Consider the following 72,089-nt stretch of genomic DNA (forward strand, 5'->3'; position numbering starts at 1 on the left):
TGTGTGTATATTGTATCAAATGCACTATCCAATGTATCATGCTACATCAAATTTTCTATTAGAAATTTATCAGTATATCTAGTAGAAATGTATACAACGTTCCGATAGTGGTGATTTTGGATTATTTCCATTCAATCTTCATGGATTATTTTCATTCAATGTTATGTGCTTGAGTTTAGTGGTTGATAGATATGAATATCTGTAATGAATTGATGCACTGATTGAACTGAAGAAGTTTTGATGGCAGCCTATTGGGCCATATTATGTTTCGTGTGTCCAATTATCCACCTCGACGAGGGGTCATCGTTCAATTTTCTAGCTTTTGATAAAGTATAGCACTTTATAAGAAAGTATAGCAGCTTATTGATGAAGTATAGCACTTTATGACAAAGTATAGCACCTTATGACAATAGTATAACGCCTTATCAATAAAGTATAGCACCTTATGGTCTTAGAAAATTCAACAACTTATTGCGTTGCAAACCAAATCAGTTTTGTTAGGGCCATGCAAACACTCAATGACCTACGCTATGTGTCGCGTGACCAATTATTCACCTCGACGAGGGGTCCTCGCTCAATTTAGAAGCTTTTGACAAAGTATAACACTTTATGGGAAAGTATAGCACCTTATGGCCAAAGTATAGCATTATATGGCAAAGTATAACACTTTATTGGCAAAGTATAACACCTTATTGGCAAAGTATAGCACTTTATGCTCTCTGGAAATTCTGCACCTTAAGTTGTCTAAAATCAAATCAGTTTTTTTCACCGCAATACAAACACTCGATGACCTACGTTACGTGTTTATTGACCAATCATCCACCACGATGAGGAGCCCTCACGCAATTTTGAAGCTTTTGGCAAAGCATAGCACTTTATGAGAAAGTATAGCATCTTATGGCCAAAGTATAGCACTATATGGCAAAGTATAGCACTTTATTAGCAAAGTATAGCACCTTATTGGCAAAGTATAACACCTTATGCTCTCTGGAAATTCTGCACCTTAAGTTGTCAAAAACCAAATCAGTTTTTTTTCACCGTAACGCAAACACTCGATGACCTACATTACGTGTTTATTGACCAATCATCCACCGCGATGAGGGGTCCTCACGCAATTTTGAAGCTTTTGGCAAAGAATAGCACTTTATGAGAAAATATAGCACCTTATGACCAAAGTATAGCACTATATGGCAAAGTATAGCACTTTATTGGCAAAGTATAGCACATTATTGGTAAAGTATAGCACCTTATGCTCTCTGGAAATTTTGCACCTTAAGTTGTCAAAAACCAAATCAGTTTTTTTCACCGCAACGCAAACACTCGATGACCTACGTTACGTGTTTATTGACCAATCATCCACTGCGATGAGGGGTCCTCACGCAATTTTGAAGCTTTTGGCAAAGAATAGCACTTTATGAGAAAGTATAGCACCTTATGACCAGAGTATAGCACTATATGGCAAAGTATAGCACTTTATTGGCAAAGTATAGCACCTTATTGGCAAAGTATAGCACCTTATGCTCTTTGGAAATTCTGCACCTTAAGTTATCAAAAACCAAATCAGTTTTTTTCACCGCAACGCAAACACTCGGTGACCTACGTTACGTGTTTATTGACCAATCATCCACCACGATGAGGGTCCTCACGTAATTTTGAAGCTTTTGGCAAAGAATAGCACTTTATGAGAAAGTATAGCACCTTATGGCCAAAGTATAGCACCATATGGCAAAGTATAGCACCTTATTAGCAAAGTATAGCACCTTAAGATACAGAATTTTTAGAGAGTATAAGGTGCTATATTTTGCCAATAAGGTGCTATACTTTGCCAATAAAGTGCTATACTTTGCCATATAGTGCTATACTTTGGCCATAATGTGCTATATTTTCTCATAAAATGCTATACTTTGCCAAAAGTTTTAAAATTGCGTGAGGACCCCTCATCGCGGTGGATGATTGGTTAATAAACACGTAACGTAGGTCATCGAGTGTTTGCGTTGCCGTGAAAAAAACTGATTTGGTTTTAGACAACTTAAGGTGCAGAATTTCCCGAGAGCATAAGGTGTTATACTTTGCCAATAAGATGCTATACTTTGTCAATAAAGTGCTATATTTTGTCATATAGTGATATACTTTGGCCATAAGGTGCTATACTTTCTCATAAAGTGCTATACTTTACTAAAAGCTTCAAAATTGCGTGAGGACCCCTCATCGCGTGGATGATTGGTCAATAAACACGTAACGTAGGTCATCGAGTGTTTGCGTTGCGGTGAAAAAAACTGATTTGGTTTTAGACAACTTAATGTGCAGAATTTCCAGAAAGCATAAGGTGCTATACTTTGCCAATAAGGTACTATATTTTGCTAATAAAGTGCTATACTTTGCCATATATAGTGCTATACTTTGGCCATAAGGTGCTATACTTTCTCATAAAGTGCTATACTTTGCCAAAAGCTTCAAAATTGCGTGAGGACCCCTCATCGCGGTGGATGATTGGTTAATAAACACGTAACGTAGATCATCGAGTGTTTGCGTTGCGGTGAAAAAACTGAATTGGTTTTTGACAACTTAAGGTGCAGAATTTCCAGAGAGCATAAGGTGCTATACTTTGTCAATAAGGTGCTATACTTTGCCAATAAAATGCTATACTTTGTCATATAGTGCTATACTTTGGCTATAAGGTGCTATACTTTCTCATAAAGTGCTATGCTTTGCCAAAAGCTTCAAAATTGCGTGAGGACCCCTCATCACGGTGGATGATTGGTCAATAAACACGTAACGTAGGTCATCAAGTGTTTGCATTGCGGTGAAAAAAACTGATTTGGTTTTAGACAACTTAAGGTGCAGAATTTCCAGAGAGCATAAGGTGCTATACTTTGTCAATAAGGTGCTATACTTTGTCAATAAAGTGATATACTTTGTCATATAGTGTTATACTTTGGCCAAAAGGTGCTATACTTTCCCATAAAGTCCTATACTTTGTCAAAAGCTTTAAAATTGAGCGAGGACCCCTCGTCGAGGTGGATAATTGGTCATGCGACACATAGCATAGGTCATTGAGTGTTTGCATGGCCCTAACAAAACTGATTTGGTTTATCGCAACGCAATAAGTTGCTGAATTTCCAAAGACTATAAGGTGCTATACTTTATCAATAATGTGCTATACTATTGCCATAAGGTGCTATACTTTGCCATAAGGTGTTATACTTCATCAATAAGCTGCTATACTTTCTTATAAAGTGCTATACTTTATCAAAAGCTGGAAAATTGAACAAGGACCCCTCGTCGAGGTGGATAATTGGACACACGAAACATAATATGGCCCAATAGGCTGTTGTTACCACAGCCTACCATCAAAACTTCTTCAGTTCAATCAGTGCATCAATTTATTACAGATATTCATATCTATCAACCACTAAACTCAAGCACATAACATTGAATGAAAATAATCCATGAAGATTGAATGGAAATAATCCAAAATCACCACTATCAAAACGTTGTATACATTTCTACTAGATATACTGATAAATTTCTAATAGAAAATTTGATGTAGCATGATACATTGGATAGTGCATTTGATACAATATACACACAAATCATTTATATATACAAAATATAGAAAATTCTATACAACACGATACATTCGATACTACTTGGTACATCATATTGTAGGCTGTAGTTGATTTGCCGTTTTGGGTTGCAATGTGACAACAATGCTAAGATCTGATCGAATGCAAAGAGTGGAGGATTCTCTCATGTATTTGATTGGAAAGTTAGTGTACACGCATTGACGAATCGTTTCTGATTGAGGGGTAGTTGTGCATTGCGTTAGGTGTTGGCGACAATAGAAAATGGTGAGGAGCAACCGGAGGGCGTAGGATGGCATACCGATGGGCTAAGATCATGGCGGTTCGCAAAACCAAACTTTTCAGGGACATTTTATCAACAACCTTTATTGCATCATCAACCAACAACAATATGACATAACCGCTAATCGTTGTGGTCCAAATAACTATATCTCTTTTGTCATTCCATCAAACACCTTCTATGCATCAACCTAGTCACCAAAACATAGATATATATGAGCAAAATTGTTATGCACATACTCTTTCCTGAAACATAAGCTTGATAAGAATCCATCAATTTATAAGAACGAGACATTTTTAACAAGATATTGCCAAAAAACCCAAAAAATTTAAAATGTTAACATGTCGTTTCCTATTGGTCGGCTTTGAGTGGACGTGGTGGTCCTAGGGCCGCTGCCACCGCCCCCTTCAACGAATGATCTAGCGAAGAAGAACCTGCAAGTTGACATTGGACGCCATTGCAAGAGATCAAAACCCTTGAATTTTTAGGGTTTTTTTTGAGTGGGAGGAGAACCAGAAAAATATGGTGTATTAGGGAGGAGGAAGAAGAACAATGTAATTTCGAATTTAGGGAGGAGGAAGAAGAAGAACAGTTATTAGGGATGGAGATAATTAGAAAGAGTGAGTTGAGCCATGAGTAGTTATTAGGGAGGAGGAAGAAGAAGAACAGTGTAATTTCGAATTTATCTTTTATTTTTTGTATACAGTATACAAATATGGTGTATTTGATACTTTGGGTTTATAAATAAGTGGGTGTTGTATTTTGGGTGTATGGATCATAATGAAAGTAGGTGGGTTTAAAAATAAGTTGGAGTAAAACTTTGGGTTAAAAGAAGATTTTCCCATAATATTATATTAATGTATTGCATGGGCAGAAAATCCAAAATTTGGGTATTACTTTATTTAAAAAATATACACACCATCCTAGATATATAAACATCTGGGTCATTAATGGGCAAGCCTATCTTGGCCTATTTAAGTGCCTTTTTTTTATAATTTTCGGATTATAAGGATTGGTTAGCAATTTGTGATTTTCAACGATTTGTTTTATTAATTTTTGCAGGGGTTGTTTTTGTAAATTGTTTTAGTTTTAGGTTGAATTTGAAATTTTGAGATTTTAAAGCTGTTGCTTTGGTAATTTTCGGATTTGATGGGTTATTTTTTGTAATTTGCCATAATTTTAGGGTAGTTTCTGTATGTTTCTAAATTTTTGGACTGATTTTCAATATTAAGATTTGAGGGATTGGTTCTGTAACTTTTGGATCCTAAGAATTCGCTTGCAATTTTTATATTTCAACAATTTTGTTTTTGATTTCAGATTTTATGTGTCTTTTGTAATTTTTTGGATTTTTATTACTTACATGTAATTTTTATACTTTGAGCGGTTACTTGTGTATTTTCAAATTCATTATTATTAATGTCATAATTATTTCCGATACTTCAGTGCTGTTTTATATATTTTTTATTTTTATGACTGATGTTAAATATTTTTAAGGGGTTGTTTTGTGATTTTTGGATTTTTGAGGCTGTTCTGTACTATTATGATTTTTGAGGATATTCTTTGTAGTTTTCTTATTTATAGGACGAATTTGCAATTTATATTTAGAAGGACAATTTTGTGATGTTCGAATGCTAAGGATTAGTTTGCAATTTTTCAACTTTTAACAGTCTTTTTTTCAATTTTGGGATTTTTAGGGTTCCTTTGTAATGTTTTGATTTTTACAGACTAATTTGTAACTTTTACATTTTAAGGTTTTTTGGGCTTTTTTTCCATTTTTGGGCCTATTTGGAGACTAATATCAAGAAAATAGTAGGATAAATTTCATTAAACCACCTAATAAGTTGAGTACTTAACCCTTAAAAGTTGAAACACTTATTGAGCCCCAATAACTAGGAACTCTAGAAATTCCTAGGTATTTTGTTTTTTCTTCACTTAACTCCATTACATGAGCCCATATTTTGAGTCTGAAAAAGAGAACATCACATAAAACTTTGGCTAAATTATCAGATTGATATTTTTGTAAAAGAGATTAATGGGTATCATTATCAAGGAGTGGATCTCCCTCATTGACGCCTATGTGGCACAATCTCCATCATCCTCATAAAGTAGGAGAGAGTGTTTGAATTGGTGGGGATCGTACCGCATAGGTGTCAATGAGGAAATCCCCTCCTTGACATAGGACATCCATTAATCTCTTTATAAAATCCTCAGTAACAAGTAGTATTTTTATAAACTCCAACAACGACAAGGTATCTAAATTGGACATTTGTATCAAATTGGCTCGATACTGTCGTCGGTGGCCAAAAAACAATTAGAATGGGCCACATGCAGGTCATGTGAGACATTTTAAAATGTAATTAAATGCTGATGTGACAATGATTTGTGACTTATCTTATTTTTGGTGGGTTTATAACTATCAAGAAACCCTAAAATCTACCAAATAGTCATACCATTTGTTTACCTAGCTTTATCTTTAAACCCAAGAATTATTAGGTGTATCTTTAAACCCAACTTTCTTTTTGTATTTATCTTTTAACCCAATTCCAAAATATAATACTCTCATATGTGGGTCCCCCTCTATAAGGAAATTGGGTTTAAAGATAAATACAAAAAGAAAGTTGGGTTTAAAGATACAACCAATAATACTTGGGTTTAAAGATAAAGCTAGGTAAATAAATGGACCTAAAAACAAAAAGACCAATTTCAAAACTTTTTAGTGGGAGGGAGAGAGAGCAATCATTGTGGTAGTTATAGATATTCTCTCTCAGCGATAGGACAAAGGATGTGAAGAAAGAAGATGTGAGCATGATAGAGCTTGACGAGGGGATGATGTAGTTTCCCCTAATTTTAGTTTCATCCCTAATTTGAATATGAAGAGCGAGAGAAGCATGTGACTCTTACATGTTTCAACCAACATTGCCATGTCATTAAAACATATGGCAACATCAGCATTAAAATAGTTCAAAATGCATCAATAGTGGACCAATTTGACACAAATGTCAAGTTTATGTATCTCGTCATCACCGTAGTCCATAATAAAAATACAAATATGTCATAGAGGGTCCTAAAAAATGCAAACTTGGTAATTCAGCCCATAAACAAGGAAAAGTAGTTATTGAGAATTCAATGGAAAGGTCAAAATATAACCCAGCATCTTCACTATCATATCCAAAAAATAATAAATTATTTTTAGGTTTTGAGATATTAGTTCCTCACCCTTTATTATTCTGAAATTGAAATTAGTCCCCCAAGTCTTAAATTAGTCTCTGTTAATAAGTGTGTTTTTTGTGATATTAGTTCCTCACCCTTTATTATTCTGAAATTGAAATTAGTCCCCCAAGTCTTAAATTAGTCTTTGTTAATAAGTGTTTTGGAATTTAGTTCTATTTAGGGGATGTTTGGTTGGTTTCCTAAAAATCAAGAAAAGGAAAAGGGTACATGGAAATCAATAAAATATTTTTTTCATCCATTTTTATCCCTAAAACTCACCACAGCATTCAATAAAATATTATTTTCATCTCACAACTCATCTCATATCATTTTCTAAAAATAAACCAAACACAAGAAATAGGTCACATCATCCAACTCACCTCATCTCCGTCATATTTCATCTTTAAAAATCACTCACATCATCCAATAATATGATGTCAACTCTGTTAGCATCCTAGAGGGGGATGAATAGGGTGAATATTAATCTAATTCGATATTAATATCAATTAACTTATTAACAAATATACCCTAGAAAGATAGATGTTCTATTGAATTAAATCAAGGATATATATGCAAAAGGAAAATAAACAAGAAACGATATAAACAAATAGTGGACACAATGAGCAATCCAAACACAATAATATGATCACGGAGTTTGGTCATTCCAACCTACGTCTCCGCTCCCTACTCTCGAGGATAATCCACTAATACGACGGGTTTTCGACATTCACCCAAAACGTTCACAATTGATTTTTAACGCTTACCGACAAACGTTTGCAACACACACTATGTAAACACACTCTACACACACAATATAAACACACACAAGTGTTGGTCTAGTCCATGTCCTCTTCCTCAAATGCTCGGATTTATAACATCTCTCTAGGCTTTACAACCAAACCACTTCTCTTGGAATCAACCCTGTCTCTCACCAACCACTCCTCTCGGTGTACAAGTGTAATACAAACTGTAACTCACAATAACGCTCAAATACAAGTGTAAAATCCCATAAATTTGAAAATTTTCATGATAAATAATAATAAATATGTTTTATGCTGAAAAATAACATATTTTGATGTTTAAGTATGATAAGAATTGATTTGAGATCAATTCAATGTATATTTGTGAATATATGAGTGCAAATGCACAAAACATGCATGAAGAAAAACCTAGGAAAAATGACCAGTTAAGAGTTTCTATGTTTTATACAACGATGCAGTTGGAATCTAGAAAAACTCAAAAGATCAAAGTTGTAGGTTCAACAACTTTCCAACAAATCTTAAATCATCTCATTCTAAGGTAGGATGAGAAAGTTACAGCCAAAATACCAAAGGTGATTTTTCCAGTCAGAATAGGTTTCCTGGTTCGGGTCAAACAGGTTTGTTTTGGGTTTGCCTCTATAAATACCTATGTTTTTCACGAAAATTCATTTTTTTATCAGATCTCTAAACCCTAGTAGCCACCATCTCCCTTCAAAAACCCTAGATCTTTTTCTTATGAATTTTGAGATCTTTGTGAAGCACAATACCGACACGAGGGCCAGATCATCGACATGTGGTAAGGGAGAACATGTTTTTTGCACTTATAGACTGCTTGTTGTTTGTTTTAGAGGCTTGCACATGATTTTAAGGCAAAATCCCTTTCTCTTTAACTTGTCATTTCAACTTTTAGACCTCTTATGAATTTGTTTGGACTATACTGTGATTTGATTATGCTATGGTATGAAGATTGTGATAACTGTGTAGGCTTGTTGATGATCATATTAATAATGATGTTATGATAAGTAATTTAAAGGAATACGTATTTTAAAGTGGTTATGTTGAGATGTTTTTAGAAGTATTATGATGAGAAAAGGATTTATTTAGAAAAAAGGATTGGTTTTGAGTGATGATTAGAACAGATAATTTAAAATTATTTATTTCGGAAAAGGGGTCATTTTGAGTTGTTAAGTTATTTTGAGCAAAAGAATTATGTTTTTGATAATTATGATGATTTAAAAGAATTTATTTTTCAAAAAGAATTATTATTTTGGATTTAAATTAAATTATGATTTTATGTTGGTCGTTGTAGACTATGACTTTTCATGTGCAAAACAATCATGGTTTTCGATTTTAGTTTTAACCATAGTCATATTGGATATTATTTAGCTACGGATAATTTTTATGAGTAGTTTTGAGATTCGGATAACAAGATATTGATGAAACCGGACTGTATGCATGTTATTTTTATGAGTAGTTTTGAGATTCGGATAACAAGATATTGATGAAACCGGACTGTATGCATGTTTTTACTAATTCATGATTACATTTCAGATTCGGATAACAAGATATTGATGAAACCGGACTGTATGCATGTTTTTACTAATTCATGATTACATTTCATGTTTTATGAATATTTTATTGTATTTAACATGTTTGCTTTTATTGTTCCTATTGTGTTTGAGAACCATTAGTAGTTCATGACTTAGTGGCCTCGTGCGTCATGTTGCTTTTATTGTTCCTATTGTGTTTGAGAACCATTAGTAGTTCATGACTTAGTGGCCTCGTGCGTCATGGACAGACCTAGTGACATGTGTGGGTGTGTTGACTAAATTTAGATGGTGAACCAGAGATAGTGTGGCTCATGTTTGACTTAGAAAAGCGAGATGAGTTGGGATGGGGAAGTCATTGTTCATGTGATCGGATAAGACTGTTGATGTATCTTCTAGGCTCGCACCAATGAGTTTGTGTAGCACTGGGGTTGGTTTGTTGGGTCAAAGTGAAGTTTGTGTAGTCACTTTGGTCCGTAAATTTGATATTCACCCAAGTTTAGCTTGAGTTCGAACCAGGCTGAAAACGGATTACGTGTAGTCCTTTGACCGAGTTTGTGTAGTGGTATTGGATGCACGTAGGGGATTTGTGAACAGATAGTTATCCGATAATATGAGCGTTGACTATGTGTGAGATGTGGACCGGTGAGTTTTAGAATGGCTAGTACTTTACCCAATTATTGTATGTGTATAGCTATATGTTATCACGTTTAGTATAGGATTACTTTTTGACTTATTAGATTTCCAGCTGCATATATCATTGCCTTTCTTATTAGTATTATTATTGTCATAGCATGGGTCATTAGACCGTTTTATTTGTTCATGTGAGATCTTGTCGTGTGCGATGCACACTGACGTACACCTATTTTCTCTGGTGTGCATCAGACTTAGGGGACAGACCAGTTTGATAATGCAGCGGAGCCGGCGTATGCCCAGCCGGAGTGTCCTTCCGATGAAGTGGAAGAACAAACTGAAGCCTAGACGTGTTTTCTTTTCTGTAGTAGTTGATGAACATTAGAACTCTTTTAACGTATTTTTCTTTAGTTTGATGATGGATTTAGTTATTTTATCAGTATTTTCTTTTATTATAGACTATGTATTTTTATTCCTAGTTGAACCGTTTTTGTAATAAGGGTATGTATGATCCATATTTTTTATGTCTGGGATGATTTACCATTAATGATATGTTTATTTCTTATTCTGGATTGTCTTTATATTCTTGCTATTATGATCAGGAAGCTATGATTGAGATTTATGTATTTGACGCTTAGCGTATTGGATTGAGAGGAAAAGAAAAGAAAAAATAGTAGTGTATATTATTTCTCAATCTAATACGTCGCGGGCTTGTTCACATTCTGATTCCCTAATATTTTGGGAAGCGGGACGTGACAACAAGATTTGTTCTCTACAATGGGTGAGAACTAAATGTAAGCTCACTCTCACAATATCATAATCCTACAACCCAATATATAGTGTATAAAATACTAAAAGCTCAAATAGGGATGTGTGTGATAAAATGAGTTTAATAAAATCTAACTCAAATAGCAAACTAGTAATAAAATGAACATGAAAAATCAGTAATAAAGTGCTAGATAAATGAGTTAGGGAAACTTCTCTATAAACACGGAGAGTAGATGATAAAAGATTGAGGATGAATTCCTCAATTGACAATGTAAGCTTCCTCTTTGTAAACAAACACCAAAACTTGAGAAGAAACAAACTTTTAAACCCTTTTAAACTTTTGTTAAAACCCTCTTAGATGATCAATAAGAATGAAACAATAAGGGGTATTTATAGAATGAAAACCAAAGCACAAAAACCAAAGAAAACCCAACAACAGGACAAGAAAACAAAAGGCTGGAAAAAACTAACCGTTGGGCTGTCAGTCGACTGATACTGTTTATCAGTTGACTGATGAGCTGACCGTTACAGATAACTAACAGCTCATCGGTCGACTGAAGACATCATCAGTCGATTGATGATGCATCAGTCGACTGATAAATTATCATTCGTAAAAACAAAAACTTTTTGGTAATTCTGGGCGAGTTCATCAGTGGACTGATAACATGTTTTCAGCCTGAATTGAGTAAAACTAATTTTTAAACATTTTTAAAAAATAGAAAATAAATTCTAAAAAACATAAAACTTTGAAAAAAGTTTATAAACATGAATAAGAATATGTTGGAAAAATAATTTTTTAATTTGCACTTATCATTTGTAAAATCTCAGAAATATTCAAAAACACTAAAATACATGTGTTCATAAACATGTTAATTTTGATATTTAGCTCAAATCAAGTTTTGAAACCTTGTGTAATGTATTTATGAACTCAACAACAGATGTTTATAATGTTTGTATAGTCCAAGGCATGTTAAAATATATTTTGCATAAAAACACCTATGATTTGAGAAATTTCACAAATAAATGTGTGTAAAATTTGAGCTTGAAGAATTAGCACACATTACATATAAACCTATACTAAGTATACCAAGAGAGAATCATATGAAGCTTGAACTTGATTGGTTGACTTGATTTGTATAGGCTTCAATATCAATGTAGCTTATTTTTCTGTGTATACTAAACAACACAAAACCAAAATACTAAAACTAATATTAATCATAAATTGTTTGTTAAAACATTATCAAAACAAGAAGCCAACAAACTCATCTCATCTTATTAACATTTTATTTCCACTCATTTCCTCCAAAAAAGCTAGGAAATCGATTTCCTTATGTGTGAGTCACATCATCTAATAATATAATGACAACTCATATTATCTCATCTATTTTTTTATTTTTATGAATGAACCAAACACAAGAAAAGAACCTATTACAGGAAATAAGTTTCTTATAATTTATTTTCTTATTTTTTTAGCCAACCAAACAAGCTCAAAAAAAATTCTTAAAAAAATCACCAACATCATCCAATAATAATGTGACAACTCATCTCACATTCTTTGATTTTCTTCTTTTTAACCAACCAAACAATCTCAAAATAATTTTTTTTAGAAATAAGTTTTTTATTCTTTAATTTACTTATTTTTTTAGCATTAATGCATCAGGGACCTAAATAGTGAGCTCAATGCATGAGACAGGTGAGGTGTCACCATCCGATTGCATGATGCACTGTTCATAAACAGTGCATCATGCAATCGAATGGTGACACCTCACTTGTCCCATACCTTGGAGTCCTTATTTGGGTCCTGTAGCAACACCATTTTTTATAGGCAAACAAACAGCCGCTTAGTCAAAATCACCTCAATGTCTAATCGAAGTAATACACCTGACACCAAATAACGCTTCCCTTCAGCCCCTGCCACCTGCCACCTTTTCATCTTCCACCCCTCCTCTTCTCACCCGCACTCCCTCCTTCCTCTTCCTCTGATCGCCCAAATTAAAACATCTCTCTTCTCCAAAACTCTCTCCTTCCACTGATCACGCTACAAAAATAAAAAAAACCATGAAGGTCAATGGGTCTTCTTCTAGCCTCAGACCCAACATCACAGAGCTTGATATCGAGTCACACTCACATCTCTCAAACCTTACAGCAAGCCAAGAGATTGAGAACCTCAAGAGGATGAACCACGTCCTCACAAAAACAGTGGCCAGCCTGGAGGAAGACAACAAAACTTTCAGAGAAAAGGAGCTCAGGGATCGCGAAACCGAAATAAATGAGTGGGTGGGAGAAATGCAGAAGACAACAGACAGAGATTTCTTCAGAGAGAAGAAGCTCTTGGAGTTGGAGTTTGAGAAGAAGAGAGAAAGGGATGAGGTTGTTGAGTGGAAGAATAGGTATTGTGAGCTTGAAGCTCGGGTGTCGAAGCTTATAGATGAGACCGTTGCAGAGTTTGAGAGGAAAGAGAGGGAGGTCCAAGAAATGATTGCGGAGGTTGAGGAGGAGAACAGGGAGCTCAAGGCTCGGGCTTTACGGGTTTCTGACGAGAGGTGTACCCTCGGGGGGAAAAGGTACGAGGAGGGAAATTTTCATGTCAAGGAGAAAGAAAAGGAGCACATTGAGATTGATGATGATGATGATGATGAGATTCCTCCTAGGCATTCTACAAAGAAGAGACTTGCAGAGGGTTCTCATTCTTCAAAAGAATGCTCTGTTTCCCCGAAACCGACTGAATTTAAGAGAAACGGTTGGAAAGGAGCCTCTTTCAGAGGGGAACATGTGCAAACTCCATTAGGGTCAGTAACCAAAGAGCAAGAGTTCAGTAAAGGGACCCCTATCCAAATCTTCAATTTTCATGTCAAGGAGAAAGAAAAGGAGCACATTGGGATTGATGATGATGATGATGATGATGAGATTCCTCCTAGGCATTCTACAAAGAAGAGACTTGCAGAGGGTTCTCATTCTTCAAAAGAATGCTTTGTTTCCCCGAAACCGACTGAATTTAAGAGAAACGGTTGGAAAAGAGCCTCTTTCGGAGGGGAACCTGTGCAAACTCCATTAGGGTCAGTAACCAAAGAGCAAGAGGTCAGTAAAGGGACCCCTATCCAAATTTTCAATTTTCATGTCAAGGAGAAAGAAAAGGAGCACATTGAGATTGATGATGATGATGATGATGATGATGAGATTCCTCCTAGGCATTCTACAAAGAAGAGACTTGCAGAGGGTTCTCATTCTTCAAAAGAATGCTTTGTTTCCCCGAAACCGACTGAATTTAAGAGAAACGGTTGGAAAAGAGCCTCTTTTGGAGGGGAACATGTGCAAACTCCATTAGGGTCAGTAACCAAAGAGCAAGAGGTCAGTAAAGGGACCCCTATCCAAATTTTCAGTTTTCGTATTATCGGTTTAATTACTACAAGCTTAACTCAAAAAGATTTCCCATGTGATTTGTTCATTTGCTAATCTTTAGGATTTAAAAAAAAAAAGAAAATCTCATTTGTAAATTGTAAAGACGTACACAGGAAAATCTCTTTATAATTGTCCGGTTGCTAGTTGAATTTTAGATAGTTTAGCGTCTGGTAGCCTTCTTTTACACGTACAATTGCCTATCTCTATGGAACCATAAAGTTATGGGGGATTTTGTTTCCCAGTCAATGGTAGAACCTTTTGGAATGTATAATCAATTTTTTTTTTCTGAATTGTATATATATATGTTTTATCAATATATACAGGTTCTACTGGCTTCCATGGCGTAAGTTCTCTATCTTTTTTATCAACTTCAAAGAATGAGCATAGTATTAACTTAATGTGTTAAAGTGGGGTACTTGGAGCCTGTCTACTTGACTTCCAGTAGATTATAAGATGATTTTTCAGACATCTCAAACAAGTAATAGCACCTTCTTAGAATTGTTATTAAGCTAGAGGAACAAACAAGAGCTTGTCAGAAAAAGCATTTAATATCTATATAAGAAAGTTGGAAGATACCGTGCAGTCAACAATCGACATCACTGAAGGAAGAACCTATAATTAGCTTTTTCGGGAAATTTCGAGATCAACTGCTGCAATAGTTATGTTTTACCCCCTTCTGAAAATGGCATAATTCTAGGAAATGCAAACCATCTACTGTTGATTTACACCCAGAGAAATTGGTCTTATGACCATCTTAATGCTATATTTCCAAATATTCTGGAAACGGGAACCAAAAGGTCTAACCTATTCTGTGATATAGCTGTAAACAAAACAAAAGAAAATCGGAAAAATAGACCCAACAATAATGAGATAGGCTGTCCGAGCAAAAGGATTTGATGCATATCACAATAAGCACTGTTGGCTCATTGGGTACAAGCCATACCATGGATTATTTTTTCTGGCTCGCTTTTAGTCAAGCGTCCAGTTTAGAATGATTTCAATTTGAGGAGTCTCATGTGTAACTGTAATCCTATATCTTAGAGTCGTAAAGATGTGAGTGCTTGATTTATTCAAATTGGCTGGATCTTTTCAAGTGCCCTATTATGGTTATAAATATGTAAAGGGAATTAACATTCGACATGCTCTTAGGCCTAAGAACTTTTCTTCTGCCCTTTTAGTTTTCTTTACTTTTTCTCGAGAAAGATGTGTAAGAAATTTAGTATCGTCAACGCTGTTATCCAGTGGAACCTGATTTCTGCAGTCATACTTCCAAATCTCTCCCTTTTCTGTGTGTAGGCTTTTTCCAGATTTGTTGTGATTGTATTATTGCACATAGTCATTAGGCATGAGATTAGCAATTTTGCAATTGTGTCATGCTTTTTCGGATATAGTGTTTTTATGTTTGAGGTTTCTCTCTCTTTTTTTCATTTTTTTTTATTTTTTTTGCTAAGTTCATTGCTGAAAGAAAGCTTGATTACTGAAATGCTCAAGCATTTGTATCAGGATGCTGGTAGAGGAATTCGAGGTTGCAGGAAAAGGTATTATTTGATGATTAATACAATTATTCAATTATCTAATGTAGTTAATGCACATGTGTTGTGTCCTTATACTTTCAGCGCCTTGGATCGTCGTTCTATGAGGTCCTTTGATAAACAAAAATATTGGGTATATACTGGACGAACTCCAACTACTGAACAACATATACATGCAGAGAAGAGAGCACAAATATTCCAGAAAAGTTTGAGGTCTCACAACCCCTCATTCATTAGATCAATGGTCCCTTCACATGTCTCCGGTCGTTTTTGGTTTGTAAGTTACAAAGAACTAAAATAAGTTAAATGCATTCTACTAGACATTCTCTGGCACTTACATTTGAAAAAAAATGTTGCTGTTGTGCTTAGTGTCTTCCTTCAAAGTTCTGCAAGGAGAACCTTCCCGCTCATGATCTGAAAATGATATTAGAAGACGAGAGGGGTTCGGAGTATAAGGTCAAATATATTGGTCGTAGAGCTGCTATTGATGGTGGGTGGAAACGGTTTGTGTTGGCTCATAAATTGGAATTGGACGACGTTTTGGTATTTGAATTACAGAAGCCAACAAGATTCAAGGTACAACTGTGTTTTGCTTTTAATTGTTTATTGTACTTCACATTGCATTATCCTTGCTTATTCATGATATTCATCAATTGAATTGTATTTATCTAACATGCATCCAACTTATGGTCTCTTAAGAGCCATGGTTAATAGATATGTCAACAAACTAGCAGATTTTACATGTCAAGGCTCCCTGTTTCTTCACTTCCTCTTTCTTAGAGACAGTGACAGAAAATCCCAATATATTTTGTTCACTATTTTAAGACATGATCAGATGCAATGTACATGACTGCTCAATTTGTTATAATATACCTCATAACCAAGGATGACAAAAACCATGTACACCATGAATCATGTTATGTATTTTCTATTACTCAATATTCTGATTCCATGCTAGATTTGGAAATAACACACTCCTTAAATCCTCTCGGATACAAGTTTCCTTAAAGAGTGATAGGAAAAGAATCAGAGAGCCATCACACGAAATTGGAGTGACACGATAATTTTATGTTGAAACCCCAAAATGGGAAAAACCACGGGTCAAGCGGAACGGCCTGAAACTTCCACTATGAGGAAGTGGGATTATTATAAGTACTCAGGGAATACCCTGGATTACAATGAACTTCTTCACCAGAAAGGCGGATGACAAACACTTGAGAGGCTTTTTACTCTCTGTATTTTTGGTTTTACTCAATTGCAGGCTCTGAACTTCCTGCAATTGTCTTCTTCAAGTTGTTCTTATCAAGTTCATTTGTCCTGTATGTATATGCATCAATAGGGACCTCTAATAACTTTTTTTTAATGTTTGACCTTCCGCATTCACCACACATCAAAATTTCTATCTGATAGTCTATGTTGCTTGGGTACAGGTACGTGTAACAGCAAATTTGTAAAAGGTAAGGTACGGGGACACGGCTATATAAATATTTATATACACATATATTATATATTGAAATTAATTATTTACGTGGTATCCATATTTTTTCACACATAAACTATATATTAAATTTCCTATAGCATTTTTATGTTTCTTTTATTATGTGGATTATAAATTGTAAAAACGCTCGTTTTTTTGAACTAAACACCCCAATGGTCATCTTTTTACTGGAACTTCATGCAGGTCCTCAGGCAGACCTGAGTATGTTATTTATTGAAAAAAGAGTTTACAAGAATAGTGGTCAATAAAGATAAATTCGAAGCATGCAAAAAGCAGGGTACCATAAAACTATCCTGTAACATAGAAAGCTAAACATACTGAAAAGAAACCCTGAACGCCTAAAAGATTAAAAAAAATACATAAGTAAACCACAAAGTTTAAGAAAAATGGGCAAACCGTGAATGTCCTACACACAAAGATCCCTACGTTGAGGTCCTTACATTGAGGCGGCAACTCTTAAGATGAGTGAAACATGATAGAGCTCTTATGATCATGACCTAGCCTCACCAGAAAATCGGCACCGAAATCCCTTTATGAAAGATTTGAAAAATAGGAATCATAGTTTGGAACCAACAAATTTGAAGAAGTGGATGTGAAGCAAAGAATTTACATCTAGGTAATGTTTAGAGCCACCAACAATTGAAGAAGTGGATGTGAAGCAAAGGATTTACGTCTAGGTAATGTTTGGAACCAACAAATGACCGTTAAAATCATAGTTTGCAACCAATAAGTTTGAAGAAGTGGATGTGAAGAAAAGGATTTACGTCTAGGTAATGTTTGGCAAGTGTTCTAAATTAAAATGTGTGTTGTGTAATTGGGTACATGCCCGGATTAATGTATGCATATATGCAAGGAGCGTCGAAGGAGTTTGGGTATGAGTATGGGTATGTGTCGGGTGTTCAAGATAGAAGTACCCAGCTAGCATAGCTGATAGTAGACCTAGGTACATGAGAATATCTGTAATTTTTTTATAACAGCTCTTTTGCGTGAGCATGTTTTAATTACTTCAAAATTCAAGCTGCAACATGCTCATGAAAATTTGTGGATAACAATAATTGGATAGGGAATACTTGAATGACTGTCAAAATGTTCTATTTACTTGTCTCCTGTCTCTCTTTGTCACTCAATGGATCTCCCTGACTTAAAACCAACTTTGAGAAGCAATCGGAGAATTCAATCGTAGCATCCCAACATTCTAGTCTCTTTCAATATATCATGAATATTCTTTAGACTAGACAGTGAGCTTGTTCACTTAATTCCCCTGAGCAACAAACTCAAGTAGTTAGTCATTATCGACCTATACATATGACTTGTCCATTGTCACGGAGAAAAGTATTTGTCTACATCCAAATGCTACAAAGGACAAGTGGTGGTGATATAGCAAGAGAAATAAGCAAATATAAATCAAGGCATGAAAACAAGATGTAAGCAAACATTGTTCAGATTTCTTGATAGGACTTGTCATATGCATGTAATATTTTTCGAAAAGTTTTTGTTTAGCCATTAAAGAATGCTATTTTGTTGACCCCGCGCCCAACCTTCGTGCATTGGGTTGCCCCTAATGCCATTTTATTGAGACATGACAGGCATAAGAGATAAACTAAAGAATTGTTTTGTAGATTAGTTCAAAAAAGCAACATAAACACCATATCGATGTTTTACTTCAACATAGAGATTTAGAAATATTGCAATACTTCAAATTGAAAATATTCATTAAAAGTCCAAGTAACAGGATCCAAATAATAATAATAAAACACCCTAAACATGAGAATGAACTGACTCATGGAGTGTTAACTTGTTTATTGACTCAGCGCAGATAAGGCATACAAGAATGCTTATCCAACTCACAAAACTCGTACTTTAAAGTTGACAGGATGACTCCATTTTCTAATCAATTCTTTCAAAGTCTTCAAGGAAGAATGACCCAAGTAACTATAAATAACTAATGGACAACATCCCAAGAAAAACTAAAATCACTTAACTGATCAAACTACAGCTGCATTTTCTTAGTATCAGATGCGCAATAGGAAACGACACCTCTAACTTTGTATAGATTTTGTTGAGTTTTACATATACTTGTGAGATAATTTCTGTTCTTTCTTATCTGGGAACTGTAGAATTGGTGAAGAAATTGGAGAAGAACAGGAATTTTGGAAGCATGGACTGTTTTGGTGACATTCAGTCGACCGCGAGGCCAGGCCGGTTGACCGGAAACGTGCACAGCTCATGGATTGATTCTGGACTTGGTGCAGTCGACCGCCGCGGTCGATCGCCAAACCCTGTAATCGATTCTGAGGCTCTGGAGTTGGTAGCGGTCGACCGCTACGGTCGACCGCCAAACCCTGTAGTCGATTTTATGTTTCTGTCGACCTGGTCGGTCGATCGCGACGAGTTCTGCGGTCGACCGCCAGTCGGGTTTGAGCTTTTCTGACCTGTTTTGTTTTGTGTTGATATATAATCCTAAACACGTTTTAGGGTTTCTGGTGGAGAGCGGTATTGGGGATATTTGGAGCACATAAAAGAGCCTTATTTGGAGCTAATGGTTAGGGTTTTGTTTGAGAGATTGAGAGCTTTGTGTGAGAGATTAGTTTGTGGATTTGTAATCTCTATTTTTACTCCTTCTATATTAGTGAAAACTCATCCCCTTCTTGCCCGGTGGACGTAGGCAACTTGCCGAACCACGTAAAATTTGTTTGTTTGTGTTCGTGTCGTTATTTTAGTTTTTTTAGCTTTCTCTCTTAGCATTGGTACTTGTTCTCGGCACCCCATCGGTTTGGCCTCCACGCACAACAAGTGGTATCAGAGTTTTTGCTACGCTTGGGCTACATGGAGGAGTAGATTGCTTTGGAAGCTCATCTAGGGCTTCAGTTGGTGATAAAGGTAGGATTTTTACTATTGTGGATCTCGTTTTCGTCGTGTGAGGTTGAGATCTTTCGGAGGCTCTTATTAGGGTTTCACTTGGATGTATAAAATGTTAGACCCTAGAGGGGGGTGATTAGGGTCTTATGCTAATCTAATCCGATTAAATGCCAATTAAAATTAATTAACAAGTTATCCTAGCAAGTATGAAATACAACAATATATGAGATAGGATAAACAATATGAACAACGAGATATATCCTAACAAAGAGATGTAGGGAATGTATGTGCAAGGATATATAAGCTAGCACATGATGATATATCCTACCAAAGAGATATACAATATGATATATGAGGCGGCAACTCTTAAGATGAGTGAAACATGATAGAGCTCTTATGATCATGACCTAGCCTCACCAGAAAATCGGCACCGAAATCCCTTTATGAAAGATTTGAAAAATAGGAATCATAGTTTGGAACCAACAAATTTGAAGAAGTGGATGTGAAGCAAAGAATTTACATCTAGGTAATGTTTAGAGCCACCAACAATTGAAGAAGTGGATGTGAAGCAAAGGATTTACGTCTAGGTAATGTTTGGAACCAACAAATGACCGTTAAAATCATAGTTTGCAACCAATAAGTTTGAAGAAGTGGATGTGAAGAAAAGGATTTACGTCTAGGTAATGTTTGGCAAGTGTTCTAAATTAAAATGTGTGTTGTGTAATTGGGTACATGCCCGGATTAATGTATGCATATATGCAAGGAGCGTCGAAGGAGTTTGGGTATGAGTATGGGTATGTGTCGGGTGTTCAAGATAGAAGTACCCAGCTAGCATAGCTGATAGTAGACCTAGGTACATGAGAATATCTGTAATTTTTTTATAACAGCTCTTTTGCGTGAGCATGTTTTAATTACTTCAAAATTCAAGCTGCAACATGCTCATGAAAATTTGTGGATAACAATAATTGGATAGGGAATACTTGAATGACTGTCAAAATGTTCTATTTACTTGTCTCCTGTCTCTCTTTGTCACTCAATGGATCTCCCTGACTTAAAACCAACTTTGAGAAGCAATCGGAGAATTCAATCGTAGCATCCCAACATTCTAGTCTCTTTCAATATATCATGAATATTCTTTAGACTAGACAGTGAGCTTGTTCACTTAATTCCCCTGAGCAACAAACTCAAGTAGTTAGTCATTATCGACCTATACATATGACTTGTCCATTGTCACGGAGAAAAGTATTTGTCTACATCCAAATGCTACAAAGGACAAGTGGTGGTGATATAGCAAGAGAAATAAGCAAATATAAATCAAGGCATGAAAACAAGATGTAAGCAAACATTGTTCAGATTTCTTGATAGGACTTGTCATATGCATGTAATATTTTTCGAAAAGTTTTTGTTTAGCCATTAAAGAATGCTATTTTGTTGACCCCGCGCCCAACCTTCGTGCATTGGGTTGCCCCTAATGCCATTTTATTGAGACATGACAGGCATAAGAGATAAACTAAAGAATTGTTTTGTAGATTAGTTCAAAAAAGCAACATAAACACCATATCGATGTTTTACTTCAACATAGAGATTTAGAAATATTGCAATACTTCAAATTGAAAATATTCATTAAAAGTCCAAGTAACAGGATCCAAATAATAATAATAAAACACCCTAAACATGAGAATGAACTGACTCATGGAGTGTTAACTTGTTTATTGACTCAGCGCAGATAAGGCATACAAGAATGCTTATCCAACTCACAAAACTCGTACTTTAAAGTTGACAGGATGACTCCATTTTCTAATCAATTCTTTCAAAGTCTTCAAGGAAGAATGACCCAAGTAACTATAAATAACTAATGGACAACATCCCAAGAAAAACTAAAATCACTTAACTGATCAAACTACAGCTGCATTTTCTTAGTATCAGATGCGCAATAGGAAACGACACCTCTAACTTTGTATAGATTTTGTTGAGTTTTACATATACTTGTGAGATAATTTCTGTTCTTTCTTATCTGGGAACTGTAGAATTGGTGAAGAAATTGGAGAAGAACAGGAATTTTGGAAGCATGGACTGTTTTGGTGACATTCAGTCGACCGCGAGGCCAGGCCGGTTGACCGGAAACGTGCACAGCTCATGGATTGATTCTGGACTTGGTGCAGTCGACCGCCGCGGGCGATCGCCAAACCCTGTAATCGATTCTGAGGCTCTGGAGTTGGTAGCGGTCGACCGCTACGGTCGACCGCCAAACCCTGTAGTCGATTTTATGTTTCTGTCGACCTGGTCGGTCGATCGCGACGAGTTCTGCGGTCGACCGCCAGTCGGTTCTGAGCCTGAGTTTTGTTTTCTGACCTGTTTTGTTTTGTGTTGATATATAATCCTAAACACGTTTTAGGGTTTCTGGTGGAGAGCGGTATTGGGGATATTTGGAGCACATAAAAGAGCCTTATTTGGAGCTAATGGTTAGGGTTTTGTTTGAGAGATTGAGAGCTTTGTGTGAGAGATTAGTTTGTGGATTTGTAATCTCTATTTTTACTCCTTCTATATTAGTGAAAACTCATCCCCTTCTTGCCCGGTGGACGTAGGCAACTTGCCGAACCACGTAAAATTTGTTTGTTTGTGTTCGTGTCGTTATTTTAGTTTTTTTAGCTTTCTCTCTTAGCATTGGTACTTGTTCTCGGCACCCCATCGGTTTGGCCTCCACGCACAACAAGTGGTATCAGAGTTTTTGCTACGCTTGGGCTACATGGAGGAGTAGATTGCTTTGGAAGCTCATCTAGGGCTTCAGTTGGTGATAAAGGTAGGATTTTTACTATTGTGGATCTCGTTTTCGTCGTGTGAGGTTGAGATCTTTCGGAGGCTCTTATTAGGGTTTCACTTGGATGTATAAAATGTTAGACCCTAGAGGGGGGTGATTAGGGTCTTATGCTAATCTAATCCGATTAAATGCCAATTAAAATTAATTAACAAGTTATCCTAGCAAGTATGAAATACAACAATATATGAGATAGGATAAACAATATGAACAACGAGATATATCCTAACAAAGAGATGTAGGGAATGTATGTGCAAGGATATATAAGCTAGCACATGATGATATATCCTACCAAAGAGATATACAATATGATATATGTAAGGATATGCAAACACAAGGGTAACATAAACAAATGAAATAGTGGATGAAATAAACAATGAGAGAAAGGCTATAAAGATGAACAAATATAAGTGCTAAGCCAAACTCAAACAAACAATATGATCACGGAGTTCGGACCTTCCGTCCTACGTCTCCGCTCCCCACTCCCGGGGAGAAATCCACTATCACAACCGAGTTTTCTACGTTCACCCGAATAACGTTTACACCTCACAGTATCGGTTTTCAACGCTCACCGATCAACGTCACTCCTCACACTCGGTTTCTAGCTCACCGAAAACCTCACTACACACTCGGTTTCTAGCTCTGTTCTCTACGATAGATGAGAACTTAATTAAGCACAACTCATTGTTACAATCTCTCACAACCCTATTATACTATGTATGCAAATACAATAAGCTCAAGTGGGTGTGTGTAACAATGAGTAAAATCAAATCTAAACTTAATATAAAACTAGCTTTAATAAAAATGATAATCAACAAATAATTATAAATAAAAGCTAGAGTTGAGTTTAGGAAACTTCTCAATTGATAACAAGAGATGGAGGGAGGATAGTTAGAAGCTCAAACTTCAATAGATAATCTCCTCAAGCTCTTGTGGAATTGATTCACAAAACTGAAACACTCAAATGCTTAAAATCTTCTTAAAACAAACTTAAGCAAACACTAAACAAGTTTAAACCATTGTTAAAATCTTTTAAACCATTCTCTTAGATTGCTTAGTTAGAACTGAGGTAAGGGGGTATTTATAGAAACCCCAAAGCCAAGAGAAAGCCAAGAAAAAGATCAAAAAACCACTCTGCAATGGCTCTAAAAAATAGCCGTTGGAACTGAGTTGACAGTGCGGCGGTCGACCGGTGCGGTCGACCGCGAGCAACGAAAAACAGTGAAAAAGAAACTGGACAAGCGGCGGTCGACCGCGGCGGGCGGCCCCGCGGTCGACCGTCACGGTCGACCGCGAGCCATAAAAACAAAATCTGAGTTCTGAACTCATGGGCGGTCGACCGGTGCGGTCGACCGCGAACAGATACACAGGAAAACAGGTTTTGAAAACAGATTTTTTGACTTTTGGAAAATTGTTTAAAATAACAAATGAAGTCCAAAAAATATGAAACTTTGGGAAATGTATATAAACATGTAAATGAACATGTTACAAAAAGAATTTTCCAAACTGCATTTCCCATTTGTGAAAAATCATCATTTTGCAAAAATAGTCCAAAACACGAAAATGTAAACATGTGAATTTTGACATTTAGGCTAAACCATGTTTTGAAACTTTACACAATGATTATATAGACTTAATAAAATATGTATATGATTATTGTTAAGTCTAAAAACTAAGAATACAGAATTTTCACAAAATTACATATTCTATGCAATGTTTTCAAAAACACCATATTAAATATTAAATATGTGATTTCATATTATAAACATGAAAACCCAAAACCATGCATGTATATAAATATATATAACTATATATATGCATAGAAACCAAAACTTATGTATATATATATAACTATATATATATAATATAAAATCTAAACTAAAGTTACCCAAGCAATGATCTTGATCTTCATTGTAGCTCAACTTGGTACACATGCGGATGAAGCTTGAACTTGATCTTTAACTTTGAATTGTGCATGTTGCTTCACCGACATTCCGCCAACCTCCTTTGTATATGATCGTTGAAGCTCTATTCCATCCATCCTCCAACACGTTGTTTGCCTGGAATAAATACGAAAACACAAATACTAGACAAACAACATTAGTTGTAAATTATTTGTTAAACATCATCAAAACAAGAAGGCCAACAATCTCCCCCTTTTTGATGATGACAAACAATTTATAAAAAAGGATATATGCATGAAAGGAAATGAATATACAAAGTATAATATATCATGCATATAAACAAGAAAGAATATACTCATAATATTTTTTCCCCCTTTGACAACATCAAAAAGGGGACAAATGAATTTAGAGAGCGAAAGCTCCCCCTACAAATAAGCATGGGTGAGTATAACACATAGAAAGATATAGGGATTGCTCCCCCTATCAAAATGCCTAATGAATGTATAAAAAGAATGCTAAGGCATACATATGTGAGAAAGCATAGATTAAAAACATGCTAAACATAACTCACATACATAAAGACAATAAGAACATATATAAATATATCAAAGTGGAAAATAGTGTCTCATATCAAAGAACATAAAACCATTTGTAGAGGTAGATTTATGAAACCAAAAGAAGAGAAACATGAGAATCATGCAAAAAGTTTTCAAATGAAAATCAAATCAACCAAATGAAGTCATAAATCAAATAAAATCCATAAAACCAAATCATCATTGATTTAAAAAAAAAATCAAGAGAGACAACCATATCTAGCTCTTGAGCTAGTAACAACCCATATAAACATTTTAGCACCCGGTAAACAAGATTTGCATATCTAGCTCTTGAGCTAGTAACAACCCATATAAACATTTTAGCACCCGGTAAACAAGATTTGGGAACAGACACCCAATAAGCCCGGAGGGTTATATAAACACAAACCTCTCATCAAAATCAAAACTAATAATCATGAAAACAAAAAATTTGATAAAGGAAAATTGTTTTCATAACAAAAAGATTTTAAAACATAATTTTCAAAACCAAGAAAAGGGAAAAATAAGAACATTAAAATTCTTGGTTTAAAAAATCAAATTTGTTTTGGTACCCAAGAACTCTTGGTACCAAAGATTTAGGGACATGACCCCTATCATTTAAACTCAAAGCCCTAGGGTTATGAACCCTCTTGGACACATATGGTGCACTAACACGGTCAAAGCAATATTCATTCAAATGACCCTTCCGATTGCAATACGTGCAATGAAAGAGATCCATTTGTTTTTGTGGACCATTAGCTCGTGCACGGGAATCATTTGCAAATAAAGATTTTTTTTTAAAAATTATTTTGCAAATGTGAAACATTATCAAAATAAAACTTTTCTAAGTGGTCATATTTACCACAAACATCACATTTAAACTTTTGTGGCTTAATAAAATCATTTGGCAAAGGAGATTTCTTTTTCAAATCAAAACAATATTTTGCCAAGTGACCAAAACGACCACAAAGATCACACTTGAACACACTAGCATGCTTATGATGAACTTTGTGAGAATGAGCATGTGAATGTGTAAGTATACAAGATGAAGAAGCTACATGAGATGCACAAGGAGCATTAGCATTCTTATGTTTGTATGCATCATAGCAAAATTTAGCAAGATGGCCTTTACGACCACAATTTGTGCATTTGTAGACTTTGCTATATATATGTGCATGATGAGTGGATGATGACTTAGACTTGGCACACATATCCATAAGCCTCTTATGATTATTAATGCATGTTTTTAAAGTTGAATCTAAAGATGAAATGCATTTATTCATAAGATTCAAATCTTCATTTTTAGGCACATATGCATTTTTAGAAGTAGAACATAAATAGTCATTTATAAAAGAAACAGTATTATTTTGTATGTTCTTTACTTCTAACATGGCATTATCTCTTTCATGAGTTAAACTAGCAACGTTTGAAGTTAAAGAAACATGATCCAATTTTAATTTTTCATTGTTTTCTTTAAGGATCACATTTTCATTAGAAATAGTTTCAAACTTAGATGCTAACAACTCATGATCGGATTTCAAAATTTCATGCTTGCTTTGTAAATTAATGAAATTTTTGCAATTTGTTAAAGGCATGCAATAATTTTTCACTAGCACAAGCAAGTTCATCATTAGGTAAATCATTAATAGTTTCAAACTCGCAAACCTCACTAGGGCTATCGCCTAGTGGCCGTGTGCATGATGCTCCATATGAACTTGAAGTCGGATTTTCCAAAGCTTGTTGGATCGCCTCCAAGTCCCCTTGATGTGCTTCTATAAATTTCCAAAGTTTGTAAGCACTATCAAAATGAACAAATTTGTTAGACATAGATGAATTAAAAGTATTTAGCAAATATTCTAACAAAATATTATTCATTGTTAACATACGATGATCATTCTTATTCCATTTGGATTTCTCCAAAGTAGGCACAATATAAGCATCATCTATAATTTTCCATAAATCAAAGTGTTTAGATTGAACAAAAAGTTTAAATCTAACACACCATTGGGCATAGGGGAAATTATCTAGTCTAGGAACAATATTGATAGCATAACCTAAACCATGCATATCCATAATATAAAAGGCAAGCAAGATACAAATAAAGCTCAAAATTAGATTAGCACAATAAGCTAACTTGGATCTTTAACTCAAGGCGATTAGACCTCGAATCAAGGAGCACCAAGCTCTGATACCAACTATTATACCCTAGAGGGTGGGTGATTAGGGTCTTATGCTAATCTAATCCGATTAAATACCAATTAAAATTAATTAACAAGTTATCCTAGCAAGTATGAAATACAACAATATATGAGCTAGGATAAACAATATGAACAACGAGATATATCCTAACAAAGAGATGTAGGCAATGTATGTGCAAGGATATATAAGCTAGCACAAGATGATATATCCTACCAAAGAGATATACAATATGATATATGTAAGGATATGCAAACACAAGGGTAACATAAACAAATGAAATAGTGGATGAAATAAACAATGAGAGAAATGCTATAAAGATGAACAAATATAAGTGCTAAGCCAAACTCAAACAAGCAATATGATCACGGAGTTCGGACCTTTCGTCCTACGTCTCCGCTCCCCACTCCCGGGGAGAAATCCACTATCACAACCGAGTTTTCTACGCTCACCCGAATAACGTTTATACCTCACAGTGTCGGTTTTCAATGCTCACCGATCAATGTCACTCCTCATAATTGGTTTTCTAGTTCACCGAAAACTTCACAACACACTCAATGTAACAAATATAAATTTGTTCTCTACAATAGAATAGATGAGAACACAATGAAGCACAACTCAATGTTACAATCTCTCACAACCCTAATATACTATGTATGCAAATACAATAAAGCTCAAGTGGGTGTGTGTAACAATGAGTAAAATCAAATCTAAACTCAATATAAAACTAGCTTTAATAGAAATGATAATCAACAAATAATTATAAATAAAAGCTAGAGTTGAGTTTAGGAAACTTCTCAATTTATAACAAGAGATGGAGGGAGGATAGTTGGAAGCTCAAACTTCAATAGATAATCTTCTCAAGCTCTTGTGGAATTGATTCACAAAACCGAAACACTCAAATGCTTAAAAGCTTCTTAAAACAAACTTAAGCAAACACTAAACAAGTTTAAACCCTTGTTAAAATCTTTTAAACCATTCTCTTAGATTGCTTAGTTAGAACTGAGGTAATGGGGGTATTTATAGAAACCCCAAAGCCAAGAGAAAGCCAAGAAAAAGACCAAAAAACCACTCTGCAACGGCTCTAAAAAATAGCCGTTGGAACAGAGTTGACAGTGCGGCGGGGGGGCGGTGGGGGGGGGGGGGCGGGGGGGGGGCGGGGGGGGGGGGGGGGGGGGGGGGGGGGAGCCATAAAAACAAAATCTGAGTTCTGAACTCATGGGCGGTCGACCGGTGCGGTCGACCGCGAACAGATACACAAGAAAATAGGTTTTGAAAACAGATTTTTTGACTTTTGGAAAATTGTTAAAAATAACAAATGAAGTCCAAAAAATATGAAACTTTGGGAAATGTATATAAACATGTAAATGAACTTGTTACAAAAAGAATTTTCCAAATTGCATTTCCCATTTGTGAAAAATCATCATTTTTCAAAAATAGTCCAAAACACGAAAATGTAAACATATGAATTTTGACATTTAGGCTAAACCATGTTTTAAAACTTTACACAATGATTATATAGACTTAATAAAATATGTATATGATTATTGTTAAGTCCAAAAACTAAGAATATAGAATTTTCATAAAATTGCATATCCTATGCAATGTTTTCAAAAACACCATATTAAATATGAAATATGTGATTTCATATTATAAACATGAAAACCCAAAACCATGCATGTATATAAATATATATAACTATATATATGCATAGAAACCAAAACTTATGTATATATATATATATATATATAACTATATATATATACGAAGAAACCAATAAATGTGTGTGTATAGATATTGAGCTTAACGTACTTAACACACATAATATAAAACCTATACTAAGTTACCCAAGCTAGATCTTAATCTTCAATAAGCTCGACTTGGTACACTTGCGGATAAAGCTGAACTTGGATCTTGAACTAGAATTGCATAAGCTTCACCGACATTCCACCAACCTCCTTTGGATATGATCGTTGAAGCTCTATTCCATCCATCCTCCAACACGTTGTTTGCCTAGAATGAATACGAAAACACTAACACTAGACAAACAACATTAGTTATAAATTGTTTGTTAAACATCATCAAAACAAGAAGGCCAACATAAAATTCTCTCTTTTTCAGTTTGGATCTATTCTTCGATTGTTCCGCATTGGTTTGTTGGTGCTTTGAGAAAGATAGCCGAGAAAGGAGTTATGGAGGGTACTTCTGCCGTGAAGACCGTCCAAAGTTTGAATATTCATTCTATAAAGATAGATGTGAAGAAATTTAAAGTCACTAACAATTTTGTTCTTTGGAGATGTTAAGCCTTAAATGCGTTCAATGCGCAAAATTTGGAGGATACTTTGAAGTTAGACGGGAAACCGGACGACATTGAGGAGAAGGTTTGGAAGAAGATGAATCGAACGACGTGTGGTGTGATTAGGTCTTGTTTAACACAAGATTTGAAATATGATGTGATCAATGAGACTTCGACAAAGAAGATTTAGGAGATCCTAGAGGGTAAGTATTTGACAAAGAGTGAAAAACCGTTTGCATTTGAAGAGGAGGCTTTATCGCTTCTAATTGAAGAAGGGAACCTCCATTGATGATCATATGAACCACTACACGAATCTTTTTGCAGATTTGGCGAATGTAGATGTTATGATTGAAGATGAGGATAATGCGTTGGTATTGTTGAGTTTCTTGCCCGACGAGGAATATGAGACCTTCGTTCTTACTCTTATTATTGGGAAGACATCTCTTTCGTATAGTGAGGTCACCGCTGGACTTGTGAATTATCAGCTTCGAAAGAATGATAAGGAGACTTCGATTGATATAGTAGCAGGGTCATTGGTCGCAAGAGGAAATAGTCCAAACCGAAGTAGGAGGTCGCAGTCTAGAGGAGCACATCCTGCAGTTGGTAGGAATCAGTGTGTCTTTTGTAAAGAAGATGGACATTGGAAAGCCGAATGTCCAAAGTTGACAGATTGAGCTTGGAAGAATAAGGGGAAAACTATTCAAGCTTCAAAGGTGAATGTTGCCAAGACTAGTGACGACAATTCAGATTCGGATTCTTTAGGCTATTTGTGCCCTGCACTACCGTCAGTTTGTGTTGCCGACTCTACGAAGTGGATGTTAGATTCGGGTGCTTCTTATCATATTTGTCCTAAGAGATTGATTCTCCAGCTTTGAGGAGTTAAAAAGAGAGGATGTTGTGCTTATGAGTAATGATCATGAATGCCCTATTAGTGGTATCGGTACCGTTCGTATTAGGATATGTGACGGGTTGATTCGGGAGTTGGATGAAGTGAGGTTCGTTCCGCAGTTGAAGAAGAACATCATTTCACTTGGAGTTTTGGAGGCAGCAGGCTATCGGGTGAACTTAGAGGATGCATATTTGAAGGTCACATTTGGGTCCATGATTGTGATCAAGGACGTCAGAAAGAAGAATTTATACTATTTGATTGGGAGCACAGTGATTGGTGGAGAGCTGATGACTTTTTTGGATTTGACTTGACTGTAGCGTTTGTTGATGCTAGGATATTTGATTGTTGATGCCATGCATGGATTGTTGAGGAGTGCTTTGACCTGCAGATTAAAGTCCTGTGAACATGTTAGTGTGAGCAAGAAGACCGAGTTGGAGTTTGGCACTTCTATTCACCGAGTGAAGGGTCTTTTAGGTGGTGTTCATTCAGGTATTTGGGGCCCTTATAAGGAGGCATCATTGGGAGGAAATAGATACTTGGTTTCCTGTGTTGGTGACTGTTCTAGGTATTTGTGGGTTGCAACCAAGTCCCGTTGGTGTGAAGTCCTAGTAGTCAACAACAGGTGGAAGAAGTGTATTGACAGAAAGATAATACATCGTTCTGTTTTTGGTAGAGGTTCTTTTCTGTATTTGTGTCGAGCTCACGACAGTTTGAAACACTTCATTGGGGAGGAAACATTAGGGCGACGAGATGAGGTGGTAGATTTGATGAGCCTTTCCTTGTTGGAGGAAGATCGTTGTTTGATGTCGAGCATTAGTTTGCAGAGGAGTTTTGGTGTTGAGGCTTGAACATATTGGAGCCATCTTATTTATAGGTTACCGACTGCTGTGTTTAGAGTATTTGGATCTGGTGGAGCTGTTTCAGATTTTGGATTGCTTCGGATATTTGGTCGCCCAGTATATTGTCATATCCAGAATGTGAGATTTGATCTGAGTGCACATTTAGGACTCAGAGTCATGTTTGGTTATCAGATATTGGTCTCTGATATTGTTCTGAGCAGGTATGTCATATTTGACTCTCAGTAGGTGGAGAGTGTTGGACAGATAGTTGGGATATCACAGCAGGTGGAGAGTGATGCTACTCCATGTTGGGTGGAGATTACTTCACGTTCTGTAGATCATTCTGTATCGTTTGGGATTCCAGCTGAGCTGATAGATTGGGGATCATGTTGATGTGAATGCAGAAGATGAGTTGGTTGATTCGAGTGCAGCTGGTGGACATAGTTCGAATTTGGCTATGGCCGTTGGTTCACCTCATGTGGAAGTGTTTGGTTCGTTTCACTTTGAGGCCATTGGGAGAGTTATCAGCTGTAGATTTGTTGGTGATGATCGTGAATGATTGAGAATCCTTCTAGTTGATTGAGGGCCTTTGGAGGCCATCTAGTGAACTACGTGAGGCTTGATTCCTTGGACAAAAGAATACGTAGGCAGTCAGTTATGATGCAGTCGGTTTGGTGAGTTTATACTGATATTTGGAGATTGTTCGCATTCTCATTTGGGTTCCCGACTTGTTGTGGATTGAGTTCGTTGTCGTGGTTTTGTTCCACTTCGTACTAGACGCAACAAGTGGGATGTTTGGTTGGTATTGGTGTCGGTTCAGTTTTGGGAAAACTTCGCCGAGGTAGAGAATTGTAGAATTGGCAAAGAAATTGGAGAAGAACATGAATTTTGAAAGCAAGGAACTGTTTTGGTGATGTTCGGTCAACCACGAGGCTAGGCCGGTCGATCGGAAACGTGCAAAGCTTAGGGATTGATTCTGAACTTGATGCGGTAGACCGTCGCGGTCGACCGTCAAACCCAGTAATTGATTTTGAGCCTTTGGAGTTGATAGCGATCGACCGCCACGGTCGACCGCCAAACCATGTAGTCGATTTTATATTTTGTCGACCTGGTCGGTTGACCGCGACGAGTTCTGCGGTCGACCGCCAGTCGGGTCTGAGCCTAGGTTTTTTTTTCTGACCCGTTTTGTTTTGTGTTGATATATAATCCTAAACACGTTTTAGGATTTATGGTGGAGAGCAGTATTGAGGATATTTGGAGCATAAAAAAGAGCCTTTTCTGGAGCTATTGGTCAGGGTTTTATTTGAGAGATTGAAAGCTTTGTGTGAGAGATTAGTTTGTGGATTTGTAATCTCTATTTGTACTCTCCTCTGTTAGTGAAAACGCATCCCCTTCTCGAACCACGTAAAATTCGTTTGTTTGTGTTCGTGCTGTTATTTTGGATTTTTTGGCCTTCTCTTTTGGTATTGGTACTTGTTCTCGGCACCCCATCGGTTTGGCCGCCACGCACAACAGGAACATCTATCAATTTACATCATTTACTTAAATAAATCTATCCTTGGTTGAATATAATTCTTTAAGGTCTTCATTAGCCCTTCATAATTGCTGAATTAATGAATCGCCAAAGCGAATCATTCAAACACTATAACATTAAATTTTGACCCAAACATCGAAGTTTTTACTATATTTCACTCGTTAATCATTGGTTCAAAAAGACCCTTTTTCATATGAATCATCCTATTCTACTTAAGTACATTTCCAGTATCTATTTCCATTGGAGACAGTCATCTTCATTTAATTTTTTTTATCTATAATCTACACTATTTATAAAAGAGGATTGTGGTGTTAAAACTTTTGATTGCCTCTTTTACCCTTCCAAAACTTGATAATCTTCAATAATGCCCTGAAATTTATTCAATTTATTTTATTTATTATACTATAATTATTCATGTAATAAACATAAGAACTAATATTAAAAACTAAATATATATTATAAACTTTAATCATATTCCTCAAATTTTATTCAATTCATTCTATTTATTACACTATAATCATTCTTGCAATAAACATAAGAACTAATATATATCATAAATTTTAACCATGTTAATCTTATGTTAAATAAGAAAATTATTTCACTTTACATATTAGATATTATACAATAAATATACACTTTTTATATTTAAGATAATAATATCATAACTTATATTTATAAATTATATTGTAATTTAAGATAATTTAATCTTTAATTAAAAATCTAATATCTAATCTAATATTATAATATATTAATATGTTTGTCTGATATATAAGAAATTTGTGGAGAGGAATACTAATATAAATTTTAATCTCTTAGTGTACGTAGTCTAGAAATAACATAGAAAACTATCATAATATATATTACTAACTATTGCAATATATTTATTATAATATTTCGATACGATGTAATTCTGAGCATGCGGAACTCCAAGCGGTGTGGGAAGCTATTACATTTGCTTTTGACACTGGATGTGGAAAGACAATTTTTAAAGAAGATGTGGAAGTGGTAATTAGAGATATGCAAAATAGAGCGGAGCAGCACTCAATTTTTAGATGCTTTGTGGATGATATTTAGCAATGTTGCACATGACTCAATGAATGTGATTTTGAGATAGTTCGTCAAACGAAGAATGTAATGACTCATGTGTTGGTTTGAAGAGCTAAGAAAACTGATGATTTTGTGGTATGGTTCGGAGACCCACCACTGTTTTTACACAATATTCTGCAGTATGATAAGGAGCAGCATTTTTCCACATTCTCTTGTGCTTCTGGGATTTTTTGTTTAGTTTGAATGTGTCTTAATATTTTTTTCGTAAAAAACTATTGTAATATAATAATTAGATCCTACTAACAAAGTAATTTATGACATCTGCCTTTCTGAACCTACTAATAATGTATTTAATATGAATAGTATTGAGAAATGAATCCATAATTAAACCATTCATGTATCTTCTCTCACAGGCTAATCAAATTCTCTTAATTAATTATGCACTAATTATTTCACGACTCGTCTACTTCCACAAACATTTCACTTGGATTTTAAGAGTTGCATAAAAGTATACTATATACGGATGCTCAAATGCACAAAAGAAAACAATAAAAGAATCAAAATGAAAAAAATGGAGGAAGTGAGAATTTTGATAGTGGAATCAGTGTCACGCCCCGCTTCTCAAAATACCGGGGAATCGAAACGTGAACAAGCCTGCGACGTATTAGATTAAGGAGAATAAATAAAGATAACCATTTCTCCTCAACCTAATACGCTAAGCGTTTGGAAATAAATACAACGCGAAGTCACAAATCCCTGATCACAGTTAGCAAGAATATAATAGACAAACTCTGAACAAAATGATCCATCTCATAAAAGAATATCATCCAAGACATAATATTCGGGTCAACATGCCCTTATACAAGACGGAACAACTGAATACTGAAGAGGTACAAAGATACATCGATCAACGGAAATAGAAAGAACTACAAAAGTAAACAAGGACCAACAGATAATAAAAGAAAAGACTAGGTTTCGACTTCTTCCTCTGCTCTGTCTGCAAAGCACTCCTGCTGAGAATACTCGGTCTCTGGCGTATCTCCAAGCTGGACCTGTTCTTCCTCTAAGTCTGACGTACACCAGATAAAACAGGTGTATGTCAGCGTGCATTGCACATGACAAGACCCTACAAAAAAATAGAACGAATGAAAACCCAAGCAGAAAACGAAACGATAACAGAAATGATAAAAAACGTACAACTGCAAATCCAACAAAATCAATCAAGTAACAAGTCGATCATGCAGCTAGCGATTAGAATAATCATCCAAGTAACAAGGTCATACAACTAGATGGAATTAATACTTAAAAATATACAACAAGAGACGTAGTACGTCGAGCGAAATAATCGAAACAAGGAAACCCTCATGTATATATCATATGTCTCAAATTGTAGATAATTAAATATTAACCCCGATCTATGCATGAAAAGAAATACAACTGGCTTACATCTCACAAGAAATCATACCTAGCCAAGAAACGAGGTCATGTAACTAGCCATCCTATAACAGGTCACTGGTTCATATCTCACACAGAGTCAACGCTCATATTATCGGATAACTGACTGTTCCCAAATCTTCTACGTGCATCCAATCCCACTACACATGCGGCCAAAGGACTACACGTAAACCGTTTTCTGCATGGTCCGAATTCAAGCAAAACTCGAGTGACGAATCAAATTCCCACTGATTAAAGTGATGTACACACTTCACTTTAGCCCTACAAACCAACCCCAGTGGCGACACCAACCACTGGCGTGAGCCTGGAAGATACATCAACAGTCACATCCGAACACATGAACAATGACTTCCCCATCCCAACTCTTTTCGTTTTTTTAAGTCAATCATAATCCTCATTAAAACTTGGGTTCACCACCTAAACTCAGTCATCACACTCACACATGTCACTAAGTCTGTTCATGACGCACGAGGTCACTAAGTCATGAACTACTAAGGTTCTTAATCATAACAAGAGACAATAATAAAATTAATTCTATACAATAATAACATGACATGTCGAACATGATTAAACAAGTTTATAAAGCATGAATAATCACTACATTAAAACATGGAATACAAGAACAGCTACCACAGTATGAATGCACACATAATTAGGTTTCATTGATAACTTATCACTGGGTGTCAAAACTTCTCATGTAAGCCAACCGTAATTAAATATCCTATAATATAATAATGTGGTAAAAAGAAAACTGGAAACCGACGTCGTTTTGCACATGAAATATCGCGCTCTACGACTATTGGTTATACGTTCTTAATTAATAAAAATTCTCTTTCCAATAATTAATTTCTAAAACTATTTCTCATCATAATTATTATAAAATAATATTTATGTAATATATATATCTACATGAAAAGTAACATTTCCCTATTTTATAAATTACCTTTAATTTATTTCTTTTTTGATAATATTTCGTAAATTCTAATTTTAACACATAACTTGTCATTTCATGTCTGTAATTTCTTAAAAATACAATTAACAACATTATTAATCTAATTTCCACCCATGCGCTCGTCATTTCATGCTTGTCAACTTTCAGATATAAGCTAGTATCACACATCCTCATTTCACGCAGATATTCAAATACTCACATTAACCACAATAATGATATTAATCAAAATAATATATCTAACCAAGATAATTAACAATAATAATTATAAAATCGATAGTAATTGAGTGCGAGATCTTGCCTCGGTGGCGTCGAAGCAATCGACGTTGGCGGGCGCGGGTCGGATCCGACCGGTGGGGCAACGACGTCGGGAAGAGCTCTAGGCGAGGGGCTGATTCAGTGACGGGGGGCAACGGCGTGGCTACGTGAATCTGAGGTGAGGGCGCGGGAGCTTGCGCGTCGTCTGGTTGGGTCTAGGGCAGGCCGTCGGCGAGCTCGCAGAGGTGGAGGGTCCCCGCTCCGAGCGTGGAGGGGAGCGGACGGGAGAGGGGCTGGTGGTGCTGAGGGCTTCGGCTCGCAAGGCGAGAGCGGGAGGAGGGCGGGTGATGGGCTATCGGAATCTCAGAGGAGGAGGGGAGCTTGGCCGTGGTCAAGGTGAAAATGAGGGGCTGGGGGCGGCGTCGGAGCGCGGGCACAGTGGCTGCTCAGTGGCGGCAGGAGGCCTGCTGCAAGCGGTGGGGGGGCTGGAGCTGTGGAGGGTCGGCCTGCTGCGGCTGGGGGCGCTGGAGGTTGCGGGGCGTAAGGACGAGAGCGCGTGTTGTGGTGAGGAGGACGGCGCGGGAGGTGGCGGCGAGGGCTGCGTGCGAGAACTCGCGGTCCGCGACAGACAGGGTGGGCGAAAGGAGCAGGTGGCAGGCGGGCTATCGCGTTTGTGGCTAGGGTGGCTTGGAGATGGGAGAGTGGGGAGGTCGACGAGAGTGGGAAAGCGGCGGTCAGAGCGACGTCGGAGGATCTAAGGAGGAAGCCGCAGACAGGAGAAAGGAAGAAAGGGTGGTGGCGGGCTATATAAAATGAAACGAGAGAGGGGTATATAATATATATATATATATACTAATAAATTAATTTTTTATTTATATATTATATATATATATATATATATATAATATTAGGGTTATGGTTAGGTATTTAAACAAAAATTAATTAAAATAAATAACTATTGATATTTAAAAATTAAAATAATTATAGAATAATAATTTACAAATAAAAACGTACCTGTTGTGCTAATACAACAGTTGATACAAAATAGTCGAAATATACACATATTGTACGATTAAACGAGAATAATTAATAATAAAAATATATTTACTTACATTTAAAACCAAATAATTATGGGATAAGTATATACACAGTAAAACGTACCAGTTATACTAATACGACATATAATATGTAACAGAAGAAATAATACAACAAATTATACAAATAATACGTAATTAATAATATAACATATTATACGAAATAATATGTAATAATAATAATAATACAACATATTATTCAAAATAATATGTAATTGTATCGATAACATAACGGATAAATTTCATAAATTTTTACTGCACTAAATAAATTTATAAATATCAAAATCATTTAAATAAATATAAAACCTGAACTTTAAATCATAAAAATTCTAGAAAATCAAGAAAAATACAAATACTCTTCTAAAAATCATAATTAAATATTTTAAAATACTAAAGAAATTATTTTAACTAGTATCAAAATTTATGGTCCTTACAATCAGTCTCTCCATTATAGTAACCGGAATACCTCGCAATCAATAAGATTTTACAGATGATAATTGAGAAAGAAGATTATATTGGTTTTCTTTAGAGGAAATGAACAGATCTGTAACCGAGTTCACCTCCCATTTACCAAAAAATAAATGTTAATCTATTAGTCATACAAGAATGCAAATTCTTGGAGAGAAAAATGTTGGGTACCAACTCAAACTCCAAGTCGGATGCAGGTTTGAAGGCTAGGCTTAATCCTAGTAGTTTTCGTAGATGCCAAGTTAATTAACTTGGCGGGCAAGTCAGAGGTGTCTTTAAATAATGCCTCATATTCTAGGGTTTAGAATAGAGAGAAGGAGAGAGATAATATTCTTGTAATCAAGGTTTTAGAGGGTGTAACCGGGTTCAAGGGTATTGTGAGAGGGAGAGAGTTTGACAGTCTTTGTCCTTGCAAAAGATTATAATTTGGAGGTGATAGTGGATTGATTTTGATCCCGTGGTTTTTCTTTGTTGAGGGTTTTCCACGTTAAATCTTGTGTGATTTTATTTTCTGCGTTTGGTGTCTTTTCGAGGTTTTTGCGAGATCTAAAAATCCTAACAAAAAACTAATATAAATCTCAATAAATTGCTCTTTGAATGTTTAAGCTCATATCGTTATTTAATATGCATTACATGCAAAGTACGTATTACATATTAGTATTATTAAATGTCGCTTAGACCCTGTCATAAATAGAAATCCTCGAACACCAAGATCCTCCTCTTTATGCATGCATACATGCACGCCAAAAGATAACTCTCAATCAAACTACATCAAATAGGACCTTCCCTGAGGTAAACTCATAGAAGACGGCAAAACCAATTGCAAAAAGACATGAAGAACCAAAGCTTGGAAGTATCAATTTTGTTTTTGTTTTCTGTTTTCACTAGTGATCAGATATGACCTATCAAATCTGAGGAAGAAGTAGAATAGAAGAGGAAAACATTAATTGGATCTGGCAAGAACGCAGTTTCTGACAGTAACATGAGTAACTCATTTTCTTAATTGGACTAGTATAGAGTTAATTGCTTGATGTCTGTGGCTGTAGTAACATGAAAATATCTTAAGAACCAAAATAGAGAGCTGATGCATCTCCCTTTCCTTATTTATTTTTTGAGTTGCACTTCTACACAAAACCTCTATACTTCAAATAGTCCTTGACAAAAATAAATACTTATAAGATATTTGAAAAGAATTTGGATCATCTCCACTATAATGACCACTACTTTTATTCTCAACCTTTGATTATCTAGTGGATGATTGAGATACGTTCTAAGAGAGGTTATTGGTTGGGACAAGTTGGGATAATTGTTCCAATAGAACACTTTTATCCTTTTGGAATATTTTGAGTGGTGTAAAGTAGGACAATTTAGGATAATGAGACAATTTGAAGCTTTGATTTGACAATTCATGTGGAATAATTGATTATGTGACACCTTATTAAAGTACAATATTTATCTATCAATTAAGTCTAAATTAATTTACCTAATTGGTTTAGCATATTATTTGGTTTGTTAATATAATGTAATACATTATTTTAATGTATACTAAACTATAATATCTTATAGTATAATTACTTATTAATTATAACTATATTTAATGTTATTAATTAATTTAATATAATATATTATAATAATATGATGTATTATATAATAATTGATATAATATACAAATAATATATTTAATATAATATTTCAATAATATAATATTTCATCAAATATTATAATATTTTGTTTAATTCAACATAATATTCTTTAAAATATTAAATTATTATTAAAAATATAATATTTTATTTTATTTTATGATAATTACTATAATTTAAATAGAATAATTGATGACATGGCTCCTTATTAAAATATAATATTTATAATAATCGTAATATACTATTAATATGTTTAATATTATTAACTAAAAAATATTATTAAATAATATATTATATTTTATTAATTTTATATATTATCATACTTTAATATATAGTAATTTATTATAATTTTTATTGTAGAAATAGAATATTATTTAATATTATAACTACCAAAATATTGACAATATATTTAAGACTATTAATTAATATAATAAATTATATATAATAATGTTATATTAGATAATATTATATAATATTTTTTTATCTTACGTTATAATAGAATTTTATAATATAATATAATTAAGATATATTATATATTATTATATAATTAACATAAATTAGATATTTAATAAATTAGTGTTATAAAATTATCCCACTTTCCTTATGATTGTCCCAAAGTTAAAAATAAGGTAATTTTTGGAGGTTGGGACAAAAAGTTTGTATAGAAGTGGGATAATTTTAAAAAAAGTAGGGGTAGTTGTCACAATCTCATAGTTTTAATGAATAACACCTTAAAGTGAAATCCCCATCCCATTGTCCCAATGAATAACTCCATAAAGTAAAGTCCCAAAAATTATCCTACTCACCCCAAAAGTATACCAACCAATAACCCCCCTAAATCTAACAATCACCGTACCCAGTGCATTACACTCACCCCTAATCTGCACTCTTAAGAAAAATCATTATGATCCACTAGATAATCAATGGTTGTAATTTAGTAGTGGTCTCTCTACTACTTTGGTGTACCACATGACATGTTAGAGTAGATGCTGCTAGCTTGGGTGATTGAATGAGATATAAGTGACATTTAGTTGAAAAAAATAGTTTTCAAGGGGTTTTAGTGTGACACCCCCAAAGTTCATGAGGATTTTTGAAAATAACCCAAAAGAAAATGATCCACGATGCATTTTAGCACTCGAGAATAGGAGTTTTTTGCCCCCCTCTTTCTACCTTTTGAATTGTATTGTAATTACACTTGGAACTCGCAAGATAGGGAAAGAGACAAGAAAGTCGCCAAATCATACACGGCATGCTTCTTACTAATCCTCCAAGTTTCTGTTATTAATCCTGAGTATGTAAAACAAGTATGATTAATTGCCAAGTAATAAATTCATGTTCTCTATATTGATCATTTTCCCTTCGTATTATCTCCAGGTGTATATCATAAAAGCAATTCCATGGGAACTGTGTGAAGATTCTGATCTCAAGATTGCTAATGGACGTACTAATTAATGCTGGAAATTAAGTTTTTGATCTATGGACATTCAAGAAATCTCCAAAAGCCTAGCTAGAAGCAAAGAAAGCATAGATGTATGCTGCGCGTCATCTATGCTTAATGTCTATGGTTGCTGTTGGATAGCTGCGTAAAATGTATGTGCTCGCAAAGACGAAGTTTCCATAATATCATTTTGATATAAGGGAGTTAATATCCACTGAATGGCAGTCGTTTGCTGTTTTCGTCAATTCATATAGTTAGGCCCATCCCTCTTTTGTTAGCAGAGGGAGGGAGGCACTGAGTTATTCAAGGAATTAATTACCTGGCTCTTTTGTCATATTTATGTAAATTTTGATGTGGAGCTACCTAATTAATCTGATAGAACTTTGTGTAATTTTATTTTGTGTCAACCTTTGGTTAAAAACTTTAGGGAAGGACCAGACGTTTGGTTGCAAGTAGTGACTGACCCTGGTAGTGAAATATTAGAGGTCAGCAATAGATTGATGATTTCTTGAGAGCAACAATACATCCATCCCTAGTTAATGTAAATCTACTTGCATCACTTATCATTGTGCGATTGACATTTTGAATTTCAAATAAACCCTTTCTCACAATTCGAGGGATGGTAAGTGCTAATAAAAGATAATGAAGGATAAGTGATACTCTGATGAGGTTCTACTGTTTACCTTAGCTTTATATATTAGTGAAACAAAAACACTTTTTGGCTCGCGCGTTAAAGCGCGAGCCAAAAAGCAGCGCTGTTAGTGAAAATGCCAGTTACTAATCCTTGACATACTACTCAGTGTAACACTTTGTAATTTAGTTTTATTATGGAAAATATTATGTTGTAATCCTTATCCACCGTCTAGTTGATGTGCTAATATTAGAACAATTTTTCAAAACAGTCCCATTTAAATTTTTATTTTTCAAAATCGACTTTTTTTTTTATTTACCAAAACCGACCCGTTTTTTTGATTAGCAGCCTAATCACCTTCCTAAATAGTCGGGGTTGCCAACCCCGACTATTTAGAACATAAATTTTCAGGGTGTAAGCCTTCTAATTGGGGTTTAACACCCTCCTAAATAATCGGGGTTGGCAACCCCGACTATTTAGGAGGGTGATTAAGCTGCTAATCAAAAAACGGATCGGTTTTGGTTAATAAAAAAAAGCAGGGTCGATTTTGAAAAATAAAAATCTGTTTGGGGCTGTTTTGAAAAATTGTTCGCTAATATTATTTGCCTAATAATAATGGAAGAAGAACTTGTTTTTTACACACAAGTAAGAAAAAAAGATGCTCATTATATTATCGGGTCGGGTCCTGGGTGCAACCGCTATAATTTGGATCCGGAACTGATAATGAGTAAAATATGGGGTCAAAATAACAGGAACCGAATGGGTCTATAAACCCTAAAACCCCTTCGAAACTGAAAATTCTCCGTTCTTCAAGCGAGAGCAAAAATTCAGCAGAAAAACAGAGAGGAAGAAAGGGAACAATAAAATCTCGAAATGGGTTTTGTCAAACCCCTATGCTCAAACTCCAGAGCCCTATCTTCCCTCTTTTCAAAAACCCCCTCCAACATTTCCGTCGTCACAAAACCAAAACCAGTAACCACCAAGAAACCTTCACTCTATTCCCTCTTCATAACAAATCCCTCCAATCTCTCAGACCCTGGTAAATCCTCAACAAATTGGAAACTACCCATCAAGGACTCTGCTTCAAAATCTTCCCATCTTTCAAGCCCCATGAGATCCTCCACAAATGGGAAATTACTCATCAAGGACCCTGCTTCAAAATCTACCCATCTTTCAGACCCCAAGATTTCCTCAACAAATGGAAAATTACAGAGTAAGGACAGAACTGCAGGGGAAGAGGAGGAGTCTCCTATGGAGTTGTCGCTGGAAGCGAAGATGCTTGTTTGCAGATTGATGGAAGATGGATATTTGAAAAATGGGACTCTTTGCCGGACCTGGGAGGCATTTGATGTTCAGAAGATTCCTACAAATTTGTGTTTTCGGAATTTCTTGAAGACTGCGGCTGAGAAGTTTGGAAGGGATTGTCAAGAAGTTGCTAAGTAAGATTTTGGTAACCTTTCTTTTTAGTTTGAATTTAGTTGAGCTTGTCAATAAAAAAAGGTAAGAATATATAGACGACTAAAAGTATTAGATGAAGAAGTTGTTTATTAAGGGGCTGTTTGGTTCGTTTCTCATTTTATTGGGAAACATCATTGGGTGTAAAGAAAACCCCATTTTTTTTAGGTTTTACAAACTCTTCTATGAAAATGGTTAGTTGTGTTTGGTTCACACATAAAACATGAAGGGAAACAAATTAATACACTTTTCTTATGTTTGGTTGGCATTGACAAATGGGAACTATTGATTGATAAGATTTTTCCAACTTTTCTTATGTTTGGTTGGTTTTAAAGTTTGTATGGAAAAATGTATATGATCACGATGGTAAGATTACCTCTCACTAAGGACAAATAATTATTTGACCGATTTGGGTGGTAATTTTACCAAAAGATAGCTCATAGAATGCAACTAAGCAATATATCAAAGTCATATAAAAATGCAAAAATAATACATCAAACCTATAAATAAAAGCTGATTAATCATGAATACTTGTATGACGTGAAAAATCATACCAAACCTATAAATATTAAATATGTAGATAATTAAGACTGAGTAACTGAGTCAAATATAAAAGAAACAATACCTGTTAGGTCTCAAAACCACAAGCAATTCAAAACCACGAGCAAAACCAGCATCAAAATTAATGATCAAAATAAATACTGATAGATTCAACATCTAACCACCAACTAAATTTATCGGTCCATATCCATCTCCAAAAGCCAACGTTATCATAGCAAATGTTAACCAGTAAAAAGATGAATAAGAAAAGTAGAGATATTAGTGAATCTTCATCAGCACCAAAATCAAAGATAAGAATATTGGCCAATATGAAAAACTTGTAGCTATTTTTTCCTAATGTCAAATTACTTTGCTTTTTTTTACCTCGACATGGAAGGATAACTAAGCCTAAACAACCCACTTTTGAGGAATGGATTTTCTATACGGATGAAGATTGAGAGCGGGATAAAATGGATGATTAAATTCATGTAGCATCAATAATGCTAAAAACTAATGTTTTGGAAGTTAGAGATGGAAACATGTATTGGAAGTGTCCCTACTACAAGGATATGCTCAACATATACTGTAATAAGAATGATCTTCTGACACATGCACATGAAGTTGGTCACATGAAACTGTGGTCAATATGAGTAAGAAGGGTATTGCAAAGCATCATGTACTACAAATTTATTTACAATGGTTAAAATGAAAGCAATGATCTCCTAACACATACACATGTACTGCTTTGCTATTATCATGTACTACTTTGCTATTTTCTCCATCCACTAATTCCCCATCATCATCCATCTGAGATATAGACATAAAATTAAAATAATTAATATGATTTATCTAACAACAAAAGTTAAATAACTTATATGGGAATTCAAGTTTTAAGAACCAACATAAGCTAATTAATATGATTTCCCAAGATCACAAATAGAATAATGAGCCTAGAATATGTAAAATAACTTCGACATTTGAATTGGAATAAGCATAAATCAAGTTAATTGAGTTAATCGACTATATGAACTCATTACTGCTGATAAGTTCAATGACAATCAAGTTAATCGACAAAATCACTCCAAATAGGAACCATAAATCAAGTTAATTGATAGAATGATATAGATGAAATATTAGGAACAATCAACTATTTGTTTTCAGATTAAAATGAAGATAATTCAAGTTTCGTATTTCTGGCACTTTTGTGACACAAATCATATATCACTTTTTTTTATTGTGAAGATGGGCATAGACACAGAAGATTAGATTTTTTTTTTTTGGGGGGGGGGGGGCGGGGGGGTGGGGAATCAATAATTCAAGTCCTCGCTACCAGATCTAAAACTCTGTCAAACTATATTCATGAAATTCTACCCACTCTTCTCAAATAAAGTTCGCTTGTAATGAGTTCTAATTTACAAATATTGGTACAAATAATTTCACATATATGTAGATCTAAATTTAGATGGGGGAAATTGTAAGATCTAAAATTTAGCACAATAAATTCATAAATAAGCATAAATCATATCTTAGATTGTCGAATTTGCACAAATCAAGCAACAAGAACAATGATTCCCTAAGAAAGGCACTTCCTATTTTCAAGATCCAGTAGAAAATCACAACTTGAGGGACCGAGGTGCGATTAACCCATAAAAAATCACAAATCAAGCAAGAAATCAATGGCACAATAAACCCACAACCAACAGAGAGGAACCGAGGCACGGAGAGAGGATAAAATGAGGGAAAGTGACGGACCGTAGCCACTTTTCCCCCAAAATCACAGATCTAACAGTACTACAGTCCAAAGAGTGATTTTCACCAATTTCCTCTCATTTTGGGAGGAAATGGGAGAAACGCGATAAGCTGAGGTGGAGGGGATTTCCGCACCTAGAAGCCCTAAGAAAGGAGGCGAACCGAAGCGGGACAAAGAAAGCTCTAGAAATGGTTCAACTAATGTGGAACGAGTGTCCAGAGGAGGAAAGGCCTTTCTTGCAGTATATGAGCGAACCAAACACGCCGTGATAATGAAGGAACTACATCTTTGTACCCAAAAGATTAAATATTGTGTCTGCGGAAAGAATGTAGGAAGAATTAAAAAAATCATAGTGGTTTGTTGCATTTATCGGTGTTAGCATTGGCTACTTATAAGTACATATTTGGATGTTTATCATATTGGTTTGTTGCGTGTTATCGGCAGTAGGAGCCTACAAGAATTCACATCTGAAAAGCTGGTTGTTAGAGGGAGATAACCCAACTCTATATATTCCTAGATTCAACCACCTATGTAGTTAATACAGAACTAAATGAACCCAAATTTATCTGTATGTTTTTCCAATCTCGTTTCCCTCACAGGGTATTATGACTTGGTTAGGATGTGTTTGATTAGTTATATTTGCATGATGTTTTATGGACTACGCTTTGTTTGGTTGACTGTAATTGGACTTATGTGTTACCCCAACTACAATGTAAATAATAATAATAATAATAAACTACTTAATTTGATTAATGTTTTAACAACTACTTTTTGTATATGTTGTCCAAGCAATGTATTGCATCTTCTCCTCTTGTTATCTCAGAACAGCATGTAATTGAAGTATTATATTTCCAATTTATCAGCAACCAAAATATTTTACATGTTTCCCAATTATTGATATGTTTGGATCATTTCTAAATTACAACATGATCCTAGCTGACCTTTTGGTCCTACAGGGACAAAAGTTCCTTAAAGTTTATTTATATTATGCTTTATGTTCATGGAATTCTATGAAGTGGGAAGGATGGCCAAGGTTTCTTTTGTCTTCGGTGATGACATGTGAAGCACGAAGGCAGAAGAGGGAAGGATTCGGGTGTGGATTTTTTTTCTCCTTTTCCTTTATTTTTGGGTGTTTTTTTTTATTTTTTATTTTGGTGGGGGTGGGGGAGTTGCATGCTTGAATGTATATGATGCATGCACACCTATATGTTGGCATTTTCCTAAAAATATTCAACGCAAATTGATTGGCCATGGCCATCATAATATAAACATACTTTCTACAGATTATTAGTGTTTTGTGTGCTATTGTTTTTGGTGAAAACAATTTAGGAGAGTTCATCAGAGTTAGAGTTTTTGAAGGGTTCCCTGATTCCTCTGCTGGTGCATGCTGGTTTTGTGGTCTATAACGACTAACAAATGGTTAAAAGGCACCAGTGGCTTGTTGCCCCGATAACCCTCTGATGCTTAAGCTAGTGACTTGGAGAAAAAGGTGGAAATCAATCAAATTGAGTATGAAGTTAGACTTAGGGTTTTCTTACCAAGGTTACCTCTTCTTATAATTATACTAACTTGGAGGAGTAGATCGGGGAGAAAAGGAAAGTCCATGTGGCGTCATCTGGTCTGTCCAGATGAGCTGTAAGGAAGCTTCCACTGTAACTGAATTGTCCATGTGTCCCTCTGTAATTGAGTGAGGTTGTTATGATTGTACGACAGGTCGTGGAGAGAATATGTTTGATGATTGCATTCATGCCTTCACGTGAATATGCTTGTTATGATGGCAAGACATAAGATCAAATTTCTCCTCATGCGAGCTAGCGAGTCCTAATTAACTCACGTGAAGCAGGGCTCACCGGCTCATGTCTTGATGATTGATTTGAATGATTGATTTGAAGACAGAGACCTCAGGCAAGGGATGACCGACCATGCTGCCCGAGGTTGTTCAACCGTTGGGCTCATGTGCGGTCTTTTGTCTAACATTTGGTGTTTTGCTATTGGTTGTTCTTAGAAGTCAGTTTTATGGCATAACAGTTATAACATATTGTTTATGAGAACCGTGTATTTATATCAGGAGATTAGTACTTCGTGTTTTTTCGGTCTTTTAAGAAACCTTGATGTCAACTTGATAGCTATTGGCTAAATGTCTTTCCTTTTTGGTACTTTTTTTGAGAAAGTCTTGATTTTGAATTATATGTTTTATGGCATATAGATGTTGACTGTTGGTATCAATTGCTTAATGACGTATATAAAATTTCTTTTGCAAAGTTGGCTATGGTGAATGAAACTACAATTGTAGTAATATTAAAAAGTATGGGAAACAAAAAATTGAAAAGTTGAAGTAAGGTAAGGTGACTTGTCAAGGAAAAGGCATTGAAGGAAACCCTGAAATCTAGTGCAATCTATGTACTGAATGATGACGCTTCAATCTTTGTGTAGTACTTAGCTAAGTACGTTTCAACTTCATGCCTTTCATTTTAAGATGGATAGATGATAATTCAAGCCCTTCCAATTGATCATTTAAATGAGTGCTGGCTTTAGGTTTTATACTTAGATTTAAATTGCAGGGGATTTTGGAAATTTGGTAAGTTTTAGTTTGGATAAGTCTTCAAGTTGAACCTATCAGAAAATAGATAATATTTCTGAATTGGAGAAGCCTTCTAGACAAATGTTCATTCTTGACAAGTCTTGGTGGAAGTGGCTCCTTGTTCATTTTCGCTTGTCTTTATTTATGGATATGATTGGTTTGTATTCTTTTGAGTGGCTTGATTAAGGAGGGAGAGGCTGCTAGTGACTGGAAACAACATCTTAATGGTATTTGAAAAATAAGAGTCTTCAATCGAATGATATGAATCTTCATGGCTTATGCTAATGGGTAATCTTCCCCTAGGGATCAATATAGGTTGCAGTGTGATTGTATGAATTTTGCAACAACGGTTTCTGTAACCATAAAAAGGTACTTTAACTATTTTTAGTTAGTAAGGATTTTGGTTTCTTCGCTATTACTGAGGATTTTTGAAGTTTTTCCATGGTCTGTTTGTTATTCCATGATATTTTTTGGAGGAGAACCTCATCTATAATGAGATTACTAAATATTATTGGCATCCTCTTTAGAAGACAGATATAACGAGTTTTAGGGGATCTTGGGATTTCTAGGTTTGGGGTAATCTAATAGGCATATAATTTACCCACACCTCTGGTGAACGAAATGAAATTGAGATTTCTATGTTAGGTGTTGTGCCATACATTGAGGGACACGTTTTATTTTTCTAACTTTCATCATTTTACCTGTACTGATTTCATTAGCTGTATGAACTGATGATCAATTTAGTTTTCTTGCATCTCTTCTGTTTCTATACATTTTCATCGTGGAACAGTAATTCGTTTTGAGGATCACGTGCTACGGGTTTTTCTTGTGTTCCCTTCTCTCTTTCTTTTCTTTTGTTTCTTCTTCTTCTTCTTCCTTTTTTTTTGAAATATATAAATTTGGTGGGAGTCCTTGCTTATGTTTATCTAATTTTTATGGTTGTCAGTTTGCATAATATTCATTCCGCTGCTCTTATTCTAATATATTCTTCAAAACATAGATGGTTGTCTGGAAGCGACTTAAAAAAGATTGCGCTCTTTGGTTGCCCATCAACAGAGAGAAAGTCAGTGTTTGCAGCCAAAAGACTGCGTGCATTCTTCCACATTCAAGAAGAAGTTGTAAGTGGTTTCACTGTTTCCATTTAAACTGAAGTATCGGCATCTGAATGCTAGTAAGTGTGGTGCACTAAAATTCTCCCTGTCAACATTTTTTCAGGTATGCCGGGCTTGCACACTGAGAACCTCATGCAAATTTATGAACAAGAAAGTGGGCACAATGAACAAAGTGATACTAGAAGATGTAATGAGACTAATTACTGTCTATACTTTGGATTCAGTCCCAAGCCAAATGGTGATACCTGATGAAGTGAAGTTTTCTGTTAGCAAATTGGTGAAGGCGTTACTTAACCTGACTGAATGATGGAATCTGAAACCATTTCTTTTGCTATAACACCACTATGGATAGTAGCATATCAAATTGAGAAATTTGTTGATAACCCACTTGGGACGATCTGTTAGAAACATCCGAATTGTAAGTGGTCATTGTCATGCTGATCATGTGTAGGGTGTTAAAGAGCATAGCCCCCAATCTCATCAGCATTCCAAAGGTTTGGTGCCATGAAAGGGATAATTAAGATGGCATCAGAGGTTCATCTCACTGGTTAAGCATTAAATTGTGAGTTTCAGATTTTGGCCATGAAAAAGTTCAAACTGCAAGGTCATGTTAGAATATAATTCTCAACACTCAACACAACTGCGAAGTTTTGGTGCAGTAGGAGGGATCTTTAATGTAGAGCATGTCATAACTTTGTGCTTCAAAGATGAGGTAAATCTTAATGCAAGCTTTGTCTTTTCTTATTTTGTGATAAATTTTATTTATAGCTATTCTTCGTTTTGTAATGTAACTACAATGCTGACAGCTATAGATGCTATCTTTACCTTGTGGAATTCTTTGAGTTCTCGATGAGAAATCCATGAATTCATATGTGAATACATCAACTTCTGTTATTAGCATACTTGCATGCTGTTTAGAAAGCATGTAGACATGGGAGCATTTAGAAGATTTCAAATTAAGGTTTATTTCACAGAACTATCTTGCATTTATAGGAACAATAGTATCTGATGCGTGTTTGTATATACAAACCTATGCAAGCACAGAAGTCCTCATCATGTGTTCCCCGTACTTGACCAGCAGGATTGTTTTTGTCTTCTTTTTTCCTGTATATTTTTTCCATATTCGTACTTTCTTTGGCTATGAATATATAACTAGCTAAGACAAAGTATCGCTGGGTGCAAATTCTACTACACCTACACAGAATGTGTTGGTTTATACTATTAATGGGTGGTTGGGAATTATTGTCACGCCCCGCTTTCCAAAATACCAGGGAATGGAACGTGAACAAGCTTGCGACGTATTAGACCGAGGAGAAATAAGTACTTGACCATTCTACTCAATCTAATACGCTAAGCGTCGAGCAATATAATGCGAAGTTACGGGCTCTCGATCACAGTAGCAAGAATATAATAAACACTCAGAACCAAAAGATACATATCACAACTGAAATAATCATCCAGACATAATATTTGGGCCAAACATGCCCTTATACAAAACTATCTGAATGAAATGTTAGAAAAATATAAAATACATCGATCGGCGGAAATGGAAAGTACTGCAAAAGTAAACCAGGGTCATCAACTAACTAAAAGAGATAACTAAGCTTCGACTTGTTCTTCTGTTCCGTTCGCAAAGCCTTCCTGCGGAAGATCCTCTGGCTCCTGTAGTACTCTGAACTGTAGCTGTCTGTCCTCTAAATTTGACGTACATCCCGATAGAAAAGGAGTACGTCAGCGTGCATGGCACATGACAAGACCCCACAAGGAAGAATAGAAACGGTCGAACGACCAATGCAATAACAGAAATAATAAAAGAAGCATGACACTGGAATTCAAATAATCTAAATGCAATCCACCACTAGAATATAATAATCAGAAGAATTCAAAATCAATCGGGTAATGAGATCATACAGCTAGCCATAATCATCCAAGTAACAAAGTCATACAACTAGGTGGAATTAATACTTAAAAAAATCTATAACACGAGACGTAGTACGTTAAGCGAAATAATCCAAACAAGGAAACCCTCATGTATATACCATATGTCTCAATTGTAGATAATTAAATATTAATTCCGATCTATGTATGAAAAGAAATTCAACTGGAAATTAAAGCATGAATGTCAGCATGAATGTCTCGTGTACTCGCACAATAATGTGTCTCAATTATCAAATATCTCAACAATGAGTCGGAGTCTAGCCATCCTATAATAGATCACTGGTTCACATCTCACAAGACTCCATAATCATCCAAGTAATAAGGTCATACAACTAGTCATCCTATAACAGATCAGTGGTCCATATCTTATATAGAGTCAATGTTCATATTCTCAGATAACTGACTGTTCATAAATCCTCTACGCGCATCCAATCCCGCAAAACATGCGGCTAGAGGACTACACACAATCCGATTTCGGTCTGGTCCGAACTCAAGCAAAACTCGGGTGATGAAACAATTTCACTGACCAAAGTGATAAAATAATTTCACTTTGGCCTAACAAACCAACCCCAGTGCGAAACAATTCACTAGTGCGAGCCTGAAAAATACATCAACAGTCACATCCGATCACATGAACCAAGACTTTCTTACCCCAACTCTTTTTGTTTTTCTAGGTCAACACAACACATGTCTCTAGAACTTGTACATGACACGCAAGGACACTAAGGTAATGAACTACTAACGGTCCTCAATCACAACAAGAAATAATAATGCAACTGATTATGTACAATAATATCATGGCATATCACATAATTAAAAATTAAGGTTCATAAATCATGAACAACGACTACGTAATTCAGAAAATAATCTTTTTTCAAAATAATTTATTTATTTAAAATAATCCTTTTGCAAAATAAATTCTTTTAGTTTATTTCTCATTATAATAATCTAAAATATTTTCTTTTTCAAAATAAATTCTTTTAAATTATTTATTATTATTATTTAATATTATTCATCAAATAAACCCTCGCAGATAATTATATCACAGTCTAATATAAGCAGATAATTCATAACAGATCTAAAATTGTAATGACCAGTCAATGAGAAACGAGATCTTGCCAGCGAGACCAAGGGGCATGTGGACTAGGCGGTACGGCGCCGGCTCGCCGCTGCCAGATGTGGGGTGGTGCGATCTGACGTTGAGGCGTCATGTTCGGAGTTGGACAGCAGAAGGGAGGGCGACGAGAGTGTCGACGGTGACGACTACGGCAGAGCGTTACCGGCGACGAGGTTGGGGCTGAAGGAGTTGGCGACGGGGCGCGGCTCGGTGTCTGGTCTGGAAGAGGAGGATGAAGGTGGGGGGTGGAGCTTCTCGGCCAGAACGGTGCGCGGAGTCTTGAGCTCGGAGAATGCGAGTTGCGGGCTGTTGAGCGGCGACATTGATAGGGGGATGCTACGGTGGCGTGATAGCGGGGTGGGTCGTCGGGCCTGCCGAAACAGGGACAGAGTGGGGAGTTAGCGGAGGAGTTAGGGGAAGTGTGGGGAGGGTCAGCGAGCTGAGCTGGAGTGGGAGGGCGGGTTGGCGCTGCGTGTTTCGCCGCAGCAGAGGACGAGAACCAGGAGTAGGGGAGGAGGACGAGGGGATTGGGATGTCGGCGGTGCGGGTCGGGGCTGTGCGGCGGGAGGCGGAGCTCAGGTTGCTAGAGACGGCGGTTTCGAAGCGGAGAGAGAGTTACGGCGAGGGGGGGGGACGACGCGCAATGTGGCGGCTCATGGCTTGCACGGTCGGAGGACGGCGGCATTGTCAGCGGTCGAGGGAAGAGGAGACACGAGAGAGCTGGCGTCGGCTCGTGGGGGAAGGTTACGGGAAGGAGGGAAGGTCGAGCCGAAGGGCGTGCCGTTGGCGCGGGTGGTCGGTTGATGGGGTCTCGGTGGCTGGCTTTGGAGCGGGTTTGAGGGTGATTGTTGAGAGAGAGAACGAGAGAGAGAGAGAGAGAGAGAGAGAGAGAGCTAATGAAATAATTGGGGGAGAGAGAGATGTGGGAGCGAGACACGAGGTAGGGGAACACGGAGAAGAGGGAGTGTGGGAATTGGGGAGGGATTTAGGGGAGTGGGGTAGGGGTTTGAGGTGAGAGATTGGAGAGAGAGAGAGAGAGGCAGATGGTTTACAGGTGAGAGAGGAAAAACACAGGGAAAATAAATACTCTTTAAAAGAAATTAATATTTAAAATACCAAAAAATTATTTAAACCAGTATTGGAAATTTACGGTCATTGCAATTATCAAGGTTGCGGAAAGCGGAGTGAAGCTGTAAGGTATCGTTGAGACTTTTTGGGACTTTAGCGGCTAAAATGGCTAAAAGCGCCAACTAAAAAAGTAGTTCAATTTATATATGTATAGATAGGTCGGATGAGAGAACTACTGGGTAAAGTGGCTTCAACTGGATGAGGTGGAGAAGCTTCGTTCGGAGATGGTGATGGTGAGCTTCAATGAAGAGCTCAAGAGAAGGTGATGTTGATGGTGATTGTGAAGGCAAAGCTTGCTGGAGAATGATTTCGAGGCAAATTTGGTAGCGGGAATCGGGGTAGTTGGTCAGAAGTAGTGGACGATGCGGCTAGAACAGGAGTTGGGGTTAGGGTTTATTATTTTCCCCCGATTTATGGAAGCGGAAAGGAGAGAGAGAAGCGGAGGGTTTTCCTTAACGCCTCGTTTGGTACGCGGGAATGAGGAGGAATGGAATGCAATTCCCACTTCTCATTCCCTCATACCAAACACACCTATATTTTAGATGTTGGAATGACCATTCCCTAGGAATGATCATTCCCACTATTTGTGGGAATGAGCATTCCAAGTGAGAAGATAAGGAATGGTCATTCCCATTCAAGTGAGAATAAAAAACTAGTTAGGTATTTTTTAATTATATCCATATTAATAATAAAGAATGTTTGGGTGAGGCGCTATGCAAGTGGGCAATTTTAGATTGACAATTTAGGCTAGTATATCATTTTGCTATTTTGAAACTTATTATTTTAGTTGGTATTGTTTTATGGATTTTTGCTATTATGAATTGAGTGATTTTGATATTTTATCAAATAAGTTAATTTATATATCTAGAACTGTGGATTGTGGATATCATTCTTTTTTTTTGGACCTATGAAAGATACGATAATCTTTTTTTTTCTTTAATTTTTAAGACTAAGAAATAGTGAGTATTGTTTAAAAAATATAAACGAAATATACACCTGATGGATAACACGAGCATTAGTATAACACATACCAAGATTAATATAACATATGCGTATATAAAATTATTTAGTTATTATCATTAGTGTTTATTTTTTATCTTATTAAAAATCTATGTTATTGTAAGGGCATTATTAGAAAATAAGATTTCATTCTCACTTGTGTACTAATGATACCAAACATGGGAATGGGAATGAGATTTCCATTCTAGCTTCATTCTACGAACGCACCCAAACAAGAGAATGAGAATGACCATTCCATTCCCACATGCAATCCATTCCATTCCTTCTTCCATTCCATTCCCAAGTCTGTCCATTCCCGCGTACCAAACGAGGCGTAAGATTATCGGTCTAAATTAGGTTTTGGGTATAATATAAACTCGTATTTATTATTATTTTTTAAGTTGTTTAGTGCTTTTCTACATTGTACAAGCTTTCTGTTGCGTTTTCTACGGAAAGCACTACTCCGCTTTCGATGAAAGCAAAGTGATGAGGTAAGCAACCAAAAGTGGGAGTTTTTTCAGCACTAGGCATTAGTTTGGGAAATTTTAACACTCTTATCTATGGTGCAAACCATCTCATTAATCATTCCTATAGATATGATTTTGATAGGATCCTTATTAGGTATCTCTCTGGAAAAAAAAGTATTAGGTTGACAACCGGCCAAAAAAAAATTTATGTGTCTCGTGGTCCATACCCCCAAATAGGGCTGGATTGGTAGGTATACCAATTACATTTTCCTATTACCATGTACTAACCAATATATAATTGGTAGGAAAAATTCATCATTTCTACCAACCAATAACGTTGGTATACCAACTACTTGGTACGGTTGGCACTCGGTTGGTACGGTTGGTAATGGGCTTCTACCAAGATATTTATGGCCCAAAAATTATGCAAACTTAAAGTGACATATAATATAATTAATTAACAATGATAATTAATTTAGTTTAGAGAGTATTAGAATGTAATATCAAAAGAGAATAGAGGTAATATAGTTCTTAATGTATTATGGTTTTGGAATATGAACAACTTATATGCCAGATTTGATGAACATTTGCTGCATCTATTGTAAGTTACTATTCTCATGTTGCCTGATTTCAGTGATGCTCGCGTTAGATTTTCTCCAATGTTGATGCTATGTTGATAATCCATCTTTGTTGTTGAACTCCAGTTACCTGTTAAATTCTGCAAATCTATTACTAGCGCAATGCGTAACACTGACGGTGCTTGACAGCAGTGAATAAAACAATGGACTTAATTATAAAACAATGGACTTAGTTAGAACTTAAAAATATTGGACACGTATTTGTAAATGCACTCTGACAACTAATGTTTTAGACAATGAACGCAAACCCATACTAAAGAAGAATGTTTATATATATATATATATATATATAATTTATTAAATAATTTAATATAATATAAGTTGGTAGGTACGGTATACCACGGTAGAAGAAAAATGTGTACCACCTACCGTACCGTATTTTGAAGTTGGTACGGTATACTGTACCGTGTACCGATTTGATGGTATACTAACGTATTTGGTACGGTTGGTACATGAATTGGTTGGAATGGAATTGTGTACCATTGCCATCCCTACCCCCAAATTGATAGGAAATGGCTTAGATGTTGTTAATATTACCTTTATTCAATAGGTATTGCGAGCTAATCTCTCTAGTATCACCTAGTTGTAAAGAGACCCCCTATTGTTCTATTTATTGTTAATAGACCCCTTGTGATTCTACTTATTGCGAATAGACCTCCTGTAGTACTGACCCAAATGCCAATACACATACTTAGTGAACTTTTATTTTTATTTTTTTCAAAGCGAAAAAATAGCAATTGCATATATATCCTCACTAATAGAAGTATAAAGGGTCTATCTACCTACTCAAATATTTTTATCGAATTTAAGAGTAAAAAAATTCACTTAGTAGATCTATTCGTAGTAAGTAGAACTACAGCAAGTCTATTTGCAACAAATAGAACTTACTGAGTCTCCTTACAATTGAGTGATATTGCATGCATCTGATCACAGTTAACCCTGTTCAATATTATCCAAAGTGCTTGGTTGATGATTGTGGGCGGCATTGAATGAATATGGGCCAAAATAGTGGATCAGGCCATTATTATTGCCTAGATAGGGTTCATTTTTCATTCCGTTAGTTTAATGCTTTTGTTTTTATTTATTTTCATCTTCTTCTTGGAAAGTAAATGTTTCTCTCTTGGGGGGTTATTGGTTGGGCCAAATTGGGACCAAAGGGGAAAAGTGTTCTAATGGAACAATTTTACCCCTTTGGGATATTTTGAGTGGCATAAAGTAGAATAAAGTAGGATAATGAGATAATTTTAGCATTTGATTTGATAATTCATGTGGGCGAATTGATAATGTGGCATCTTATTAAAATATAATTTTATCTATTAATTACTTCTAAATTAACTTATCCAATTGGTTTAGTATATTATTTAGTATATTATTATAATATAAATATTATTTTACTTTATATTAAAATATAATATATTGTACTATACTTACAAATTACTATTATTAATTATTATATTGTATTGTATTATATTATATTAGCACACTATACTATATATAATAATTAATATAATATAATATCAATATATTTAATATAATATTTTAATAATATAATACATTATTTTATTTATACAAAAATATAATATGTTATACAATAATTACTAATTAACATTATATTAGTATGCTACATTATATAATAATTGATATAATATATGAATAATATATTTAATATAATATTTTAATAATATATTATTTAATATAATATTTTAAAATATGATATAATATTATAATAAAAATGTTATACTATAATTACTAATTAATATTATATAATAATATATTACATAATACTATTAATATATGTTATTAAAATATTATATATATGTTATTAAAATATTAATATATGTTATTATATAATATTATTAATATATGTTAGTATAATATAATATGATAAATACGTTATACTATAATTACTATTATATAATATTATTAATATATGTTATTATATTATTAATATATGTTATTAAAATATTATATGATATTATAATAAATACGTTATACTATAATTACTAATTAATATTATATAATAATATATTACATAATATTATTAATATATGTTATTAAAATATTAATATATGTTATAGATTATATATCATATCATATATTTATAATATAATTAGCATGTATTAGTTAAGTAATACAAAAATATTTTAAAATTATCACAATTGCCTTCAAAGTGGAACAACATTGTTCCAATATGGAGGATGGGGTAAATTTGGGGTAATTATGAGGAAGGGGTGGAGGGGATCTTTATATAGTTGGTGTAATTTAGGGAAAAGTGGAGTATTTGTCCCCCAATTACCCCAACAAACCAATAACACCACAAAGTTGACTCCAATTCCAATTATCCCAATGAATAACACCAAAAAGTGATGTTCCAAAAATTATCCCATTATCCCCCAAATTACACCAATGAATGTCTATCTAATACCCTAAGCATTGAACATTGTTCTCCAACATAAAGACTTCACCTTTAGAGTAAATTTTGGGAAACTACCGTGAATAAACATGTGATTTGTACAAAATTATCATGTACTTTTTGCACTAAATTACTATATTTGGTGACAATAGAATAAGTTACATGTGGATTGCCCGTGATTAACCTGAAGGGCTCGTTTGGTGTGAGGTTAAAGAAATCAGAGTTAAACTTTGTTGATGTCTGATACTTAACAAGAAGGTTTTATGTAGGTTATAGAGTATTTAAGGTCCCTCAATCTTCTTTGATGGGGGTGCCAAACCGTATCCGTGTCCGAGGAAATATCCGTAACCGTATCCGTTAGGATACGAATATGGTTACTCAAATCTATAACCGATAGGATATGGTTACGGATATGGTTTTGTAGTGAAATATCTGCATCCGTATCCGAAAATATCCGAATACATATTGGTCATACTTTTACGATAGTTTCGATTCTTAGATTATGGATTTGTGGTTAATTTTGATGACCAAGATGTATAATCTTAGCTTTTCAATCATAATGAACATATTAATGAACTCTTTTTGTATCACATGACTATATTTTTTTTGAATACTATCTAGTTTTCTCATATTCTTTTTGTATCCGCACGCATATCCGTTTATATATCCACATCTATATCCGTATCCGTATCCGATTTTGGCGGATATGGATATGAATTTTTTTACCGACGTATATCCGTATCCGTATCCATATCCGTATCCGAGATTGGTAAGCGGATATGGATATGGTAAGTGCCATATCCGAGCCGTATCCGCTCCGTTAACACCCCTACTGATTATTGAGCAGAGGATTTGATCCTGCACACAAATAATGCGCAGAGGGTCGGAGTTGGGTTCTCCGATGGCCTCCGACAGTCAAGTCAGTATTGATCTTAAGTGGAGGTAATATGAGTACTGTAGGATTTAGAGCAGAAATTGTATACCTTCATGCAGTAGGCGATGCGCCTATTTATAATAGATTTTGAAGGGTATTTGTGTAATCTTTGTCGAGTCCATGCAGTCGGCTTAGTCAGCTAGTACCATATAAGTGTCGACATTGGGTGATCCGAGTTATCCCCAAATTTATTGTGGTGGCGATAAAGGTGTTGCGGTGCCAGCGCGCTCTGATGAGTCATTATGAATCCAAGGGAGATGTAATGATGGCTTTGACTTTACATTTAATGTTGTGGTTGTTAGCCCTTATGTTTTGATGATGTTTTACAACCACCATTAACGGTACTAATGGCTTATTGAGTGCAAATGTAGTAAATCCATTTATCAAGCTTGTTAGTGCCATTCATGGAGGATTGGATGGAATATACGCTACAACGATGATATCCAAAGGAGGAGGAGGCATAGTGATGAAGCAATGTTATTTCAAGAACAACAAATTCATATAAAAGCTTCATCCAAACTCAAGCTATATCAAGACTCAAGAATTGTATTCTATGTGAGGATATTAGCTAGTTTTTATTCTCTCTCTAGTATTAGAATATAGGCAAAGAGTTATTGATTTTACTTGAAGCTATTGGGACTCACACACATGTTTTCATACTTATGTTTTTAAGCGTTTTTCATAAAATACTATTTTTCACAAGTATGAGGACCTATCTGCAAAATTCTTTTTTTTCAAACAGTTTGTTTTTAGTATTAAAAACATTTTTACAAAGTTTCATAATTGTCAGAGGTCAAATAAATATTTTCTAAATATTTTTTGTTTGAGTCAAATACTGTTCTGGAATGTATCAGAATGCGGTCGACCGAAAGCTCGATTTTTCTATCGGTCGACCGCACCGGTCGACCGATGAAGTCTCTGTTTGTTTCTTTGTTTTCAGACCAGCTCGCGGTCGACCGGATTTTCCATCGGTCGACCGAATTCTTTATTTCGGTCGACCGAACGTTTTGTCGGACGACCGAAAATCTCTTCGGTCAACCGAGACTTTTTTTCAAACGGTCGTTTGCCTTGTTTACTGTGCTATCACTTAACTGTGTTTGGCACAGTCTGAGGCACAGTCTGTGTAGGAGATTATTTTCTTAATTAGGAAGATTGAGTTGTGATTTTAAAATGATTAATCTCTCCTATTTATACCCATACTTCTTCATCTTCCCAAGTGCCCTAACTTCTGCTAAAACCAGAGAGACGCTGTTTTCTGAGAAAAATTTTCAAAATCTGTTCTCTGTGTTTTTCTCTCTGTTTTTGTGTGTGTTCACTTCCCAGCTTCAGTATTCTTTCTCTTTGCCATAGGGACTTGTAAAGAGAGAGTCTTGCACTATTTTTACTGCTTTGTGAGAGTGATCTTGTGTAGATCAACTGTGAGGGAGTGTGATCTATTAAGATCAACTGTGTAGTGTGAGATCGTGAGGGGATCGCTGTGTAGACGAAGTTCCGACTTCCAAACCGGGTCAAGTGCCCTAACTTCTGCAAAAACCAGAGAGACGCTGTTTTCTGAGAAAAATTTTCAAAATCTGTTCTTTGTGTTTTTCTCTGTGTTCACTTCCCTGCTTCAGTATTCTTTCTCTTTGCCATAGGGACTTGTAAAGAGAGAGTCTTGCACTGTTTCTACTGCTTTGTGAGTGTGATCTTGTGTAGATCAACTGTGAGGGAGTGTGATCTGTTTTGATCAACTGTGTAGTGTGAGATCGTGAGGGGATCGCTGTGTAGACGAAGTTCCGGCTTCCAAACCGGGTGTGTAGTGGATTTCTCCTCGAGAGTGGGGAGCGGGGACGTAGGTCAGCGGGCCGAACCTCGTTAACACATCGCGCGTCAAGGATAACGATTCCTAACCCTATCTCTCTTACTTTGATTGCATTTCTGTTTTGTGGTTTGCTTGTATTTGTTTTTATTGCATATTAGAGCCCTCTTGACCCTAATCACCCCCCTCTAGGGTCCAACAATTGGTATCAGAGCTTGGTCTCTATATTAATTTCTGGTTTAACCGCCTTAGAGAAAAGATCAAATAGAGGCTTCTTTGAATATGCATATGTTAGAAGGACAATCCACCACTAGACCACCACTCTTCACCGGGAGCAATTTTGCTTATTGGAAGGCTAGGATGAGAATTTACCTTTGTTGTATTGATCTTAACATCCTAGAGCTCATAGAAAAGAAATATGTAGAGAAGTCCAAAGTTGGGAACATGACCGATGATGAAAGGCACAAAGCCAATCTCAATGCTAAGGCCATGAACTGTGCAACCGCATACGAAATTTGGGTAAAATTATGTGTCACACATGAAGGAACCCCCCAAGTTAAGGAATCTAAGATTAGTGGGCTTATGCATGATTATGAGCTATTTAAAATGCTTCCTAATGAATCCATTGATGCTTTGTTTTCCCGTTTCACTAACATCATTAATTAATTACATGGTCTTGATAAGCATTTGTCCATTCAAGAGATAAACTACAAGATACTTCGCTCTTTGACTCCGGCATGGGAGCCCAAAGCCACGGCCATTGAGGAAGCTCATGACCTTACTACTTTAGCTCTCGATAGCGTCATCGGAAAGCTCAAAGTGCATGAGAAGAAGCTCAAGGGGAAGGAGAAGGAGGAAGTGCCATCACGTGAAGTTGAGGAGCTATCACCAAAGTTGAAGACCATAGCTCTCAAAGGAGCTAGTGATAACTCCTCTTAGTCATCGGATAGTGAAGTCGATTTTTCTAGAGAAGTGACTCATCTCTCTAGAAGAATCTCTAGACTCATAAAAATGAACAAGAAATTTAACCCCCGATCTAACAACAAGTTTTTCTCTCGTGTAGGTAAATGTTTTGAGTGCAATGAACCGGGTCACATCGCTAAGGATTGCCCCAAGCTTAAGGAAAAGTACATGAAGTACAAGAAGAAGAAGGCTATGTATGCCGGATGGGAAGAATCCGAACCAAGTGACTCGGATAGTGATGAAGAAGGAGCCAAACTTGCTATTCATGATCCCAACATTTGTTTCATGGCAAATGAACATGAGGTAATATCCGAGACCGAAAGTGAATCTTTCTACATGCAATGTGACATAGCTACGACTTTAGAAGAATTGAACTTTGAATTTTTAAAAGAATGTCTAAAGAATACTCTTCTTTTAAAAAATTACATGCTTCTTGTGATATTAAGCTAGAACAATTAACTACCTCTCTTGCACTAAAAGATGAATTGCTAGGAGATCTCGATTTCGAGAATAAGCAATTAAGATCAAAGATTGAAAGACTAGAAATTGAGGGTGGTAGGATTAGACCCACTCATGCTTATGCTAATCATCATCACTATGGTAGAAATAGGTTTCATGGCTCTCACACTCATACATACAAAAGAAATTTTGTGTGCACTTATTGCATGAAACATGGTCATATTTCTACTCATTATAGAATTAAAGATAACTTTGAATTTTATGGATTGATATGGGTACCCAAAGGTACCAAGACTACTAACCACCAAGGACCCAAGACTTGGGTACCTAAAGCTACTACATCTTCATCTTCATCTCTTGTAGGGAACGTCACGGCAACAACGTAAGGAGATGTGGTACCTTGATAGTGGTTGCTCACATCATATGACGGGCAACAAAGAGTTATTTGTAACCCTATCAAGGATTGAAGGAGGTAGTGTCTCCTTCAGTGGTGGTGAGAAAGGTAAAATCATTGGTATCGGGTCTATTGGTAAGAAACCCTCACCCACAATTGAAGATGTTTATTTAGTAAGTGGTTTGAATCATAATCTTCTTAGCATTAGCCAATTGAGTGATAAAGGTTTTGATATTTCATTTAAACCGGATAAATGCATCATTAGTATGAATGGAAAAATTATTTTTATTGCTAATCACAAATCTAATGTATACATTTTTGAGATGAATGAACTAGTGAATCAAGATGTGAAGTGCCTTGCGGCAATTGATGAAAACCCTTGGATTTGGCACAAGAGACTTGGACATGCAAACATGGAGTTAATATCAAAATTGTATAGAAGAGGAAGTGTATGTTGAGCAACCCCCCGGTTTTATAGATCATGCTTTTCCTAATCATGTTTACCGGGTACAAAAAGCTTTATATGGGTTGAAACAAGCTCCTAGGGCTTGGTATGCTCGCCTCTCTAGTTTTCTTATTGAAAATGGTTTTTCAAAAGGAACAATTGATAACACACTTTTTGTGAGAAAAAGGAAAAATGATTTCATTTTGGTTCAAATATATGTGGATGACATTATTTTTGGTGCTACTAATGAATCCTTGTGCAAGGAATTTTCTAAAGTTATGCAGGATCACTTTGAGATGAGTATGATGGGAGAGCTTACATTCTTTCTCGGGCTCCAAGTCAAGCAAACTAAGGATGGGATCTTCATTTCACAAAGCAAGTATGCGAAGGAATTGGTGAAGAAATTCAAGTTGGAGAATTCTAAGCATGCGCCTACTCCCATGAGTACTAGTGTTAAGCTTGATGCGGATGAGAGTGGTGAAGATGTGGACCAAAAACTATACCGAGGTATGATAGGTAGTCTTCTTTATCTTACCGCTAGTAGACCCGATATTATGTTTAGTGTGTGTGCATGTGCACGTTTTCAAGCATCTCCAAAAGCATCTCATTTAATTGCGGTTAAAAGGATCATTAAGTATGTTAATGGAACTTTTAACCTTGGTTTGTTTTATCCAAAAAGCACCACTTTTGATTTATATGGTTTTTGTGATGCCGACTTTGCCGGATGTAAGGTAGATCGCAAGAGTACTAGTGGAACATGCCAATTCTTAGGAAATTCACTTGTTTCTTGGGCTTCCAAGAAACAAAATTGTGTTGCATTGTCCACTACGGAAGCGGAATACATTGCCGCCGGCTTATGTTGTGCTCAAGTCTTATGGATGAGTTTTCAAAATATTAAAATCTTTTGTGATAACACAAGTGCTATAAATATTTCCAAAAATTCGGTTTTGCATTCTAGAACCAAGCATATTGATGTGCGCCATCATTTCTTACGCGATCATGTAGAGCGACAAGATGTATCCCTAGTATTTGTTGACACAAAATCTCAATTAGCGGATATATTTACTAAGCCTCTTGGAGAGGATGATTTTTGTCGCATAAGAAATGGCTTGGGCTTATGCAATATGTGAACGTTCTAACTTGCTTGCTTCATTTAGTTGCATTTTTTTATGTTTCTTTACCCCATTTTTGATGGTGACAAAGGGGGAGAGAAATCTCCTTATTTGTTGCATATATTTAGGGGGAGCTCATAGATAGGGGGAGCACCTATCTATAAGCTATCTTTATTTTTTGCTCTTATATAATGGTTAGTTGTCATCATCAAAAATGGGGAGATTGTTAGCCCTTATGTTTTGATGATGTTCTTACAACCACCATTATCGGTACTAATGGCTTATTGAGTGCAAATGTAGTAAATTCATTTATCAAGCTTGTTAGTGCCATTTATGGAGGATGGATGGAATATTTGCTATAACGATGATATCCAAAGGAGGAGGAGGCATAGTGATGAAGCAATGTTATTTCAAGAACAACAAATTCATATAGAAGCTTCATCAAAATTAAAGCTATATCAAGACTCAAGAACTTTATTCTATGTGAGGATATTAGCTAGTTTTTATTCTCTCTCTAGTATTAGAATGTAGGCAAAGAGTTATTGATTTCACTTGAAGCTATTGGGACTCACACACACGTTTTCATACTTATGTTTTTAAGCGTTTTTCACAAAATACTATTTTTCACAAGTATGAGGACCTATCTGCAAAAAAAAAATTTTTAAACAGTTTGTTTTTAGTATTAAAAACATCTTACAAAGTTTCATAATTGTCAGAGGTCAAATAAATATTTTCTAAATATTTTTTGTTTGAGTCAAATACGGTTCTGGAATGTATCAGAATGCGGTCGACCGCACCGGTCGACCGCACTTAAGATCATTCGTCACTGGGCTTCTGGAATGTATCAGAATGCGGTCGACCGCACCGGTCGACCGCACTTAAGATCATTCGTCACTGGGCTCAAGAGAGTTTGTTGGTCGACCGGTGCGGTCGACCGAAAGCTCGATTTTTCTATCGGTCGACCGCACCGGTCGACCGATGAAGTCTCTGTTTGTTTCTTTGTTTTCAGACCAGCTCGCGGTCGACCGGATTTTCCATCGGTCGACCGAATTCTTTATTTCGGTCGATCGAACGTTTTGTCGGACGACCGAAAATCTCTTCGGTCAACCGAGACTTTTTTCAAACGGTCGTTTGCCTTGTTTACTATGCTATCACTTAACTGTGTTTGGCACAGTCTGAGGCACAGTCTGTGTAGGAGATTATTTTCTTAATTGGGAAGATTGAGTTGTGATTTTAAAATGATTAATCTCTCCTATTTATACCCATACTTCTTCATCTTCCCAGTGGCCCTAACTTCTGCAAAAACCAGAGAGACGCTGTTTTCTGAAAAAAAAAATTCAAAATTTGTTCTCTGTGTTTTTCTCTCTGTTTTTGTGTGTGTTCACTTCCCAGCTTCAGTATTCTTTCTCTTTGCCATAGGGACTTGTAAAGAGAGAGACTTGCACTATTTCTACTGCTTTGTGAGAGTGATCTTGTGTAGATCAACTGTGAGGGAGTGTGATCTATTGAGATCAACTGTGTAGTGTGAGATCGTGAGGGGATCGCTGTGTAGACGAAGTTCCGGCTTTCAAACCGGGTGTGTAGTGGATTTCTCCTCGAGAGTGGGGACCGGGGACGTAGGTCAGCGGACCGAACCTCGTTAACACATCGCGCGTCAAAGGATAACGATTCCTAACCCTCTCTCATTTACATTGATTGCATTAGATTCTTGTGGTTTGCTTGTGTTTGTTTTTATTGCATATTTAGAGCCTCTTGACCCTAATCACCCCCCTCTAGGGTCCAACAATTGGCTGTCAATTGCCATTGAGGAGTTCGAGAAAGACCGCATATTATCTCGGCTTTGCGAGAGGGCCGAGAAAAGACACCTTTCAATTTGATTGTTCTGTATGAGAGTGCTTTTCGAATCAGCCCTCTGATTGGAAATGCACAAAGTTAGCCTTAGCAACAGGGTCCGAGTGAGAACGCTTTTCGACTCGGCCCCTCTCGGGAGGGGTCGGGTGATGGCGTCATTTGACTCGGCCTTCATGGGGTCGAGTCCATTTGGCATATTGTTAATTTGGGACACATGTTATCTCTTGGAATATGATTAACACTTAGTCATTTCTGTGATACAATAAACTTTAACATGGTAATTATTACCCTAGAAAAATTAGCAGGAGAAACATACATCTGTTTGGTATAACCTTTCAAAATTTTGAGGGTGCTATTTGTAATTCTTAGATTTTCTATGTACTATATTTAGTCTGAAAATTTTAGGTTTTTTTTTGTGAATTTTGAAAATTTCAAGTCTTTTTTGCAATTATTAAAAGTTTTAGGGTGTTTTCTGTAAATTCTAAAAATTTTAGGGCATTATTAAAAGTTGTGATTGAAAGCAACCCTAGACGGGGTGTGTGTGTGTGTGTGTGTGTGAATAGAGTTTATGCTAATCTAATCCGATATAATGCCAATTTAAAAACTAATTAACAATTTATTCTTGTAAGTATGATATACAACTAATTATGAGCAAGAATATGCAATATGAACAAATGTGAAATAAACAAGATGCAAATGTGATAGGGCAATATAAACAATGAGCAATACAGGTAAAATAAACAAGATGTAAATGTGATAGGGTAATATAAACAATGAGCAATACACAATGGCGATATAGAATGAGATAATGATAAGCACAAATAATAATGCCAAGGCAAACTCAAACACATGAAAATGATCACGGAGTTCGATCCTTCCGACTTACATCTCCGCTCCCCACTCCCGGGGAGAAATTCACTATCACAACCGGGTTTTCGATGCTCACCCGAAAACGCTTACACTACACAATATCGGTTTTCAACGCTCACCGATCAATGTTCACAATTACTCACAATGTAACTACACAAATACCACATCAAGTGTTGGCCTCTCACGTGTCTCCCTCAAGTGCTCGGAATTACTACATCTCACTAGGTTTTACTACCGACGTCACTCCTCTTGGGACCGACCACGTCTCTCACCTCTACACTCCTCTTGGTATACTTGTGTAATACAAAGTGATTCTCACAATAAGGCTCAAATACAAATAATTTATTCTCTACAATAGATGAGAACACAATGTAAGCTCACACACTAAGTCACACTCACCACAACCCAAATTATACAATGTATACAAATAGTATAAGCTCAATGGTTGTGTGTGTAAACAAAGAGTAAAAATCAAATATAAACTCAATTAAAGTCTAGCTTATGTAAATGATAATTAAACGTATAAATAGCTAGAGATTGAGTTTAGAAAACTTCTTCAATGACAACAAAAGTGAAAGAGATGAGATAAAAGCCCAAACATGAATGGATGATCTCTTCTTCCTCTTGTGAAAATTTCTTCACAAACAAACCTTGTAAACACACTTAAACAAACTTTAAACACCCTTTAAACTTATTTAAAAACTCTCTTGATTACCTTTAGAAGTTAGAGGGTATGGGGTATATATATGATCATAAAACAAGCCCCAAAACCAAGAGAAAATTAAGGAAAGGAGACAAAAATACGGAAACCTGAAAATCTGGAAAAACTAGTCGTTTGAAAGTTGTCAGTCGATTGATGAATAGTATTATTCAACTGATGAGCTGACCGTTATAGGCAGCTCAGAGCTCATCAGCTGACTGAAGATTTCATCAGTCGACTGATGACCTCATCAGTCGACTGATGACCTCATCAGCTGACTGAAGATTTCATCAGTCGACTGATAGTTCATCAGTCGCAAAAACAAAAAATTTTGGCAATTACAGACGAGTTCATCAGTCGACTGATCAACTCTATCAGTCGACTTATAACAGGTTATCAGCCTAAAATGAACAGTAAAATTAAATTTCAAACCTCTTTTAAAAATAGCAAATAAATTTTAAAAAATATAAAACTTTAAAAAATGTTTATAAACATGATAATGAACATGTAACAAAAAGAAATTTTGGAATTTTACTTCTCAATAGTGAAAACTCTTCATTTTGCAAAATAGTCCAAAAACATAAAAACTAAACAATACATGTTTTTGACATTTTGACTTAAACAATATTTTGAAAACTTTTGAATGAGTTTATAGACTTAGGAAAAAATGTGAACTAGTGTTATTAACTCCATAAACCAATAATATAATATTTTATCAAAAATACAATAGAATATGAAACATATGAAAGTGTATATGAATATAACTATTGTTTCATATCTATAATACCAAAACAACTTATTCACTACATGAAAATAAATATGTATGTATATGAATATATATCTATTTGCTTGTAAAAACTTTGTTTGTGGATAAACCAAAAAACGGATAAACATGTATATTGTGTGTGTATATGATATTGAGCTTGAAGTATTAAACACACATAATGTAACACCTAAACTAATTTACCCAAGCAGTCTTGATCTTCAATTGAGCTCGTCTTGGTAAACTTTACGGATGAAACTTGATCTTGGATATTTGACTTGAATTGCAAATGGCTTCATACCACTATATCCACCAACCTCCATTTGATATGATCGTTATGACGTAATTCCAACCAACCTCCAACACATTGTTTGTCTAGAATACCTAATAATAAAATATAAACACTAGACAAATAATATTAGTGATTGTTTGTAAATTATCATCAAAATAAAAAGGTCAACAATCTCCCCCTTTTTTATTATGACAAACAATCTACATAAAGAGTATATAAAATATACAATAAAGTACAATACTCATAAATATACTCACAAACCACTTGTTTCTTCCCTTTTGGCAACATCAAAAAATGGGGAAAACAAAAGAATTGATAGAGCGAAAGCTCCCCCTACCTATAAGCACAGTGAGTATAACACAAAAATAAGAAAATGCTCCCCCTATCGAAATGCCTTATGGAATATATAAAATGAAGTACTAAGGAAAACATGTGAGCAAGCATAGATGAAAAACATGCTAATCACAACTCACATACAACAAGACCATGAGAACATATATAGATATATCAATATGAAAAAGTGTCTCAATACACAAACATAAAAACAATGTATAAATAGATTATGAAAACAAAAGAATGAAGAACATGAGAATCATGAAAAAAAATTCAAATGAAAACAAATCAAATAAATGAATTCATAAATCAAATGAAATCCCATAAAAATAACCCAATATGAATTTTCAAATAAAAAAAAGAGAGGCAACCATATCAAGCTCTTAAGCTTGTTCCAGCCCATATAAACATATAGCACCCGGTAAACATAATTTGGACATAGATAACCAATAAATTTGGGGGATTGCTCAAACACAAACCTCTCATAAAAAACTCAAAGTCAATAATATGAAAACAAAAGTCTTGACTTTAAAATTTTATTTTCAAAAAAAAAAATTCAAAATACATTTTTCAAAACCAAGAAAATAAAAATAAAAATGCTAAATCTTGGTGTAAAAATCAAAAAGGTTTTGGCACCCTAACATTCTTGGTGCCGGAAGATTTAGGGACATGACCCCTATCATTTAAGTTCAAATCCCTAGGGTTATGATCCCTTTTGGGCGCATATAGTGCACTAGTCTGGTCATAACAATAATCACTCAAATGACCTATCCGATTGCAATACGTGCAATAAAAATGATGCATTTGTTTTTGTTGACCATGTGGATGTGCACATGGAACATTTGCACATAAATATGGCCTTTTAAAATTCTTTTGCAAATGTGAAACTCTTTTTAAATTAAAACAAAATTTGGCCAAATAACCAAATCTATCATAAAAATCACATTTAAACATATTAGCATGCTTATGATGAGCTTTGTGAGTATGAGCATGAGAATGTGTATGTGTACATGATGAAGAAACTTTATGAGATGCACAAGGAGCATTAATATTCTTATGTTTGTGTGCATCATAGCAATTTTTAGCTAAATGGTCTTTTCGGCCGCAAATAGAACAATTGTAAGTTTTGCTAAATATGTGTGCATAATGAGTGGATGATTTGGCTTATTTGCATTAGACTTAGCACACATATTCACAAGCTTTTTATGATTCTCAATGCAAGTAGTAAGAGTTGAATCTAAGGATGAAATGCGATTTTTAACATGATTCAACTCATTGTTAGGCACATATGCATTGGAAATAGAAGTAGAAAGAGCATGATCATTCTTAAATGAATTAAATTCATTTCTAATGGATTCTACTTCTAATATGGTGTTATTCTTCTCATGAGTTAAGCTAGCAATAGATGAGGTTAATTTTTTATTTTCCAAACTTACATATCATTGTTTTCTTTAAGCATTATATTCTCTTTATCAATGATATCAAATTTGAAAGCTAGCTTCTTATGATCGGATTTTAACTCTACATGCTTGCTTTTTAAATTAATAAAATTATTATACAATTTGGTGTAGGCATGCATTAATCTTTTATATGCATGCACATGCAAGTTCATTGATAGATAAATCATCATCGAAATAACACTCGCTTACCGCACTAGGGCTATCGCCTAGTGGTTGTGTGCATGATGATGATGCTCCAATAAAACTTGAAGAGGAAGTCATCAAAGTTCGTAGGATCTCCTCCAAGTTCCCTTGATGCGCTTCTAAGAATTTTCACAATGTATAAGCGCTATCAAAAGAATCTAGTTTGTTAGACATAGATGAATCAAATGCATTTAGTAAAAATTTTAACACAAGTTTGTTCATAGTAAACATCTTCTTATCATTTTTACTCCACTTGGATTTCTCCAAAGTAGGCACAACATAAGCATGATCAATAACTTCTCACAAATCTATAGTTTTAGATCTAACAAATAGCTTAAATCTTAAACACCATTGAGCATAGGGGAAAACATTGAATTTAGGAGCAACACTAATATCATAGCCTAATCTCGGTGTAACATGCATATCCATAATTATAAAAATATGCAAGCAAGATGAAAATTATCAAAACTAGATTAGCAAAAATATAAGAATAAGAATCTTTAACTCAAGGCGGTTAAGTCACGAATCAAAGAGCACCAAGCTCTGATACCAATTGAAAGCAACCCTAGAGGGGGGGGGGGGGGCCTAGAGGGGGGGGGGGGTGAATAGAGTTTATGCTATTCAAATCTAATATAATGCCAATTTAAAAACTAATTAACATTTTATTTTTGCATGTATGATATACAACTACTTATGAGCAAGAATATGCAATATGAACAAAGGTGAAATAAACAATATGCAAATGTGATAGGGCAATATAAACAATGAGCAATACAGAATGAGGATATAGAATTGTAGGCATCGAAAATTACCTATAGGTCTCCACGAACGGTTCAGTGTTAAAGAGCGACGATGAACGTCACTATCGCGATGCCAGCAGGAGTTCGATTGACGTCGATGGAACGATTGAAGTGACTCGTACGATACTAGGTGAGCTGATAGATTTCGGAACAACGAAGGCACGGGCCAATCGGGAACCCGCGATGTTCACACAAAGAACAATGCCGGCTTCATGTCTCGTCATTCTAGCAGATAATGCCACCACCGGAGCAGATCGACATATTCGTCAAGCTCAACGCACGTTGAATCATCAAATCGACGAGTTGCGGATAAGAAGCTTACGGGGAAACATCAAACTACGTAACGGAGCGTTCGGGCTGAACTGGGACAACTCGGGTGTCTGCGGAAAGTCGAAACACCCCTGGGGTTCTAGGAAAAGCTAGACACCCCAGGGGTGTCTAGTCTTTTCTCTAGAACCCGGCAGGGGTGTCTAGCGGCCTAGATGCCCATTGCCTATA

The 72,089-nt window shown here is 35.6% G+C and overlaps 2 protein-coding genes across 3 annotated transcripts; both read left to right on the forward strand.

Moving 5' to 3' along the window:
* Positions 12,751-41,780, forward strand: LOC109845291. 2 transcript variants are annotated; one of them, XM_020414528.1, is made up of 5 exons: positions 12,751-14,131; positions 15,686-15,720; positions 15,799-15,991; positions 16,084-16,290; positions 41,402-41,780. In XM_020414528.1, exons 1-5 carry the CDS (start codon positions 12,842-12,844, stop codon positions 41,477-41,479), a joined length of 1,803 nt encoding a protein of 600 aa, XP_020270117.1. In that variant the 5' UTR covers positions 12,751-12,841; the 3' UTR covers positions 41,480-41,780. The 2 variants fall into 2 exon arrangements, with proteins under 2 accessions (XP_020270117.1, XP_020270118.1); XM_020414529.1 differs by lacking the exon at positions 41,402-41,780 and adding an exon at positions 19,330-19,410.
* On the forward strand, positions 42,765-50,368 carry LOC109845480. Its single transcript, XM_020414727.1, has 3 exons — positions 42,765-43,535; positions 49,423-49,540; positions 49,638-50,368. Exons 1-3 carry the CDS (start codon positions 42,970-42,972, stop codon positions 49,839-49,841), a joined length of 888 nt encoding a protein of 295 aa, XP_020270316.1. The 5' UTR covers positions 42,765-42,969; the 3' UTR covers positions 49,842-50,368.

The sequence above is a fragment of the Asparagus officinalis genome, chromosome 6 (assembly GCF_001876935.1).
Source record: "Asparagus officinalis chromosome 6, Aspof.V1, whole genome shotgun sequence".
In the NCBI taxonomy this organism is placed as follows: domain Eukaryota; kingdom Viridiplantae; phylum Streptophyta; class Magnoliopsida; order Asparagales; family Asparagaceae; genus Asparagus; species Asparagus officinalis.

What these genes read in the sequence shown, in the direction of transcription:
- LOC109845291 (XM_020414528.1), top strand. Translation starts at nt 12,842, where the DNA reads ATGAAGGTCAATGGGTCTTCTTCTAGCCTCAGACCCAACATCACAGAG. An exon ending in CAGTAACCAAAGAGCAAGAG is followed by an intron (nt 14,132 to 15,685) that starts GTCAGTAAAGGG and finishes CATTTGTATCAG; the next exon opens with GATGCTGGTAGAGGAATTCG. An exon ending in AGAAGCCAACAAGATTCAAG is followed by an intron (nt 16,291 to 41,401) that starts GTACAACTGTGT and finishes TATTATCTCCAG; the next exon opens with GTGTATATCATAAAAGCAAT.
- LOC109845480 (XM_020414727.1), top strand. Translation starts at nt 42,970, where the DNA reads ATGGGTTTTGTCAAACCCCTATGCTCAAACTCCAGAGCCCTATCTTCC. An exon ending in GATTGTCAAGAAGTTGCTAA is followed by an intron (nt 43,536 to 49,422) that starts GTAAGATTTTGG and finishes TTCAAAACATAG; the next exon opens with ATGGTTGTCTGGAAGCGACT. An exon ending in TCCACATTCAAGAAGAAGTT is followed by an intron (nt 49,541 to 49,637) that starts GTAAGTGGTTTC and finishes ACATTTTTTCAG; the next exon opens with GTATGCCGGGCTTGCACACT.